Consider the following 72,089-nt stretch of genomic DNA (forward strand, 5'->3'; position numbering starts at 1 on the left):
GCAACCTATGAAATGGCTTTCTTGAACTCAAAGTCTTGAAACAAGGGGAAGTCTGCAATGAGTCATGTTATAGTGTGATTCGGTAGTGTAACAGAAAATTAGTTGCCTGTCCAAATATGTATAGAGGGGGAACAAGTTCATCTCACAGAAACATGGGCTGCATTCACCCTATTTCTGTGTCTACAAATTCTCAGACTTGGTGCAAACACACTAAATCACAAAAGCAATTCAATAACCATGTTTCATGAATACAATTGGATTAAGTGTGGTATAAACAAAGCTATAGTGCTTAAAGGAGTGATTTAGCCTCTGTATATATGCTTTTATAACTAATATACAGTATTTAGCAGATATTGAGAACAGAGTCTATGCATAACTCAGTGGATCCTCCAGGTTCAACAGCAGAACATGGGAGGAAAAGAACAGGTAAATAGTGATAGATGCATGATGACATCATCACACAAATGCTACAACTTAAATGTAAAACTTAAAATGGTGTAAGTATATTCTGTATATAATTAATGTAAATTTATAATATCATTTCTGTGATATCATAAATGTGTTGGTTTGATGTAATTTGACATAATTGTAATCTCAAGTGGAATGGAGATCTGTTGGTAGAAACTTTCTAATATTAACTTTTGGAATAAATTAGTGGATGTTGTCTTTGTACAGTGTTTGTGAGTTGCATTGAGTGGAGTGGAGTGGAGTGGAATGGAATGGAACGGAACAGAACAGAACAGAATAGAATAGAATTCTTTATTGGCCAAGTGTGATTGGTCACACAAGGAATTTGTCTCCGATGCATAAGCTCTCAGTATACATACAAAAAAATGTGATAGGTCGTATATCATAGATCATAATTATAAGCATTAATCATAATATACAAGTGATCAACCTGATATAGTACGCAGGACATGAATCAAAAGTAGTATCCAGTTCTAGAGAATTGGTAGTGGAAATTTTGAATAGTTCGGAGAACTAAATACCACCTCTATCTATTCTCTGCCTCCCAAGTCCCAGCTGATAGGGAGGGAAAGGAGATTTTGCAGTAACCTTCCCCTAGAGTGGGGAGTGAATGGAGATTTTACAGTATCCTTTCCCTGCTACACCCACCAAGCCACACCCACAGAACCGGTAGTAAATTTTTTTGAATCCCACCACTGACATGAATGCTTTAATATACTCCTGCTCATGGTCCTAGTTATTGATATTGAGAGAGAAAACCACCAGTAGTCTTACGTTCAAGTAAGACTTGAAAGTGTTGATTGTTAAATGCATTTTTGGTGGATATAAGCTCTGGTGTATTAGAAGATAGTTTTATGGGGTAACTGATATTTAGAAGAGCAGAAAATACAGTATATTTTGCTAATGCCAGAGTTGCAATATCTCTCTGCTAAGAATTAACTGCCAGGAACCCCAGTAAACCCTTCATCATAAATACTGCTGTCCTAATTAACCTTTGACTCCCTATAGCAGCCCAGCTAGTCCACTAACCTATTACATCTTATATTTATGATTCTTCCCAACCACATAAATGTTTTCCTTACTCTTTTTCCTCATTTCTTCTTGTACTTTGAGAATAAAAAAAGACATTGATTTCAGAAACTGTATTCACAACTGTGATTTGATGCATGTTTTACAAATCACTTTTTACAGGTCTCATGTAGTTTCACTATAAGCAAAAGGAAATGCAACTTATTTGCGCTTCCCTGCCCAACCTTGTTATACTAGAGATAACCTGAGAATTTTCCTCATACCATTCCCAGATGTTTGGCTATAATAAACATTGCTGTTTCAATTCAGTGCATTAGTTTATGTAAATAAAATTATTTGGAGAATATGTAATATGTAACGGATAATGGGAGATTGTATTTTCTTTCACGCTTTTGCTTACCACTATTTCTTAGTATAAGTGCCTAGATAAAAAAATCATCAAAGAACCCAAGGAGCTGCAGTATTTGACCTATTATTGAATTATACAACAGTCTTGCAAAGCAGATCAGAATCATATCACACAGCAGACAAAAGTCTCTGGCTAAGATATTTTACCTGATCTGTGGTTGCCATGAATGAACTGCAAAATCTAGAGGGCAGCAATTTCAGATCATTTAAGAGCTTGTCGATCAGAAAGGAGGGTTGTTCGGCAGTTCAAATCCCTAGTGCCATGTAATGGAGTGAGCTCCAGCTTCTGCCAATCTAGCAGTTCGAAAACATGTAAAACTGCAAGTAGAAAAATATGAACCACCTTGGTGGGAAGGTAACAGTAAAATGCTGTGTGCCTTCAGCATTTAGTCATGCCGGCCACATGACCACGGAGACATCTTCTGACAGCGCTGGCTCTTTGGCTTTGAAATGGAGATGAGCACCGGCCCCTAGAGTCAGGAACAACTAGCACATATGTGTGAGGGGAACATTTACCTTTACTTTTTAAGAGGACTCTGATTCAGAGGATGAGCATTAGCAGCCAGTACGGTGGAAATTGATCTTAGTAATTGCCCAATTCTATCTTAGAATCCAAGAAGTTTCAACAGCCTGAAGGAAGGATTGCTCTTAAGTGCCAGGTTGGTATGTAATAATACTTTCCTTATCTATGATTTAATTATGGATGAGACCTGGCATGCATAACAACCTGACATGCATAAGAAAAAGGTGGATAATTTCCCCTTAAAGAATTGTCTGCCTCAGTTTCAAGTTTATCATCAGCCACAACTTCAGAGACGGACAGTTCCCATCCAGGAGACCTTGAGGACTTTTGAGGTCCTGTTCCACAGGCATATCGGTGTGAAACTCAAGTGGAAATTGGGTTCTAACAAGTAGTTGGATTTGTTGCTGTTGCATTGGTCTCCTTGTTGTGCTGAGATATCCTTGATGAACTACTAAGTCTCATTACCTTGGTGGTGGAAGAGCTGAGGCATATGGTTCTTGGGCACTTCAGTCTCCATTACGTGGCATTGAGTTTTGATCAGCTGAAGTGTTCCTACCCAATATGGTGACCATGGACCTGAGTCAAGTAACTGAGAGCTCAAAAATTACTAGAAGTTACATTCTAGATCTGGTTTTTATCTTGAGGCAATTGCAACATGATATGGATGTTGAAAATATTACTATCAATCCATTGCTTGACAAATTATTCTCTAATTGCTTTTAATTTTAATGGTGCCACCTTCCCCTGCAGGGAGGACCTATTACACTAAATTGTTTTGCTCCAGGTGACTAATAGATTCTGTGAGATTCCAGAAGGAACTTCTCCTGAAGGTCTGATGGGTGGTTGGCAGAAGTCTTGGTCTCAGCCTGTAATAGGCAAGTGATGATGGGGCCTTGGACAGGACTGCTAGCATATGGACTCCACCCTGATTCTAGATTGCTCCTTGATTTTCTATGGTTAGAGAGCATAGAACTTAGCAAGTTGAAGCACCATAAGAGAAACTTACAGCACCATTGGAGAAAGATGACAAATGAATCCAACTGAGAATGAATAAGAACCTACAGGTAGTCCTCAACTTACAACAGTTCATTTAGTGACTCGCTCCTCGAGTCGGTAGCCGAGCTGGCAATTGAGTTCCCCAGGCTTATGGTCCTGGGGGATTTCAATTTGCCTACGCTCGGTGAACACTCTGATGGGGCGCAGGAGTTCATGGCCTCCATGACAGCCATGGGCTTGACCCAGATAACTCGGGGCCCAACTCACTCTGCGGGTCACACGCTCGACCTCGTATTTCTCTCGGAGCAGTGGATTTGTGATCTTGGTCTGAGGGGTAATGAGACCATACCCCTGTCGTGGTCAGACCACTGCCTACTGAGGCTTGACTTCCGAAGACCAAACCCCCACTGTAGGGAGGAGGAACCGACCAGGTGGTTCCGCCCCAGGCAACTTATGGACCCTTTGAGGTTCCAGACGGAGCTTGGGGTTATTCCTGATACTCTCGCCCACAGTCCGGTAGAGACTCTGGTTGCTGCCTGGCATTCGGCAGCATCGGAGACCCTCGACTGGATTGCGCCACTACGGCCCCTCCGAGGCGGCGGATCCCGGAGGCCTCCTTGGTTCACCGAGGAGCTCCGGGAGAGGAAGCGCCGGAGGAGACGCCTAGAGCATCAGTGGAGGTCCGATAAATCCGAATCGAACCGAGCACTCTTAACAACCTGCACCAAGGATTACATCAGGGCACTTAGGGCAGTAAAGAGATCTTATATTGCCACCTTGGTTGCGTCCACCGAGTCCCGTCCAGCCGCCCTGTTTAGGATAACCCGTTCCCTCTTAAATAAGAGGGATACGGGGGACCCCTTGCAGGGTAGGGCTGAAGACTATGCCCAGTTCTTGGCGGACAAAGTTGCTCGGTTTCGGTCGGATTTGGACTCCACCTTTGCAGAGCCAGCCGAGACACGAGAGGACGATTTGGTAGACCATCGCTGGGTTGAGTTTCAGGATGTTACCCCCGGGGACGTGGACAAGGCCATGAGGGCTGTGAGTGCCTCCACCTGTGTACTGGACCCGTGTCCCTCCTGGCTGGTTGTTAACAGCAGGGAGGTGACACGGGGCTGGATCCAAGCGGTTATTACCGCCTCGCTTCGGGAGGGGCACTTCCCCGCTGCACTTAAAACGGCGGTGGTGAGACCCCTCCTGAAGAAACCATCTTTGGATCCAGCTGTACTTAACAACTATCGTCCAGTCTCCAACCTCCCCTTTATTGGGAAGGTTGTTGAGAAGGTGGTGGCCTACCAGCTCCAGCGGTCCTTGGAGGAAGCCGACTACCTGGACCCCTTCCAGTCCGGCTTCAGACCTGGTTACAGCACAGAAACCGCTTTGGTCGCATTGACCGATGATCTCTGGAGAGCCAGGGATGGAGGTCACCCCTCCATCTTGGTTCTCCTTGACCTCTCGGCGGCTTTCGATACCATCGACCATGGTATCCTTCTGCGACGACTGCGGGAGGTGGGGGTGGGAGGCACTGTTTTACAGTGGTTCTCCTCCTACCTCTCGGACAGGTCACAGTCGGTGTTGGTCGGGGGACAGAGATCGACCATGAGGCCCCTAACATATGGGGTGCCGCAGGGGTCGGTCCTGTCCCCCGTACTATTTAACATCTACATGAAACCGCTGGGCGAGATCATTCGGAGGCACGGGATAAGATACCACCAATATGCAGATGATACGCAGCTGTATCTGTCCGCCCCGTGCCAACTCAATGAAGCGGTGGACGTGATGAACCAGGGACTTGAAGCTGTTAGGGACTGGATGAGGGCTAACAAGCTTGTACTCAACCCAGAAAAGACCGAGTGGCTGTTGTGTTTCCCTCCCAAAAATTTGGCTAGTGTTCCACCACTCAGGCTGGGGGGTCAAATTTTACACCCCTCAGACAGGGTTCGCAACTTGGGAGTCCTCCTGGATCCACAGCTGACCTTTGATCACCACCTGTCGGCTGTGACCAGGGGGGCATTTGCCCAGGTTCGCCTGGTGCGCCAGTTGCGACCCTACCTGAACCGGGAGGCTCTCACAACAGTCACTCGCACCCTCGTGACCTCTAGGCTGGCATACTGCAACGTGCTCTACATGGGGCTGCCCTTGAAGACCATCCGGCGGCTTCAGCTAGTCCAGAATGCGGCGAGTGATTGTGGGTGCACCTCGGTTCGCCCACATAACACCTATCCTCCGCGAGCTGCACTGGCTACCTGTTGATCTCCGTGTGCGCTTCAAGGTGCTTCTTACTACCTACAAAGCCCTCCATGGTAGTGGATCTGCGTACTTGGGAGACCGCCTCCTGCCAATCACCTCCTCTCGACCTATAAGATCGCATAGATTAGGCCTCCTCCGAGTGCCATCTGCCAGCCAGTGCCGGCTGGCAACTACGCGGAGGAGAGCCTTTTCAGTAGCAGCTCCGACCCTTTGGAACGATCTCCCCGTGGAGATTCGTACCCTCACCACCCTTCAGACCTTCCGCACAGCCCTCAAGATCTGGCTATCCCGCCAGGCCTGGGGGTAAAGACCATAGTCCGCCCCCACCCGAATGTTGTATGAATGTTGCTTGGTTTTAATTATATATTGTGTTTTTATATTATTGTATGTCTTCCCCTCCCATACAAGTTGTTAGCCGCCCTGAGTCCCCTCAGGGAAAAGGGCGGCCTATAAATAAACTCAACTGAACTGAACTGAACTGAACTGAACTGACCATTCAAAGTTACAACAGCACCAAAAAAGGGACATGACCATTTTTTACACTTACAACCATTGCAGTATCCCCCTGACGCGTGATCAAAATTTGGATGCTTGGCAACTGACTCATATTTACGATAGTTGCAGTGTCCCGGGGGTCACATAATCACCTTTTGTAACTTTCTGACAAGCATAGTCAATGTGGAATCCAGATTCACTTAACAATCATATTATTAGCTTAATAACTACAGATATTCACTTAACTGCGGCAAGAAAGGTCATAAAATGGGGCAAAATTCACTTAACAAATGTTTCACTTACCAACTGAAATTTTAGGCTCAATTGTGATCATAAGTCAAGGACTACCTTTATGTTAGGAATGCATTAGGATGATAAAAGCAAGTTATTTGTATTTGTTATGTCGTTTTTCATGTGCACATATAGCTGAATATGGCCCTTTTTAAAACAATCTGTACCTTTCTGCAAAGTCAGAAGGGCCATTGGGAGGAATATTGTACACATCTGGCAAATGAAGTGGCTGCAATTTGCCAACTGGGGAAGTCCTATTGAGATAGAAAGAGAATATATGTATGATTAACTAGCATAAATTTAAGGCAGTAACTCATGAAGAGCTAAACAGGATTCTTGGATCTACCAACCAGATCACTTATTAGATCTGTGTTCTCCTGGTTGGTAAAGGCCATATGGGAGATGTAATCGTGTCTACATTTGAGTATCAGCTTTCTTGGCAGGCATGTGTGTGTGTGTGTGTTTGTGTATGTTTGTGTGTGTGTGTTCTGCTACTTAAAGGAGCTAACCTTTTAAAAACAAACAAACAAAAGATTGACTTTTATCAATTTTCTTTCCTAGGCAATCACAAATCTGTGTCTCACTTACTTTGGCCATGTCATGTGGGAGAATTCACCGAAGAAGGCAACTTTGTTGGGAAAAGTTAGTGGCAAAAGGAAATCAGGCTACCACAAAACATGATGGCTGGATACCATCAAATCTGACACCAGCCACAGCATAGAAAAATTCAAAGAAAGGCAAGATCAGACGATCTGGAGAGATGTGGAGAGACGATGTGGAGAGATCTGGCCCACAGAATCACTAAGAGTCAGACATGACTAAATGGATAACATCAACATCATCATCACAGTAAGCAGTTCACTTGGAAGAGACTTACTGCATTGAAAAACTCAAAGTGGCCAAAGGCCTTCTGACTTGTTTCCACAGTGCCAAACAGGTGCTGCTTCTTAGAAACCCATAACTACTGTGTGAAAATATCCCTCAGTTATTCTGCATGAATATATTCCATGACAGTCAGCTCACATTTCTAGGCAGCATTCAACATACAGATTGCCACCAGACCAAATGGTCTGAGCGTACCAGAATGTTAGCTCAGAATTGGGTGATTTCTCCATGCCCTCATAATAAAGAAAAAGAGAGACAGAAATCCGCGCTGGTACAAAGAAAATGTGGGATTTGTGTGAGCAACAACTTAAAATGGCTTCCTCACAATAGCTGTTTAACAGGTCACCAGTCCTAAGGTTTGAATAGGAATTGTTTCCAAAATTTGAAAAATAAGGCAAATCAAGTTTGTAAATTGCAACTTTGATTGTATGATTTGGGCATGAATCCACAAACAAACCAAATCTCAGTTTGAAATAGGGTCCCTGATATTTGTCTGAGGTAAAAAGTTGAGGGTTTCTCCTCTTTTCAACAATCTCCCTTCCCCATCAAATATGTCCTTTAAAAAAAACTTAGTAGAGAAATGTGAGTTCCGTAATCTCTAGTAGGGGTGTGAAACTGGAGGCCTGCAGGCCAGATGCATTATGTTCAGAGCATACCCATCCCAGCTCCGTGAAGGGAAAAAAATGTCATGAAACATCACATGATGGCAATGTAACCCCACAACTTTGATACCCCTGCTCTAAAGCAACCAGCTATTTGTTTCTTGTCCCTAACTATCTGCAGGGGTGTGAAACTTGATTTCATTGACGGCCACATCAGCATTGTGTTTGACCTCAGGAGGCAGGGTGGGGGTGGCTAGCTATACGTCACTCATGTCAAGAGTGCCTGTGGTGGCCCCGAGAGCTCTGGCAGCGAAAATGGCCTGTTTCCGGACTGGCCCTGTATGTCAGATCTAAACACCCCACTCCCCAGATCCGGTCCCCGGGCCTTGAGTTTGACACCCCTGGCCTAGGAGAAACCTAGGTAGATTTTTCCCTTTTCCCCAGGGCTCTTTTAGAACAATACTTGGCTTTTCAACTCTACATAGAGCCCAGGGGTGTCAAACTGGGCTGGATGCATCACACACAGGCCACACCCACCCCACCTCTGCGAAGGGAAAAACCGTCATGATACATCATGTGATGGCAACGTCACACCGCAAGTTTGACACCAGTGACATAGACCAAACAATTTCGTACTCTCTTTATTTCAACACTCTATACCTTGTATCCTTTCCCTTAAGACTTTGGCCTTCACTATTTGGCAAACAATCATGGTCAAATGCAAGAGATGGGATTATGTTATTTTATAATTTTTTTAAAAAAAAAATATTTACTGGTCAGGCCTAGGAAGGACCAATGCCTTGCCTCCTAGTATAGCTTCATTCTTATTTACAGAATATCCCTGATGAAGTTAAACGCTAGGAGCACCAATAGGACTTTCAGCAGAATCATAATATTTTCCCTCTTCTTCAGGCTTCCTGAATCATGTTCCAGAAACAGCTGCAATTTTGCACTACCCAAGGTCATCCCATCTCATCCCAATGAATAACACAAACAGCTGCTAGAATATTGAGAGTTCTTACCAAGCAGATCCTCCACCTCAGATTTCTCTTAATTTGTGAACTCCAGCTGTTTAAGATATCAACATTCACTGGCTGGGGCTGATGGGAACTGTGATCCAAACATCTGGGGAAATGTACTGTAGATTGAAGTATCTACTCCGCTCACTCCTATCATTACTACTTTGGCAAATTAAAATAATAAGAATAATGACAATAAATGACAGCAATTACTTTTATATAATCTTTCTGCTCTTGCATAGCCTGTGCAACTTTATGTAATTTCCATAATTTCCACAGCTCGCAAGATCCTGTTGCTTTCATTTCCAGAATCTGAAGCACTTTGGTGCAAAATCACCATTGTTTTAAAGCAAAGCAGCTAGTCTGTCTCGCAATTACCAAGAACAAAACAGATATCGTAGCACAGCCTAATTACGGGAACTTTTAAAAAGGATAAAGTCTGGTAGAACAATCTCTTCAGATGGGAGAGGACAGGGATGTGTTTCTCCTCACTGCAAACCCAAAAGGCTGTCTGAAGACAAATCCTCCATATATGGCATGCGTATATGCACAAAAACCATACCCAGGCCAGCTTGAGTGTTATTCCCACAAGAAAAATTAAACACTCCTAATGCTTTTTTGAAGTGAATTGCGCCCACCCACCCCCTTCATTTGCATCTTATAATAAGGATGTTATCATTCTAGTTTATAGCTCAGCTCTTTAGTTGCTATCTCTCGGGGGCTTAGATTGCTCCTCCAGAGTTCAATATCTGTCTGTGAACGAAATGTAATCTTTTGAAAGCACTTTCCTTCCGTATTAACGTTACAGCTCTGATGAGTTAAAGGTTTTTCACTTTTCCAAGGTGTACAAGGTGTTTTGCTATTCCGGAGCGAGCCCACTGGATAATGGGCTTGGTTGTACCACCCTCATTCAGCAGACGCGCCGTGTGAGCCAGCTACGAGCTGAGAAACCCTTTTCACCTCTTTACGCTGAGCCATAATCTCCAGTGTGCTCAGTCTCTTACATTTAGATTAATTATAAAACCTTGTCACTAGGATATTAAAATGATGTTTAATACACAAAAGGGAATAAAGGAAAGGAAGGAAGGGATGGGGATGGAAAAAGAATGTATTATTTTGGCCCCATGACCTATTTCACCAGTTGCATGCAATATTGGCTTCAAATTTATTTTCTTCCTGCATTTCTGTTTCATAACTATTCTTTCAATGGCACTTCAAATAAAGGGCTTTTTCCTTTGAAAATTCCCAAGGCCACATCTACCTGAAGTGTATGTATATGCTATATATTGTCTCCATACCAGCAGAGGTGGTAAATTCAAGAATAACTAACCCATGAAAAGGAAATCATACAGAAAGGTTATTCTCCCCTCCCAACATCCACCGCTCCTCTTCTCTAAGAATAATTACCTTGGCAAAATAAGAATAATATTCTTGCCCAAGAACATGACCTTAGAGAGAGAAAAGGGGCCATGAGCATCCAATAGGATCTGCATTGAGCGTTCAGCTCTTGCTCTCTTTCTTTTCTTTTCTTTACAAACCCAAGCTTTCAATGAGTCAGGTTAAATACTCCAAATGAATATTCAGGAAAATAATGAATATTCAGTGAAAATGTGACAGATCTCTTCATAGTTTCATTCCACTTTTTTACTTGAAATCTACAAAACATCTATCAGAAACTCTTCTCCCTGACCCACCCTCCCCCTCCTCCCACGCCCACCTAATTGTGAACTTGCCTGAAGTTTACTTTGATGCCTGTTGATTTAAAGCCTACCATGATCACAAAGAAAGCAGATTAGCCTCTATGGTGAACAGCAGATAGTCATAGAACACATCCCTCCCATGATTGTGAAAATGTACCTTTGTGTAACATATGAGAAGCTGTTAAGCTCTAATGGTGATTAAATCTAACTAGCTATTCTTAAATCCTTAAATCATGACCACAAAGTCAATGGGTGCATTTATTTCTGGGAATGATAAATAAATGACCTGCCTCAAAGAGTTCTTCTGAAAGTGGATAGAAAGAGAGATGCTTGAGAGAAGATGATAGGGGGCAAAATAAGGTACATAGACTATTACCATGATCACCAACAACACTGTCATCTAAATAAAGAACTATATTTGTTTATTAAATTACTGGGCCACACTTCAGTACAAGCATTCCCCAAATTCATGCAAAGTTACACAATTAAAAATAATCCTAATAGTATTTCCAACAATATTATATAGTACATAAAACAGCTGTGATAAAATCAACATTATGTTAAAAACTAAAAGCTAAGGAAAATATAAAGGAATTTGCCAGAGTCTAGGATACTATAAATAAAATGGCACCACTCAGTGGTGTATTAATCATTAAGCAGACTAAGCATGAGTTTAGGGCACCAGGCCCAAGGAGGCACCACAAAGTTGAGAAAGAAAAACCCCAATGATTTCTACAAAGGAGGGGGGCACCAAGATTTGTCAGTGCTGAGGGCCCCAATGAGCCTTAATCTGCCACTGGCACCACTAAACAGTTGCCTCTGCAACTTCGTCATTACCTGTTGTGTTTCTTGGGAGGAGGACCTGTTTCATGGAAGTAAACACTTTTTTGGTAACCAAATCCCAACAGGTGAAGAGTTTTAAAGATACGGTACATTTCAGTAGTTTGTATTGTGTTTGAGAATGGGCCCATAAACTATTTAGTAATTGATCAGACACATTTCAAGCTATTACACTTAGCCTTTCTGGAGTTGAGGCCTTAATGGAAGATCCTCCCATGCTGTTTCATAATTCACCCCATCCTCCAGCTACTGTTGCTCCTATGTCCTGTTCATTCATTATCCTGGACACATGGTGACATAGGTGTACAAAGTTCTGTTATGTATAATGCCCCCCCCCCCTGTACATACACAGATTTAATTCTTTATGAAGTGTGACAGAATGATTCTTGTGTGTGTTCCATGTGACCATATACATCAATAATATATACAACTCTTTGTATGCAGGCTGTTTATGTGAACATCCTGAAGATGTGCTTAGTTGCAAAACATCTACTTTCAAAAGATATTTCAAAAGATACAGGCATTTGTCTTTCTATATAACCGGTATTGTGTGGAGCAATAGGGACCAGAACCTCTGCTCCAACTTCTTGGCCTAAATCCCTCATCCCTGCTGCCACCTGGCTACTCTCATGTTGAATGATGTAGATGGGAGCTAAATGCTGGACTTGCTTAGACTTCACCTTGTGCAACTTACAACCCTGATTTTCCAGCTTCAAAATAATGTGAGGAGAAATCTTAAGTACTTGTGATGGGTATCTGGCAAGCAATGTTGTTAACTCATCCCTTATTAACACTGCAAAAAATCACATTGTGTGCTAGTACAAAATGAGTTCCAAATTCATCTTGCAGCAGCCACTCAATATTTTTCCCAATTATTCAAATATTATGAATTGAAACCATGGATGGAGGGGGAAATAGCAGTTTATTTCAGTAACCTTTTGTGTTTTAACTAATTTTTATTACTCTTGGATGAATGATAGTGGTAAGGATAGGATATTGATTGAATGGTGCCCTTTGCCTTCTCCTGATATTCAGCGGACAGTGAGCACCAATTGAGCCATGGTTTTTCTTGCATGTTTGGAGTGTGTTAAGTTCAACAGAACAAAAGAAAAAAAAAGAATGCAGGTTTGTTTCTGCTAGCTTTGTGATGTATTAAGGAAGGGAGCCGCATAACTTTATGTGGCAACAAGTATTAATGAGTAATAATGTGTAATTAAAAGAAATTAAAAACCAATGTGGAAAATGAGAAATGCTCATCATCCTTGTCACCTTCTTCTCATTTTCACCAATGCCCCCAAACCTACCCCAAGGTTTTGGGATGCATTCATTTGTTCTGAGTCAGAAATTTGGCAAATCACCAGGAAGGAAAATTCCAGAGCTGTAGGGAATGTCTCTGTATGATGTCAAGAGGTAAGAGGATTTATGCCATAGATAAGAGACATGATTAAATTTTATAACTTTGAATTCTGATGCATTTTAAAACATCAATTTAGTCTTTTAAAACAATGGTTTTTCTGTAATTTCTACACTTGTATTTCAAACTATGCAAAATGTCAACTCCCACCACAACACTTTTCTAGTAGATGAGCTATATTTATATATAATACTAAGCCAGAGGCAATCAATGTTTTGCTGGCCAGAGCAGCAGGAGGTGGAGGGGAGAGATGCAAAGGGCACCAGTAGGCAAAGTGATGATGACAGAATTGAGCAGGGCTCTGTCATGGAAACACAGGTCTGGTTTTTCTTGCATCTGGGAATGATATATTTTATTTATGTTAAAAGGCTATTCGTAAACTTAAATTTCTATTTAATTCTACTTCCTTCCCAAAATGTGAAACAAACCAACTTGCAAATGGACTATCCATGGTATATTTGGAGAGGGGGGAGGGGGAGGAGGGGGAGGAGAAGGAGTAGGAGAAGGAGGAGAAGGAGAAGAAAGAGATTTTGTAATCCTTCAAAAAGGCTTGGGCTTAAGGGAATGTCTGCATGCCCTTAGTAAAGATTCTTGGCTCCTTGCTCCTTGGGTCCCACCAGAGAAATGGAGACATCAATCCCAATCAAGCCAGCATGATTAAATAAAAGAGTTCCAATGCAGAATTGTTGGCACACCAATATTAGGTGCTGGGAAAGCAAAATAAATGTATTCTCTTAGCACTGATAGAAACACTAGCAGTGCCTTCTCTTTTAGTTTTGAACAGGAAGAAAAGATGTGTGAGGAATTACAGATCTCAGTCAGTGCAAGAAGTCTGACAGGTGAGCATTGATTGGCTGATAGTTCTTCATGCTTAGCTATTGGTCAGAAAAGGCAAATATTGATTGATGGGTGGCTGTCTGCAAGCATTACTCAAAAAGATAGAAATGTGCCTGTGCTCTTAACGTTGTGGATTTGAATGAATTGGAAATAGTGAAAATACAATATATCTTGTCTTGCCCTCAGGTGCTTTGGAGAATAGCTTGACTCCCTCTTCTTTGTGGAAACCCTTGAGATATTGGAACACTGCTATCATGTCACCCCTAGTCCTTCTTTTCATTAAACCAGACTAGGGCTGTCCAACTCAATTCCAAACACATCAGGATTGTGTTTGACCTTGCGGGCTGGGGGTTGGCCATGACCAGGGTGGCCATGGCAAGCTCATTGTCACTCATGCTGAGATCGCCTGTGGTGGCCTGAGTGCTCTGCAGAGAAAATGGGCTCCCGAGCTCTATTTTTGCCTGCAAAGGCTTCCTGAAACCCTGCGGCACCGCAGGCCAGTCCATTGCTGTTTCCAGAGCAGGCACACGGGCCAGATCTAAGCACCCCATGGGCTGGATCCAGCCCCCAGGCCTTGAGTTTGACACACCTTGACATACCCAATTCCAGTAACTGTTCTTTATGTTTTAGCCTCCAGTCCCCTAATCATCATTGTTGCTCTTCTCTGCACTGTTTCTAGCATCTCAACATCTTTTTTACATCATACCAACCATGTAGTATTTCAAGAATGGACTTACCAAGGCATTATAAAGTGTTATTAACACTTTACATGATCTTGATTCTATCCCTCTGTTTATGCAGCCTAGAACTATGTTGGCTTTTTTGGCAGCTGCTGCACATTGCTGGCTCATATTTAAGTGGTTGTCCACTAGGACTCTGAGATCTCTCTCACAGTTACTATTATTGAGCAAGGTACCATCTATACTGTACCTGTACATTTGCTTTTTTCTTGCCTAAATGTAGAACCTTACTCTTTTCACCATTGAATTTCATGTTGTTGGATAGTGTCCAATGTTCAAGTCTGTCAAGATCCTTCTGTATCTTAAGCCTATCTTCTGGAGTGTTGGCTATTCCTGCCAGCTTGATGTCGTCTGCAAATGTAATGAGTTCCCCATCTATTTGTTTCAATGAAGGCTTCAGTCTAAAGCTCACCAAAGCACCTCCACTAATAGTTGCAGCATTGAGTGGGGCACTTGTGCTGATTTGTTTTGGCAAAAGTGAATTTTACAGAAGCTGCTTCTGTAAAAAATGAAGCAGCCAATGTGATCAGTGACTTGCCTCCACTAGCTCTTTTGCCATTATGAACTGATTGATGCACTTCACTGAAGTGTATTGATTGGGTTCCATGTCGACCTGTGTACTGTCACAAACCACCAATTTTTCAGAAGGTATCTGGTGAGGAAACTTGCCCCCTTGTTCTTTCCACCCCTGAGGCAGGTGGGAATAATGGCAAAAAAAGCATTCAAGGCTCAGTTTGGAAACAAGTGTTATGTTGGAGAGCAGTGCCTCATTTTCAGCATGACATCATTTCCCCATTTTACAGAACTACAAAAGAAAGTAACTGCAGAAGAGCAAGAGAAGTGGTGATGCCAAAGGAGATACTGATGCCTGTATTGGTCCCCATGAGATCTTATATTGCCTATACTGCTGCTGGTCTTGTAGAACTTTATCTAATGAATCTCAATACTGGTGACTCTTTGTCTTTCCCAGAAATTTTTCCTACAAACCTAACAAGGAGACAGACCTTATGAAAGATTCTGGAGACAGTTTTTTTGAGCAAGCACACACTATTCTCTCTCAAAAACTATTGAATTATTCAATCCTATTCAAAAAAGCTTCAAACTTGTAAGTCAACTGTCATTAATTCATGTGAGTCCTGCATCTAAGGTCTGGCTTCAGAACAAACAGGACGAAGGTATTTGTCCCCTTACTATAGTGGGTATGGACAAGTGGGTAAAATGAAAAGTCCCTATGGCATCCATGCAACCATTCTCTCCATCCTATTGTTTTCATCCCACCAGCAAGAGCTTTGTTAGTTTGCAAGATCACAGAATTATTGGTTAAGCTGGCAGGCAGCTTTTTTATCATTGTTCCTTTTTAGTGTTTCTGATAATGTTCTTGTAGAATCAGATGCACTGACCGGCCTCTAAGCTCAACAAAAAAAAGCTCAACAACAAAAAAAATAAGAGAACATTTCCCACAAGGAGACCGTTTCTCAGATTCAAAAGCATTTCAAATAAGGCATTTTCATCAAGAAAATTTTGAAAAAAAAAACCTGTAATGAACTGTGTTAAAAGTAGGACTTATTACTCAAACGATATTATGTTTTACATCATGGGTCAATGCATTTTTCAATGTTATAGAAGTGTTTGCATTTTAGATTTTCATGTGGATTATTTGTGGCTTTGCATTATGATCTCCTGACAAAAAATGAAACATACAAAAGAACTGGAGGAGGTGATTTCTTGGCTCCATCCTCAAAACTGCCAGCTTCTCTGTTCCATCCTCTGCAACATCTATAATTTAGGCAGGGAAAAGCTTTTATAAGTATTTCACATATGGAACCTTTATTCCAAAAGCATGAAATGTTACTTAGAGATGATAAATGTGTGTCTTTGGACAGCCATATTTCAAGAATATGCTGTCCCACCTTTAAAATCAGTAGTTAAGTATGGACAATTGTAGATGTTGCTGAACTCTCTCTCTCAGTAGTTCCAATCAATATGGACATTTAACAATTCATGATACTACTCAGCCCAAGCGACTAGTCAGATGAACCCTGAAACACCAGTATCTATGTATCAGTCTTTATTTCTACTCTGGGACTTCCTTGTCATTTCAGGTCACAGACTGTGGTGCAAAAACGTTGGTTCCTGCTCTGTCTGCTTATGAGCTATTGCAAATATTGCATATTTGTGGTATGCATGGATTTGAGACCTTGTGATTCTTATGTTCTTCTGGAAACTGGGACCAATACCTTCAGGTCCACCTGGCCAGTTTCTGGTACCTGAGTTTATTGAGACCTCAGAAAAGTATCTGTTGCAAAAAACCATGTTAGCTGAAGTCCTCAAAATGATGTCCAGTGTTTCTGTGCAATACGATGCATGGTTTTTAAGGTGTGATGGTTCCTTCTCACATGTGAGAATAATCCCAGCAAGGCTGCCTTAGGATGGAGCTGCAGAAGCACGGAAGTGGCTTCCACAGTGGTCTGTTGGATCTATAAATTGGGAGAGATTATGGCATATAATGAGGGCCAATGGCATGGATGTTGTCCACTTGAATGATGAGAAAAGTAATGAAAGTCTTTATATTTCACAAAACATCCCTCAAGGGAAGAGACCTCCCTCCCATTGGAGAAAAGTACCTGCCATAAAATTCTAGCATGCCATGTGGTCAAAAACATAGCAAGGACTTAAACTCCAAGAGTGCTTAATAAATGACACATTAAGCAGAATATTAAAAAAGCCAAGGAAGGAACTCATTTCAATTTTCCCTGTGTTAATGGTCACTCAGCACATTGAGAACTAAATATTCTAACCATCAGGCTTCAAGACTTATTAGGTATTCAGGTTATCCAACAAGTTCCAATGTGGAGCTGGCAGAATAATGTATGTGGCTGTGTATCTTTCAAGCTCCTGTTCTGGAAATTCCTTGTGAGCAACTGAAATCAGCGTGCTTTAATGAGCAGTCTGATGTTTTATTAGAATCCTATAAAAATTATATCAACCCGCCAACAGCTTGTGATGACTTAATCAATGCAATTTTTAAGGTCGGGGTGGGTGGGAAAGGAAAGTGTCACAAACAGGTTAACCTTTGCTATATTTTATTGCTAAGAGACTCAGTTACTGCATGTAGAGACAAGGATTCTAGAACCAAGGTAATTTAATCAAAGAAATACAGTGGTGGTGGTGTATTAGGGGATGGGGGGGCTGCCAATTTATTTTTATTTAATCTTTCTGAACCTTGTTGCAAACTGACCAATTTTGGGGAAATGAAATAGATATTTAGGACCCAAGATACAACAAGATGTGATTGCTATTAAAAAGGGAAAACATGATGACTTAAGAACTTGATATGTAATAAAATCTTGTCAATGTTAAAGTACTTCTTTTCTTCTTTCTTTCTTTTTCTTTTTGCATATTTACTGTGCTTTTTCTTGTTTGGGTAGTTGTGAACCAAACTGATTTTCCAATGAAAACAAAACCTTACAATAACATTCAGTGTAACTAGTTAAAATGCTTTCCCACTCTTTTAAATTGATGAGCTTAACCATGCCTTGATACATGTTGCAAGACCAATGTGTCTCATTAAATTTCTCATGATTTTTTTTTCTAAATTTAGAATTGACTTGGATTAGAGTTCTATAGCTTCATCCCCCATTGCTCTAGTTAGCTAGTTGTGTAGATAAAGTAATATGGAGAAATCCATGCTTATATGAGAAAGTGGATCTGGAAATTGCCTTGGTATAATTCCCTTCCCATGTGATTTCCACTCACCTTCATTTTTAACGGAATTCTGCTAATGTAGTGATCTATGTGAGAAAGACCTGTTGCCCACATTGCTCTCCTAAAAGAGGATTCAATTCATTTCTAAGGCAATAATTAAAAACCTTACTTAAGGCAAATGGGGCATTAAAATAGGAAAGGGGAGTTGTCTTGTTTGTAGCATATGGCTTGGCTTATTCCAAATAACGTTGGGTGTCACAGAATCTCTCCAGCCACATCAATGATTTGGTCCAGAATGTGTAGGTCAATTGGCATCAGTTAAAGTATGTAGGTCATTCCAGCACCAATAGTTTCATTTTCCAGATCATTCCTTCCATGTTGTCCAGTTTCATTCAGGCTCATAATTATGTGATTGTTTCCCTTCATCTCTCTATTCAAATCCCAAGGTTTTACGTTACTAATATAATCCATATGAGAGTGTCTAAGCTGGTATTTCTTATCTCAGTGAAAACTTTTTGTTACTTTAGTATTTTCCTTGAATAGTTTTAGCTTCCTTGATAAAATAGAGAGGGAGTCTAAGAAGTATATTAATTTTCTTGTCACTTGTTTTCCCCCAAAGAAGAAGTTGTACAATCACAGTCTGACACAAACACCTCTTAGATTTCATTTGTTTGTTATTTTTCCAAACAAAGTAGCCCACCCATCCCACTGTCCCCCAAAATACATACTTAAGCAACAGAAAAGCAATACATCACAATAAGCATCACTTAGTTGCACACAAATAATAAATTAAGACAGTTGGAAATCCCACACAGAATTAGGCAAGAATATCAATGTGATGACTAGAATATGGAATTGTAATAATGATTTTCAATACTTCTGCAAACATATGCTGTCTAGAGCTGTAAATTGTAGGATGGGAAAATATAAGTTGTTTCTGGTTTAATCTGATTTTAAAAACTTATGATAATTTAGAGTCACATGGCTAGTCACATGGCTCATAGTTCAGTTATTGGTACTTTCAGTTAAAAGGATTAGCATTAGATTGGACCTCTGGAGGAGAAACACAGCCACTTAGCATAGCATTGACAGTAATCAACATAAACCAATGAGCTGGCTCGGTATAAACCAACCAGACTCCTTTACCTCCCCCCAATTGGGGCAACGATCAGTTACATTCACAAACCTGGCTTAGCAACCCATGCATATACAAATTTTTGAGGGAGGGCATATATAAATCCTGTGCACATCCCAAGCCCTCCTCTGACACTAAAAACTTACAAGCATGGATGATAACAAGAAACATACTTCAGCCTCATTTCCTCTGCTGTGACATCCCCTTATTTATCTGGATGATCTGAAATGGAAATGTAGCACATGTAGCTGAACTTAATTATAAAGCTTTCACTAGCAGAAATTTTGATAAAGTTCCTGATCATGCAGTTCAGCTGAATACCTAACACATCCATTTCAGATCTTTCAGATACACGTACTGGAGACCGATGGTGATGGTGGGGGGGCACAGTATATTTTCCCAGCATACTCTGTGTTCACATATCCTAACACTTATATATCACTCCTGGTCTTGTGTTGGAGGACTGTTACAATTTCCCTCTCCATTCTCTCTACAAGTTTGGCTCAAAAAAAAACAGTGGATGGGTGCAAAGAAATCACTTCCAGAGAGGGGAATATTTGTGCCAGATGTACTTTTAAATAATTTTATTCTCTCCAGAATTTTTTTAAACTACAGTGTCTTTTAGGCCTATGTTATAGGCAATTATGTTGAGGTTCATCAGGTTATCAACCAAGGTAACTGGTTCCCAAAACACAGCTATTGGAGCTGTGCAAATACACTATCCAGAGATTTAATTTGGAAATGGTTCTATAAATTTAACTTTGAAATTGAATGCCACGGTTGACTCAAATTCATTTTTCAGATTGGTTTAAAAGTTTGAATCCAATCAATTTGACCTTTTAGAAGTAAGAAGTTTGAATCAGCACAAGCTTGAATAGCAAATTCCTGATGCTACTATTTGCGTCAGTAGAGAACTCTGTTACCAATGGGGACCTCCTTCCTAATATAAACAACTGCCAATGGCCCTCTTCAAATCAGGAGAATGGCATCAGCAATGGATTAATCTCTTTCTCCTGCCTATTTTTTTAAGCAACCACAAATTTAGCAATGGTATGGATTGCTGTAAATCTGTTTTGTGCACAAATCCCTTTCACAAGAGAAACTGTGTGTCTGTTTGGAAGTGGTACAGAGAAAGCATAGAAAGTCCTAATAGTTTTTTGAGATGAAAAGAATTATGTGTCTATCCTTCTCTGGCTCCCATGTGCTATTTTATCATCTGTCAGAACTATCCTTTCCCCAATTAATTTAGGTTGCAGGAAAAAATAGTAGTAATGACCCAGCTTCACTTGTCCTTTGAAAGAACTGCCCTCTGTGGGAAAATTAACTGCCAGAAAATAAGATTTGAGTATACAAAATTCCTTGCTTCTTTCTCCAGTACTCAATCCAGACTCTTTGTAGATCCTAGGCATGGAGTAAAAATGTACTAATCAGCTATAACCAAGAGCAAGCAAAACTTTGAAGTAGTAATTTGGGAGGATCTCCAGATAAAGAGAGACTTCCTCTGAAATACCAAGTTATGTTGCCTGTCAATATAGCATAGGATACCAAAATTACTGGATCAATGATTTGTAATTAATCATTGGAATTCAAATCTTAAGGACTATCAAAAGATAGAAAAGGTATATTCCATGTTGGTCAAGGCAGCACAACAGACTTATCATGGAGGATGAGATTTCAGTTCTGCACTAGTAAAAACCTCTTGTCCTTAAGAGAAGCTTGATAATGGAACCAAGCATCTGGAAGGTAAGTGATTCTGCTTCACTGGAGATCTCCAGATAGAGGGGAAAATAATCTGCAGGAGTTACTTTGGCTCTTAATTTCTTACATCACAGGGAATTCAATTAGTTTAAGCCTTCCTTCAAATTCTTGGATTTCAAGCCCATTTTATTTCTGTCCATCTATTAATTTTTCAACAAGGGTAGACAAATTGCTTCTCCCAAATATTTTAGCACTTCCTATCAGCAAAGGATGGTGGGAATTGTAATAAAAAAGAGGACACCAGTTGTCTTCCCATACCAGTTCACACAAAGAACTGGTATGAGAAATGATACTATAAGAAAAGATCAGGCTCCAAATGTATTTCAGACCCCTAGATAGTCAGGATGTGTGCCATTGCAGTGGCTGCTTCTGCCAGCTTTCTGCTTCTCTTTAAATCTTTTCTTGTTCAAACAACTTATAGCATGTATCTTATGGGAAAAGCAAAACTATGGAGCTTCACTAGAAGGAAGAAAAGCACTCTAAAGGGAGTTGCAATTCAAATATTCCCTTAAGAAACACTGGGACGTATTCTGTGAAAAGAAGATGGCCATTTCCATGATTGGACTTAATGTTTGATCATATTTAACTAACAGGCACTTGATTAAAACTTTCAAAGGGCTAAATAATAGTATTCCACTTCTACTAGTTAGGGAAGACATGTTGCACTATGACATGTTGCTTTTACATTGAGTTTTGGCTACTAGTATGCACAAAATCAACCAGCAGAAATCAATGGGAGCAGTTGTTCCACGTGTGACATCAGCTGGCACACCATTATGTCATTGCAAGCATTGGCTATGTTAGATGTTGCCACAAGAGTTCCTGTTTACTGTGCTCTCCCTTCTGCCATTCTCCATTAGTGAAGAATAGGTGTTAAACAAAGTGGATAAAAAGTTCCAGTCAGATATTCCTAAAATTGGCCTTGAAATATTCAGCATATACTTTAAAAAGAGAGAGATCTCTTTATGCTGAAGTAAGTAAAGTCCAAGAAATTATTTTATATTGAACCAGACCTCATAAAATTAATCTGTTTAAGTCTTGCAACTTTTCCATGGCCAAGGACCTTGGTTTTTACAGCTGCAGTGGATTGTGCAGTAACATAATAGCATCACCAGAGAAGAAAGATTTTCTGTTGGTGGGAGGGGCTGGGAAGAATAAAATCTGATAAGTGCATTAAATCCATCAGAAATTAATACACCTATTTTCATGTATTCTCATTGAGAATTGGCACCATCATTATTTGGTAGTTTCCACCAAATGTTGATTGTATAATCTTGACAGGCTCAGCAAATTGCAAAAAGTGAACTTGGGAGTCACATGCAACCCATAGGGTGCCCACCCCAACTCAACTACAGCCTGCTCTGTGACTCATGTAGCAGTTCAAAGGTCCAGAGAAAAAGCCTTCCTGAACTTTAAAGGTTAAAATGTGTGTTCTTTCAGGCCTTGGACATCATAAATGAGAAATGTAGATGTGCCTGAGTAAAAGGTAATTTGATTTAATAACGTCTTGTTTATTGGATCACTATTATTTTAGGTGGCTTTCCCATTGCCATTCTAGAAACAAAATGGCATACAAGATTGTCAAATAAAAGGAATATAGATATATATAAGAAAGCCCTTGATGAAAGATTTTTCCCCAATGATGTGGTTTGCTATTTTGTTAAAAATATATAAATAGAAAGTCTTCTGGACAGGTGGCAGAGGGGTGTCTGCAAAGATCCTGCTTTTGATGCTGTTCAGTCAGGTAGCATCACGAAACTAACCAAACAGCCAACCCCAGTTGGATGGCACATACGTGGCGCAAATCCCCATTGCGTTTCAAATTCTCTCAGAATTTAAGCGTCCTTGAGCTTCCATCCGGAATTTGCCATACATCGGGAGTTCCCTGGGCGCTACGCCAACCTAGAAAAAAAATGGGGACAGAGGAGGGAAAAAAGAAAGGTGTAATATGGACTGAAAGGCAAAGCATTTGTGTTTACAATTAAGAGGATGCAGCACACTAGGCAATACTTTACTTGATCACTTTGCACCTCCCAAGTTAACAATCTCCTATATTACCTAAGCTGAAAAATACAGTGCCCCAATCCAGCATATGTACCTAGTCATTCACAACAAAAGATCACAGATCGATATGGCCATTGGTCAATTTTGTAGAGACACATTCAACTACTTTTATGGGCCAGAGCACATTTTGTGGTTTATGCATGTGGATTCACCACAAAGAAGCCTGCATTCATGGAGCAGTGGTGGCACAGTGGTTACTATACAGAAGTCCAGGCCAACTCCCCTAACTTTTGCCAGTTCAATCTCAACCAATTCAAGGTTGACTCAGCCTTCCACCCTTCCAAGGAGTGTAAAATGAGGACCCAGATTGTTGGGGGCAATAGGTGCCATAGGTTTATAGCTCTTAGAAAGTACTATAAAGAACTCTGAATCAGTATAGAAGTCTAAGTGTTATTGCTATTCATACCTGAATCTCCTTTGCTGGATCAGAGCCTTTAAGTCTACCCTAACACATAGCATAATCTCATGACAACACAAATTGTCATCATACCAGTCCTTTTTCCTTGAGAAATGCTGACATCCAAGCCCATTAGCAGCTCCCATGATGTAAGACATGGGCTTACATGTTTGTGCCCTTCAAACTTTGCTGACTTTAGTAGAAGCTGTGAATGTAGAATCCAGAATTGGAGAATTCCGTCCATTATTATGGTTCTTGTAAATGATGAAGCTTTTACTGTTCCCCCACCCACTAAATTGGTCTAATCCAACGACACTGTTGTAATCTGATACTTTGTCCATAAAGATCATCCAACTGATTGTGCCGAGATGGATACTTGGTTATGTATTAGATGTGTTGGAAGCATGGAATGTTTTCCACTCATAATGCTGGAATATACAAGGAACTGCACCAGAAAGACATAGCTGATCATGTGTGCTGCTTCCCTTATTAAACAACATAGCAGTTCCTTAATTAAAGAGCAATCTTAAGATACATTCTCATATCTTAAAGTCAATCACAACAATGTGTTAGTGTCTATTACACAGGATATGATTCTGATCAAATACATGAAAAACTGGTAGTTCTGATAAAGACAAACCATTTCTTTATGATTTTAAGGGGCTCTTCAACATCATTTTTAGCATGAAATTTCAGTGATCTACTTTTGAGGGTTGATAATTTCTGCACAGAAAAAAATACTTCAGTAGTAATGTTATGCAAACATTGATATGCATTTTGTATATAGGATCATACAAGTATGACTACTATTCTGCAGCCTGAAGTGATATAGCTCAACTGAAATATATCTGTGGGAATCAGGATTATAGCATAAAATCATTTTCATTTGAAAATTGCAGTAGGATTGTGACAAATTTTCTGAGAAATGGCTTGCCTTTCTGAGATTCAATGCCTTTCAAATGTTCACAAGTGACGTTATTATATGTTCCGCCCACTTGAACTACATTGTTCATTATTTAGTGGAGGTTTTTGCACCAGAAATACATATCAAAAAGTTTCTTAAGCCTGCCAGTCAAGCTAGTATAGAATGTTGGCACAACTTCAGAATGCATTATGGCTACCATTAGAATTTGCTTTCAGGAATCTAGCAAATATTAAGTAGCCTCAATAGTTAATGTTTTTATAATGCCATTAATTTATCACACTTCTAGAAAATGTCACATTTCACATGGCTGGTTGTTGTTGTTTTTTTGCTTTCCGGCCACAATACATTGTCTTACAAAAACCTTTATTATTCTACTCTGCTTGGTTCCTGTGGATCAGCTTCCTTATCTTTTCTGGTTACTTAAACAATACTATGAGATCTTGAAAATGTGGACTTAATTTCCACGCATCCTATACATGGGAAGCAAAGTCACAGTACAGAAATTCCATGCCAGATATGAATTGTTCTTCAAGTCTTTAAAACTGGACTTCTAGATATTGCTGAACAATTTTAGCTAACACAGCTAATGATTAAGGAAGCTGAGATTTGCAGAAAAACATTGAAGGCTCACAGCTGTTTCAGTCTGTTTGGGTGGCACTGTGCTGTTGTCTTCCATTGTCTTATTGTCCCCAATAGACCTAACCCTCTACATCATGAAAGTAATTCACAACTGACATAGTAACCGTATTTTCAGATTGTGATGTACATAAAAAGTGTGACTGAAAATTTAAAATCTTCATTTTAATCACATTCAGTGTTTGAGCAATGTTGTTATTATTCAGGTGTGCACTGTGCAGATATTAGTATCCTATCTAACAAGGGCTCACAACCCAACTAATAGTAATAAATGACTTGAAGAAACAAATTCTGTGATTTTACTTTGTAGTGAAGGTTCTACTTCTTGTTCTTAAAAGTTCTATCATGTAGTCAAACTGAAATGACCACAACGCTGGTTGACTTCATTCAACCATTAAGAATGGTAAAGGCTACTTCAAATTACATTTAACTCCTAGTTAACTATGAAGATGTTCATACAGTTGTCCTTCCAATAGTAGGAAAGTTATTTACTATTCCTTTCTGGAATACTTTTATTTCCCAGAACAGCCTACAGTGATTTCCCAGTGATTTCTCATTTAAAGTACTAACTAGAGTTGCCCCTACTTAGCTTTCACTGAATCAGCCAAGGGCTCTAGGTGTTGTCATCTGCTGTACTTACATATTCCACATGAAAACAGCAGGTTCTTTAATCTTAGGTACATTGTGAATTTGCCCGGTTGTCCTTAAATTGCTGTATGGCCCTGGGCTTTCTATTTCCCTGTGCAAACTAAAACACAAGAATGGGAGTCACTTTGTTAAGGTTAAGTATGAGAAATCTGAAAGGCCCTTGGAATTCTGGTTTAATGAAGTCTTTGTAAGAAAACCTTTGGGAAGATTTATTTTGTTAAACAACATAGAAAACAATGGTGAAGGAAGAGGAAAGTGCCTTGTTCCATGCAGCCAAGTTAGCGTGAGATGGATGAGACGAGAACCTAAATGAATTAACTCTTGTGGAAGGTCTGAATCCTGAACTTAATGGTTTTACTCTGCCTTCATCAATGATACAAAAAGAGATATCATTGACATGTTATCGTAATTGACGTGGCTTGGGAAATTATAAGAGTAAAACTATAGAGCAAATGTGGATGTTATTAAGCTTTCATGATATTTAAGATCTGTCTATATTCTCGGATGGTCCAAGCCAATTCTCCTATTTGAAGAAAATATGGTTGATTAATTATTTCAAAGCATCATCTTTACAGATAGTTTTAAAATATATGCTATACATACATACATCAATTAGCCTCAGAAATGAAGACAAGACATACAGTTTGACAGTTTTCTGTATCACATTCTGTACATATGCAATGTGCAAAGTAATGGAAACTGAAATAATGGCTGTTTCACAGCAGATGACCAATGAAAATCTTTACATTCATAAAAGCCAGTACAAATGATATCGTTGAAATCTTTAATACTAGTACTAAAAATAGTAATTGAACTGATCAGTACTGAAGTCTTCAAACAGCATTGCCATTTTGATTTCAGTAATCTGCTAGCACTCAGATTATTTTCTTTTTGAGGTGAAGCTAAATACATGGTTCTGTGGTAAAGTCTGAGACAGATATTCCATACTGAAACCTGACCAACACTTCTCCCTCGTAAAGTAAGGAAATTATGCAGAATTAATCTCTGTATTAAATTCTGCAGGGAAACTGTACTAACATACCTTATACATGTAGTAAAGGAAAACAGGATGTTACTCTTGCATTAACCTTGTGCTGCAGTAAAGGCCTATTTTTCCATGTCAGGATTACACACAATATTACCTACCTATTTTGTAAAGCCCAGATTAAGAGACAGTCAGTCACATATATTCCCTATGGCTTTCATACAATTTACTAAGTGTCTAATCCACCAAACATAAGTAAATTACAGTGCTATTAATCTCCAGCCTCTTTTCTTCAGGCTCTCAGTGTGCTACAAATAAATAAATAATACAGGGGAAAAATATAAGCAAGGGATCTAGAAACTTTTGTAAGCCTTTGCAAGGCTAAAACAGCAAGCAGGTCACCATATCCAGGTCTTCATTTAATGGTCCAATCCACTGGTTCTCCAGTCTTCTGTAAGTTTCTGGTCTTGTCAGTTTCAAATTCATCAGGCTCACCTTAACACCATCATGACAGTTAAGCTAGCAGAAGTCTTAACTCCATAAAATAAATCATATGCAATTACTCCCAATTTTTAATCCTCCCTTATTTCTCCATCATTTTCTCCTTTGTTGCTAACTCCCAAGTTTCTAAAGGTCTGTCTGGTCTGCAGGATTAAAAGCAATTTGTACTGGAACCAAAAGGATACAAAAACATTTTCCCATCATTTTTGGAGTAAAGATTTTGAAGAATCTTCAGTGAATGGTGTGGAAGATCTATAGGTTCTAACAAATGCATGATGTAACTCACAATGCAGGAATAAGCACCATAGGGCACTGCAGGAACATGAGTTGATGAGTCAATATCACATATAGATCCTACAAAGAACTTTTATGGACAACACCTGAAAGAATAATAAAGACATTCCGCCCCCAAATTCTGCAAAAGATGTCTCAATCAAAATAGAGACTAACGTAAGACCTAGTGTTTTCTATACCCGTGTTTGGATCAAATCTGTATTATTTGTTTGGATCACAGAACTGGGTTAATTCTGCATTAACATATGGAAATACAAACTTGATAAATCTTAAAATTCTGCTGTATGTAGACATGAAAAATAAAGTGTGAAAATGTCAAGAAGGTGAAGATAATTATGCATCATCCTAAAAGTCAGGGCAAAATGAAACTACTGAAAGTTGTGCTAATGGAGGGGGGGAAATTCAATAGACTTGATCTAACATAGTGGCAAGATAACTGGAAAGAAATATTAGCCTAGAGATTTGAGGTGGGTATAAGGTTAGAAAATTTGTATAACTTTCAAAGTTAGAAAAATTAGGAAGAACAGAGGTTGATTGGCTTGAATTGAGAAAAGTAAGAAAAAAGAAGATAATTATTTTTTGGCCACCTAAAAGTGGTTTTAGGAATTCAAATGTAAAGTGCTAATTAGAAAAAAACAAAATTGATATAGGGGAAGGGAAATCAAAATACAAGAAACTGGATAGGTAAGAAAGTCAGAAAGACTAATCAGCCAGACGCCCAATAAACCAGCAACAGGAAGAGGATACCTTGAACCGGATTAATGCCCAGACAAGGGGAGAGTATAGATTACATTTCTGAAAACCTGTAGGGCTTGAAGATGAATTGATGGAGAATCATTACTATTATCAGTGACTAAACAATACCCTGTTTTGGCAATTGGCTTCCCTATGTAAACATTGTGTTACTTAGTACAATATACTATGTTAATCAAGACTGTCATCTTATGTCTACTTTGACATCAACCTGTATCAATGTTTAGTGGTTGGGGAGATACACAACGTATGAGGATATTGTTCTGATTCACTTGCCGAGTTACTTTTAATTCAGATAATTTGCCCAGGAACTAGGGATGTCAATAGTTGCTGGTAAGCATTACATTAATCACTTTCCACTTGAAGACCTTGAAAAAGAATTAAAATATAATATTAAGCAACAGTAAATGAGACCATTTTATTTTTTTAAATGTTAATACAGCTTTGAACATGTTTTAATTAATGTAAGAGTTGAAACTAAGTAATATATGATAAAGAAAACATATCAGAAAATTATGCTTGTTATTAATCCTCTAAGCAGTGCTCCTAGCTACATGACATATGATTTAGCAGCTCCAAAGTGTCTAAGGATGCTACAAGTATCTGTGAAGAATTTTGTGCCGAGCTAATGATGTTTGCTTGCCAGATCAGAAAAAGGAAAGTAGGAATAGGAAAATTCATGGCTTCAGTTTAGTACCACCTTCCTAGAAAAATTAATTTTTGGATCCTGCATGTCAAAGCAGTCAGCAATCCAATACAGAAAGGACTGCTCTGGTAACTCTTGTTGACATCATCAAAAAGTGTCCTTCATTTCTATAAGAAAATGCTCAAATTTTGAATCAATAACAGCTCAATTTTATTTACCTCTCTGACACACTCTAATCAACCTTTAGCTACCATGCTATAAAGGTGAGGGGGAAAAAACAAGATAGCATGAAATTAGAAAAGCTTAGCATTCCACTCTAAAATGGCAATAGCGGTATACTGAAATTGAGAATAGAAAGATTGATTAAATTTAGAAAATGGGGGAAGTGAAGGGAACACTAGAGAAAAATTGAAATATGCCGAATAGGACCTTTAGGCTGCCACCCTTGGCCATGCCTGCTTCGCCTCCAGCCACCCATTTCAGCCCATTCACAGCCAGTTTTTAACCTCCACTGGCCCTCCCCCAGCAATTCTCCCTGGCCAATGGGCCTCTGACCCTTCAGCTGAGCCCATTTGCTGACACACTATTTGTCCCAAGAGTTTTGTTCCACAGGACAAAAAGTCACCAGCCAATCGGGTGGCAGGCGGTAACAATGGAGCTGGGAAGTGTGGCCAAGGGGGCTAGAAGGGAGACGCGATTGGTGACAGGTTATGGAAGAGAGCAAGCGAAGAAAGGCAGGCAAATGCTGCTTACATGCTGCTCTGGGGGGAGGGGAGCTGGCTTAATATTGAACTGACAGGTCAGTTATCCCCCACACTGTGCACACCATTTGACCCCACACACACCAGCAGCCCCCGATGCCCTGCCACTGTCCCTAGGCCCCCAGGAGTAGCGCACAAGCATTTGCCTGCTTCCTCCTCCCAGCACCAGCTGCATACAGGCATTTTCCTGCCTGCCCTTCTCCCAGCCCCCCAGAAGCAGCATGCATTTGCCTGTTTCCTGCTCCCAGTACCAGCACAAGCCGTGCACAGGCAGCATTTGCCTGCCTGACCCACCCTTGCTCTCTTCCGTAACCTGATATCAATCACATCCCACTTCCAGCCCCTTCGGTCACCCTTCCCAGCCTCATGGTTGCCATCTGCCACCTAATTGGCTGGTGGCCTTTTGTCCTGTGGAGCTAAACTCGGCCAAGCCAAAGGGCAAGAGGCCCATTGGCCAGGGAGAACTGCCAGGAGAGTACCAGCAGAGGAAGTAATCTGGCTGTGAATGGGCTGAGCCGGTAGTTGGAGGTGAAGGAGGCACAACCAAGGGTGGGAACCTGAAGGTCCTAGACCCAAAATTTGAAGAGAGAGATAAGTGAATGAGCAGCAGATAACTAAGATACTGGAAGACAAGTATGGTTTGCTCAAATATGGTTTACAAAATAAAAATAATATGCTGAGCCATCCATCGTGATTCATATTAGCATGCATGTACAGTATAATACTCACTGAACTAAAAATGGAATTGAAAACCTGCCTTAGAAAATTGGTAGTGGAACATGTTAAGGGAAGCAGCAGAGGTATTAACTAACAAGTCTTTCAGTACGATGTAACACAATATATCTGTAGTTCTTCTGTACTTCTGCTAGCAACAACCTTTCTCAGTTCTCACAACTTCTGAAGTCCTGCATAAAATTACTCCAGTACATATATGGATTTCTGAAACTAGTTTAATGTGATGGTTGGAATTGTAATAAGTAAAATCCTCGAGTGAAACTCATGTAGTTATCAGTTTTATGTAAACCTTTTCTAATTCAAACCTATTCTACTGTAAGATGCAAGATCACCCCATCCTGTGAGTCACCAGGATGTGAAAATAATAATTTTCATCAGCATCATTAATGCAGTCTCCTGCATTAATAAGAATAAAAATTTTATTCTCTTCCATGTCAAGGGAACATACTGTACCAAAAATGGAAGCATTAAGAACTCTCCTTTCCCAGCAAAGAACAGCAAACATTTATGCTTCAAGTATACCTCACAAATCCATAGGGTGTTAGATCCATGCTTATGTATTCAAAGCTAAAAGAGTTTGTGTATGGCTGGACATTTGATTGAAAATTTCAGCATGAACTGTTTTCTCTCTATAAAACTTAAGTCTCTCGGCAGATGTTTCTGTCTGGCAGGTGTGTATGTATGTATGTACTGAGTGTGTATGTGAGTGTATGCATGTATGGGTATGTATCTGTGTTACACACACAGATACATGAACCTTGTTTCAAAACTGTACCCTTGCATTCTATATTTCTCTCTTTGTATTAAAAGCAGCTGTTGGGTTCACTGAAGCAGCACAAATCAGAAAAAAATATAATAGTTGGCAAGCTATTTTATACTTCGGAATCCCAGAGTGGAGGAATCCCAGGTTTTGATCTTGTGCTGCTCATTGGTGTCCTTTGAACAGCTTGATAGCAGAGTGATACCTGCCAAAATACAACTGATTTGGGACATTAAGAGTTCTTAAAAGTCCTTTAAACATAGGTCATGGGCAGTTTTAAATTAACCCATGGAAAATCCCTAGTGTGAGCTTTAGGGAAATTACTTTAATAGTTATTTTAAAACCAACATCTCAAGGATTGAAACTAGTACCAAATTGCTAATGAACTGACACCAACTTAAGCTTTAAAATAAAATGTAAACAAAAAAAATACACAAGAGATTTGTGTAGGAAGAGCAAGAGACAGTATCGCAGAGGTATGTGTTTTTAATAAAGCAAATTGATGCTGCAACATGCAGTATTCGTAAAACTTATATATATATATAATTAGAACCAGAGTTCAGATATTTAAAGACAATATATATATATATATATATATATGTACACAATGTATTGATAAAACCTATCAACTGTACAGTCTATATAAAAAGAGCAACTCCTATCCCAGTCTGTTTTCCAACTGGAGAAAGTATCACAAAGCAATTTCCCAATATGTTGAGTCTGGAAGATGCAAACTTGGAGGGTTTACAATGCGCACCCCAGTATGTTTCAATGTACATTCTTGCACATCCTTAAATGTTTCTGTCTTTGCTATATTAGATTGCATAGCAGAGACCACATATTTCCAATTCATCTAACACATGGATCTTCAATTGATTTTAAAGTTGGGAAAAAGAAGGAGGAGTTATGGGAGGTCACCTTACAGGGTTGCATAACGTTTTATAACTTGGTATGTTAGTGATTGTATGCAACAGTGCAAAACAGAAAGGGGTATGGGATATGATAGACCCTCTCATAGACAAATATGAGCATCACCAACTTGCTCATCTTTTAGTCTTTAGCTATGCATGCTTAGGAAAAATCAGAAAGGAAAGAAGGAAAACATCTAGATGGAAAATAAAATAAAGTTCTCCTCATTTCTTTAAAAAAATTCATTGTAATATAAAACCAAAGAAGCATTTCCTCAGGGGCAAAATATTTTATTGTAGTATAAATAGGGAGCTTTCTGGGTCTTTAGGTTAGTAATATATTAGAATGCCCTGTGAAGAAAACCCACTGGGCTTCTCTTAAAAGTTGCTTCTCTCACTGAGGGAAATTTACAGTGTGTGTCAAATGAGGATACGCAAAGCTTATGGTATGTACTTTAAGCAATTTTTTTTTATTTTTTTCAGTTTAGGGACAAAATGGGTGAATGAACAGGGTAATGCAGACAACTACCCAATTAAAAAAAGACCCTCCCTCCCAAAACACAGACAGTGGTTTTCCCAATAGAACTTAACAAAGGAAAAAAATACAATAAAAAGCCAGGTTGCCAATGACCTTTGGTCATCTAAATAATAAAAAAACCCAAAAAAACAAAGATCAAATTTGACGCCACTGTTCTCAACAGAGCGTGTAAGCAATAATAAATAGTGACTTCCATAGTAAAAGATAAAATTTCAGGTTACGACAAACAGCTTTCATTACAGGAATAGAAAAGGCTGATAATAACAAAATATTTTGCATTGCCATATACAAAAAAGGTATCAACTCCAGCGGGGCACTCTCTCTCTCTTTCTTTAATATGCTTTGCATATGAAATTCTTTCCAATCTAAATATATAAAGCACCATTTTAATTTATTTTTCTTTTTGGCAATGGGGAAAAAAGCCTGCAAAACTTTATTTTTTCCTTTTATTCTATTTTTTTTAATTTTTTTCTTTTACTGCATATGAAGTTTAAGATGCTGGAATGTAAAAGGGTAAGAGAAGAAAAGGGACCAGAGCACACTACAGAACAAACCAACATCATCACCTTGCATTACTGCATACAATGTGGCAGCAAAAAACAAAGAAACCCCAAAAGAACTTTGATATGTACAACCATCAGAGATGCTCATTTAGTGCGACATTCAAACAGGTTTATGTTCCCCCTCCCCCAAAACAGCCATTATATGGCCTCTTATCTGTACAATGTCACACTTTCCTTGTCATTATTTTTTGAAACATACAAATATTTTGCACTATATTATCCTGCCAAATTAAAAAAATATACTGTGGCAGCCTATTTGTTTTTTGTTTGTGTGTATGTGTTTTTCCACTACCAAAAAAGGTAACTGATACCCCTTTTTAAAAAAAGAGAAACAAGCAACAGTTAAAAATACAAGCTTCATTATAAATACTATAGTGCCTACTCTAGGTGAACATTAAATTCAAATACCATTCTAAAAATTACAGAAAAAAGAGACCATAAATGTGTTTTTCTTCTTTTTCATTTGTTTGCTTTTCCTCTTCTTAGCATAGGAATCAACAGGAGTGTGCATTTTCCTATATTTAAGTATTATATATTGTTAAACCTTTTTCCAATGTATTTATTTTACAACCTGAAATGTTGTGTGTATATCCAAGGCTTTTTAACTATTGGTTTTCAATGAAGAACAGGTCTTGTACACCACCAAGACAATGAATTCTAAAATACATTTTCCCCTAAACATAATTAATTTTTTTAAAAAAATCATAACATTTATATTTTTAAAAGTTTTGTACAAAATAACCACTTCTTTGCACTGTAGGAGCAAGACCAATCTCTGGTTTTTTTTTTAACATAACTGCAGGACTTGTTCCCATTTACAGCGCCATAATGTTATGTCCCACTCATTAGTCAAGTAAAATGGCAAGCTGGCAGAATTATTTATATGTTTATCATGAGATCATGCTCATTTAAAAAAACATTAATCTTGCAATTTTTCCCTTTAAAGTATAGACCTGTAAACTGGGAAAATTGTACAGTGCATTTAAATTGTCCTATCTGAGCAGTCTTAAAAAAGTTTTTTATACTCAACCTGTGTACCTCTGATTAAAAGAAACAATACAGACACGACAGGCAGAGTCAAGTGCTATGTGAACTTCCAGCGGGGCAGATGCTAGCTTAATCATAAAAGCAATGAATCCTTTTTTCTTGTCAATACAACTAGCACATAGCATATGATTAAAAAAGAAACAAAATGAAGAACAACTTTTAGGGAGCACTACTACTCTTTCTCTCTCTCTCAGAATGTCACACATCAAGGCAAATCTTAATAGCTCATAGTTAATCATCATATCAATATTAGCTTATAACCTGTTCTTAATTTTAAATGGCAAACAGTGCTAATAAATCACTATATATATATTTTTACACTTCAGTAAAACATTATTGCCAGACTGTTTGTTTATATACCTTTCCTTATATAGAGGGAAATCATAGATTGATATATGATACACACGTTTGTGCATTATTAATTTGATTGTCAAGTTGACAACCAACTAGACCTGCGCTTAATAGTTTCTGTTTTTACTGTTAAGTTTTATTTTGTGCCAGGATCACTAAGATATTTTTTAAAAATCTTTATAACGTGAATTTTCTCCTCACGTATTTAATCATCTTCCAAGGCCTTCTACACAAGTCACATTCTTTTTATCAATAAAATATTTTTAAAATGGAAATGAGGGGGAAGAGAAGGGGAAGGGGAGGGACTGATACAGGTTAGTAATATTTTAACCTGAGAGAGAAGCATTCCCTATGATAATGGTGATTGCTTTAAACTCTCCTAGAGCAAAATAAACTTCAGTTGTACGATCACTCTTTTTTTTAAAAAAAGGTGGACTGAGGAGGGGATCAAATGATGATTAACTAGGATTGGTTGGGTTTCTTTGTTTTTGTTTTTAGGTAGCCACTGTTGTGAAAAATATAATACAGAGTTATCGGCTAGGTCCTAAAGGACTCATTTACATTGCCCAGTGCGAAAGTTGTCCTACAAGTTTAGAACAAGTAGTTGCCACCAACATGGCTTAAATATATTCAAGGCACTCAGATTTCCATTTTAAACCAAATGATAGTACAAATTTATCTTTTTGATCTCATTTCCTCATTTTTCAATTAAAGACTTATCTCCCCACCAAAAATTAACTGATATTGTCAATGTTTTAAAGACAGAAATCAAAGTAACAAGGAATGTTTTCCCCTATTCAGTGTTATCTGTCTATCTATAAAGGGTTAATTCAAACCACATTTTCATTTATCTGTTAAAACACAAACATGGATATGATATATTGCAGAATGTATGCAGCATGGTTGGTTGTTTAAAAATACTTGTTTTGCTTTTCTCTTTCTCTCTCTCTCTCTCTCTGTTTTCCTGGAACATCACTGGAAATAGCCATGGTGCTGTGCATGTGTGTGAGAGATCTTTTTTGTCTGTTTGCTCAGCAAAGAATTTGGGGACATTTTTGTTTAAAAACAGCCATAACATACCATACATGCTGTCTAATTTTTAAAAAATTAATAAACATACACAACATGTAAATTATTGCACAAGAGAAAGGCTCAAAGTTTGCGTAGTATTGCCCCAATACAGATCATGCATTCAAATGATGAAAACAGAAAAGAAAGGAAAAAGAAACAAAACAAAAAGGAAGATGAAAACAGGTGTGCTGGTGACAAGCACTTTCTGAATATCATTCTTAGCTTCCAATATTTTACTCACAAGGGACTAGAAAATCTCTACACAGGGGGCCAGGAATAAATTGGGGGAAGGAAGGAGAAGGGGTCAAGTTAATATACCTCTATTCAGTTTTTATGTCATTATTCAAGACTCGATCACTGTGCCATTTTTTCATGTGTTTTTCCAGGGTACTGTACACGCTAAAAGGCATCTTACAAATTTCACATTTGTAAACGTCCTTCCCCACCTGACCATGCGTTTTCATGTGCCTGGTGAGTTTGCTACTCTGGGCGCAGGCGTAGTTACACAGCTCACATTTATAAGGCCTTTCCCCAGTGTGGCTTCTCCTGTGGACAGTGAGGTTACTACAGTTCTTGAAGACTTTCCCACAGTACTCACAAGTGTCGCTGCGTCTGCCCTCTTTTGAACTAGGCCTTCCAGGGCCTGGACCACTAATATGCGGGGTGCTCCCTCCACTTCCTGTACCGCTGCGGCCTGATATCCCTCCATCCATCTCCCCGGGAGGCGTCGAGAAGCGTAAACTTCCATTTTCAGAGGAGTGTTCTGAGGAGGAAGCAAAAGGCGATTGTCGGGAGTCTCCAAAGTTGAGGAATGGATCTTTTAGCTGCCGAGAAGCAGCATACCCAGCTAGCCACTGGGAGTAAACATTTTCAGTGTTAGGCATAGCTGTCGTGGGAAGGTCAAACTCCTTCTCAAGTTTGATGCGTTTAGAAAAAGGACTTAGGGAGCTTGGGCTACCCAAGAGCAGCTTTTTGGACAAACCTCCGGAGGCAGATTCACCAGGGGAACACCCCCGACCATTAATAGCACCATCATCGATGCGATCAGATTCACCAGCTACTGAGTCTTCATCACATGTATCTCTATGCACCTCAGATTCAGATAAGAGCCCTCGTTTATGTTTCTCACCAAGAACCTGATGGAAAGCCTCACTGAAGTGCTGCATGGAACTCAGGACCATCCCTTGCATGACATCCGGGATAGAACGATTCTCCTCAATAGACCGGGAATTGTTTTCATGGTGCCGAGCTGCTTCTAGATTGATGCCAAACCCATAGTCTGGCCTTTCATTTTCAGTCAAATCTTCCTCCTCTTCTTCTTCCTCCTCTTCCTCCTCCTCCTCCTCTTCTTCCTCTTCTTCATCCCCATTTTCTGGAATAATATTGGAATCATTCTCATTTTTAAACTTAGCCACGACAGATTTGAGGGCACTGCTAGCACTGCCAACAAGGTCACTGGTTCCGGGCTCTGGGGAACTGGCTGTTGAGAGGCCATCATCTGACTTCACAGTCATTGGGGAGGATTTGTGCATGTGTGTTTTCATGTGGCGTTTTAGCTTGCTTGCTTGAGTGCATGCATGGTCACAAAGGTTGCACTTGTAGGGTTTTTCTCCAGTGTGGCTTCTACGATGGACAACTAAGTTGCTCTGAAATTTAAAGGTTTTCCCACAAAATTCACAGGACTTGGATTTGATAGGAGGCTGAGAAGGAGGAGGAGCAGACTGAAGAGGAGGAAGAGGAGGTGTTGCCAGAAATGGTGGCTTGCTGCCTGGTTGGAATGGTTGTAGTAACCTTTGCATAGGGCTGGGCCGGTTCGGTGACAATGGTGGACTAGAGGTGTTTCCAGCTAACTCCCTAAGCCGCCTGGAGAAATCCATTGCTGGAGGCTCCATGGCCATGGGGTTGAGTCGCAGCACCCTGTCGAAGGCACTGGGGTGATGGGTTGCAAGAGCCATTTCTTCAGCACCTAGGCGTTCTATGCGATGTGGATCCAAATGATGTCTTGGAGGGGGACTAAACAAAGGAGGTGTGGGAGGGAAACGCCCTTCTCCAAGACCTGATGCTTCTCTCGCGACTGACCCAGGTATTCTAAGAAGATTAAAAGGATTATTGTCTGCAATGTGAATCCCATGGAGTGGTGGCTGAGAAGGGCATTCTGCACCTAGTCCTGATGGGATACCAACCCGCGGTGTCAGAGGACTTCCATGTTCACTTTCTAAGTAGATTCTTAATCCATGAGTATTCTGTGCATGTTGCAAGAGAAACCAGGCGCTGTTGAATGGCTGTTTACATGTTGTACACGTGTAACTGCTGGGTTCATCTTTACCTGTAAAACAACACAATGGTAACATCAATCTTTTAATTATCAAATTATTTCTAATATCAAAACAGAAGTTATTTTTTGTTGAATGAAATGCTAAATTCATCTAGTGCTTAATTCTGGAATTTGTAGTGGCCATTACTTTACCTTCAAAGCTATTTACTGCCATAACTGGTTCCTCTCAATTAGACAAATCCTCTCATATGGATTTGTCTAATTTTGTTCTAAAGCCCCTGAAGACAATGGCCATTTACTGAGGCAACAAATCCCATCAATCATTCTTCTGACATTTATGAGAGAAAAAGTCACTGCTTGTTTTCTGTATATCCTGCATAATGAATAATTCTGGTTTCATGCATCTAACGATCAAAATAATTAGATACTCATCTCCTTAATACACTTCTTTGTCTACATTGTTAAAAAATATCAATTACTGAACCAAAGGTGTCTTTTTCAAGAGGCAACTGGATTTTCTGGTTTTTCTTTGAAGTCGTTTCACTTCTCATCCAAGAAGCTTCTTCAGCTCCCAGAAGCTTCTTGAATGAGAAGTGAAATATCTTCAAAGAAAAACCAGAAAGTTCAATTGCCTCTTGAAAAAGCACCTTTGGGACAATCATGACCCGGAGAATCTCCATAGACATCAATTATTGAGTACTCTATACAACCATCAACATCAATGATTAAGCTCTTTGTCCTAGACCAGCATAAACGGACTTATTGTGCATACAATCCTATATACCTGAGAATAAGTCTATTATACTGGAACTCACATGTTCGTGTAGCATTGGATAACGCTACTAGGGATTGTAGTCTAAGCACAAAAATAGCATTAATTCAGCTACATTTTCAGTTAACTTCAAAAATTTTAATGAGACTAATTCAGTATAAACTTTACACTATAAATTTGGTTGTGCATTGCTACAAATTTGGTTAGGAAGAAATATTTTGGATCATCTTATTAAAACAGTTGTGATTTCTTCCAGGATCACATGACTACCGAGGGACATTTCTACCATAATTGTGCAATCCTGCAAGCAAACATGGCTGCATTAATTGTGACTAAATGTGCTGCTCTTGCTTATTCTGAAGCAATTTTCTCCAGTCAAATCTAAAATATTGCACAGCCTTAACTACAAAGCTTACTTTAGAATAATTTACTATTATTTCAGTGAAAAGTTGTTTAAGTTTACAGATGCAGCCAACTGCACTTACGCTTACCTGAAACTATATCCAACTGTATTCAGTGGATCCTACTCTTGAGTAATTATGTCTACAAATAATTATTGCCTATAGTTGCTTTATAAGCATATTGACTTTAAAACAAATATTTTTGAAATAATATAGAACTAAATTCTGAGTACAGATTGTTAATGACATAGGACTAGAAATTAATTACTTATCAGTATTCTTTTGCAACATATGAACATTAAAAAATAAAAATCAATTCCATTAAAATATCCCCTTAAGAGTGATTAAACAGTCAAAATAAAGTGTTCAAAATGTATGATACAATAGAAGGGTTTTTTGTTGGGGAGGAGGGTGTTGAATTGACCTATAACATAAACATAACCTCTGATAAAAGGGAAAATTACATATACGCTATGAATTTTGAAATGACAAATTTAAGTAAAAATATATTTCAGGTAGTTCAATTCCCACATTTGATTGAAAAATCAGTTGTCTATCTAAATTTAGTGAGGTGAACAAAAGCAAATATTTGAGACTGTAAATGTGAATTTAATATTTTAAAATAGTTTCATATGTTTTTTAAACATGAGTTGTTTCAATAAACATTTATTCTTTTTAATTTCATTTTTAATCTATTGTTTTATAAAGGATGCCAAGTGCTGAACAGATCCCCTCTTTTATATTCAGAATAATCCTGTTAGATAGATTAGGTTGAATGAAGGTAGCTGATGTAATATCTTCCACTAATCCTTGTGACTGAGAAAAATTTGTACACTTCTATGCCTGGTCTAATATCTCCTACAAGCCTACTGGTTCTCAATCTAGAGCAGCTTAAACTATCAATTATCTTACAGATATGTGTGTGTGTGTGTGCGCACACACACACACACGCATATCCAGCATCAACAAGATGTGTATGTGGTGCTCCTGTGTTTATATGCAAGCGGCTAAAATAAAACGATAAAAGACTGCTGACTTGTAATCTATATCTATGTCTCTCTGTCTCTCTTGGGGCACAATGGCTAAGTGGTTAAAGAAGCTGAGTTTGTCAGCTGGAGAGCTGACTGCCAGGATTCGAGACCCAAGCTTTGTGCAACAGAGTGAGCTCCCATTATTTGTCCCAGCTTCTGCCCATTTAACAGTTCGAAAATCAAACCTGGCAGAAATAAGAACAACTTCATCCTTGATGAGTTGATTTAAACCTTGCATCTAGCTTGGCAGTTTAGTTTTCTTGAATTTTTGGGTAGTTTTCTAGGAATCTTTTTGATATACTCTAACTTTTCTGCCTTAAATTATTTTACCACTGTTTTCCTAGTATTCCTTATACTGTAGTGAACAGGCATCCTTAAATACACCAGTGCAGGATATGGAACCTATGGAACTTCATAAACTAATAATTCTTCTGGTAAGAAAGAGATTAACAGGAGTCCAAAATCTTTACAAAGATTGGGGGAGAGGTGTCAGAATATACAGTCCCATATTTCCAGCAAACTTATTTTGAAGTAAAAAAAATGAAATCTGCTTCTACTGGTTTCATTAATCTTGTCCAGTAGTGCTGAGGACACAGTCCGCAAACAAATATTATAAAACCTTGATATACAAACTCAAATGGCTAAGAACATGTGTCTTACTTTACACGTTCTCTGAAAAAAAGGATTGCTGTGTGAACATAATTGTCTCATAAACATAGAACTGATGGAGCAGAAAAGTGAAGCCTGAACAAGGCCAACTTCATCACTGTGTAAAATGAAGCAGATATTTGAAGGTGCAGATGGGCAGAGCCTACTTCCCACTTCCTGTTCTCTCAACTGGCTGCCCACAACAGTCCTTTCATTTCATCTAAGACAGAAGTGGGAAACTACGGCCCTTTTTTGACTTGTAGACTTCAAGTCCCAGAATTCCTGAATCAGCCATAATTGCTTCCCTATAGCAATAACCACCTCAACATAAAAAAGGGTCTCCCAATTCTGTAGTTATAAAAACGCATCTGATTATTAGGGCATAGTCCAAAATCTATTTTCCAGCAATTCTCTATAGTGTAAAGAATTTGCATTACAGGAAACACCTTGGCTGAAATCGTTGAAAATATGCTAGTCAGGAACAGAGAGTGTTGAGCAAGACATGCCAACAGTTAAAATCTGTATAAAGTTGCATTATATGACCCGATTGTGAAGTTGATGACTGGATTGTTTTAATAATGAATAAATTGCCAAAAGTTACCAGGTAATAGTCAGTGGTGGGTTGCAGGCGGTACGTCCCGGCATGGCCGTACTGGAGCCTGCCTGGAGCACTGGGTACCGTTCCGGTACGGTGCTCCAGAGGGCCCACCCACCCGCACAAGCTCCTTACCTCTCCTTTAAAGCCTTTGGCGCTTCCGCGCACAGCATGTACAGCTCCTGCGTGACACTCCGACAAGTAGCTTGAGCGTCACGGAGGCTTGCGGAAGTGTCACTGGCAGCTACAATATATGCAAGCACCATGCACGTGTGCGTGCACACTGTGCGTGTCCATGGGGGTGACGCCGGGCCCGTTCCAACCGTACCGATTGGAACGGGATCTGGAACCCACCACTGGTAATAGTGTATGTTCGTGTGAGGAAACAAGAATATGTATTTTGTTGAATGCCCCTACAAGTGCATATTGTATTAGTCTTTGAAGAACAAACTAGATTTACAATGGTATTCTACTGCAATATGTATTTCTGTAATGACTTCTAATTTACTTTATATCCCCCCCCCGGCTCCCCCAAACCTTCTTTAAGTGTCAATTTCTGACAATTTAAATTAGGTGATTTAAAAAATGAGAAAGAATCAGGCACTGCTGGCAGGTGTTTAGCATTTTGGTTGCTTAAAAAAGGTTTTGAACAATATTTAACATTTCATTATTTTGCCAGTGCCAGCATTTTAATGAACCATGTGTGGCACAGGGGCATTGGAGACCCTGGCAAATAAAAGGATACATCTTCTGAAAAGAGAGAAACATGAGTATGATTCTCATAAGCTTGTTGGTAAGATTTGGGCAAGGCTCTAGACGAAAGACCAATCTTAAAGTTAGGGAACATAATGTAAAGGCAATGGGCAATGCAACTAATTTTATTTTTTTTCTGAAAACTAAAAAAACCTCTTACAGCAAGCGATGCCATCAGCCTCCAGTCTACTAACAATACAATACTCTCCTGCTTAGCTGGTTTATGTATTAGGTCAGTGGAAATAGCACTGTGTCTTATAATGAGAATACAACACAGTTTTTGTAATTGCATTTTAGCATTCCCATCAACTAGATATTCTGGATCAGAAGGGCAGCTGGTATAATCATAATGTCAATGAGAAAGGCTGTTACAGCAGAGAGTAAAGATTACATGGGGGGAAAAAGCAGCTTTGAAACTGGTAATTATTACCAGTCCACTAATAGCAAATGATGCATTACAATTTTACCGTATAATCTGTATTTCATTCAGCTTCTTGTTAGGGCAGTAGATTGTATTACACTGTTCACAATGCCAAAATTTCTAACCTACAGTCATCAATAAAAATGTTATGTTCCATAATTCAGCAAATGGCTTTCTCAACAACATATTCAGCTGTTCTAAAAGCTAAAGTCAATTTTATATTGCATTTTTAAAAAGTGTCACTTATTTACTTGTCTAAACATAAAATATATTTCTTTATTTGCTCAGATAAAAAATAAATTTTCATTTTTTTGGCCATTTCTGCTTGGCAAGGGAGGGTTTTTTTTGGCGGGGGGGGATTGGAGTAGAGGAAGAGAAAAAAATATGTAAGTTGGGACAGCAAGGCAGTTTAAATCCATGGGTGATTTACCACCTGCTTTGAAGAAACACAATTTCTAATTTGTCTATTAGTAGTTGATTAATTATGAAAGCTATTGACTGACCATTTTACCTCCTGGAGATATCTCTACCAGTCAGTGAAGGATTTCTAATGCATTAAAGATTAAAAGAAAAATCCAGCTAAGGCAAATGCAGCAAAGTTAGTAAGTTTGCACTAGGTTGAAGACAAAGTGCAGTTGCAACGTTTTGTTTGCATCTCTTTTAACTTTCCATGCATGTGGAAAATACAAAGGGACAAAATATTTGAAAGTTTATTCCTGTTCATCAAATAGTAACTCCACAATATTTTGGCACTTTCCTCCACCCCAGTGAGAGACAGACACAATAAATAAATACTAGAATTTCTCAGATTTGGGGAATTCTGGGAATTGAAATCCACACATCTTAAAGTTCCTGAGTTGAAGAAATATTGCATTACATAAGGAACACAACGAACTATGCCAAAGGGTAAAATATCAGAAAATAAGAAAGTCAGAATGAAGATATGGGTCGCGCCAATAAAAAGATTAAATTTAATACATTCCAAGTTCCATTAAATCAATTTAAATATAGAATACAATTACTGCCCAAGAAAATAATATTTTCTTTCTTTTACATTAACACTTGTACCTAGAGGGGCCCAGTGAATGGAATGCAAGACTTTTGGGGGATGGCATACATGCAGCCCTAAGGTCACAAGTAAGTATCTCTGCTCTAGGTTCATGGAAAGTTATAGAAAAGACTATAACACTTCTGACTAGCTCCTAATGAGATTCTTACAAACATCAGTTACACAAACATAACAAATTGCATATTATCAAAAAGCATTCCACAAAATTCTTGGTATGTACCGTATTTATAAAGTACGAGGAAAGTGGTCTAACATTATTTGCACTACTGAAAACCCAAGTAGCTGCTTAGATAAATGAACACAATCATGAATCCCATCAAGTTTGCAATCTCGCTAAGAATTAAGTCAGGTGACATATTCAATAGGACTCCCAAAAATTTAACATCTGAAGCTACTTCTGGTTGTGAATAAAAGGTCACTGGCTTGAGGACTTGTTGAAGGAGGTGTTACCTAGCAAAGGTGGCTGTTTCAGAAAATGTACCAAATTTTGGCCCATTTGGCTGACAGCCAGCCCCCTCTGGTCCCTGAGTCACTAAAGTCCAAGCTTGGTCAAGGTCCACTGGAAAATTTTAAATTATGACATAACTTACATAGAATCCTATTTAAGATTCTCATGGCTTCATGTTATTTGTATTCTAGCATCTGTCGTAGGTGAAAGACTGAGTCAAAAGCTGGGGACTACTGGTAACGGAGGTGTGTCTTCACAGCTCTGACAGACTCATTCCAATCAGCTAGGAGACGAGGACAACCCATTTCTGGATTCTCTCGTCAGCACACTGGAGGTACACATCCATTTCAATAAAAAAATAAGCTCCTAATCATTTCCTGGAGTAAAGGACTCTTCTATACTTTAGTACACAAATTTGAGGTATAATTTAAAGACAATAAATTTACTGCGGTTCTTATGAGAAAATGTATACATAGGAAAGTACCATTTGGACTTCCTTAGCAATACCTTAGAACAGCTGCTTCAAACTGGCTTGCTACCTCAGATATCGTAGACAAATTAAACAGAGGAGATATAATTAAAATGAAACTTCGTTTTAAAATGAAGTCCTCCTGGATTCACAGCTGAGTTTTGAGCATCACTTGTCGGCTGTGACCAGGGGGGCATTTGCCCAGGTTCGCCTGGTACGCCAGTTGCGGCCCTACCTGAACCGGGAGGCTCTCACAACAGTCACTCGAGCCCTTGTGACCTCTAGGCTGGAATACTGCAATGTGCTCTACATGGGGCTGCCCTTGAAGAGCATCCGACGACTTCAGCTAGTTCAGAACGCGGCCGCGCGAGTGATTATGGGCGCACCACGGTACGCCCATATAACACCAATCCTCCGTGAGCTGCGCTGGCTACCTGTTGATCGTCGGGTGCACTTCAAGGTCCTACTTACCACCTATAAAGCGCTCCATGGTAGTGGATCTGACTATTTGAGAGACCGCCTCCTGCCAATTAGCTCCCTGCGTCCCATCAGATCGCACAGAGTAGGCCTCCTCCGAATTCCATCCGCCAGTCAGTGCCGACTGGCGACTACGCGGAGGAGAGCCTTCTCAGTTGCAGCTCCGACATTATGGAACACCCTCCCCGTGGAGATCCGTACCCTCACCACAGTCCAGGCCTTCCGCACAGCCCTGAAGACCTGGCTATCCCGTCAGGCCTGGGGATAGGATTACTCTCACCCCGCCCGAATGTTGAATGAATGTTGTGTTTTTATGGATAATTTTCTTTTATTCACGATTTTTTTTCCTTTAAGTCTTGTCTTGCACCCCCTTCCCCTCATTATTGTAAGCCGCCCTGAGTCCCTCCAGGGAAAAGGGCGGCATATAAATTCTTAATAAAATCTAAAAATCTAAATCTAAACTCTTAAATATACTTCAAGTATATTCAGCTTATAATTGTGTTCTCCTTTGGAAGGAAAATATATGTGGTATAAATCATATTCATATTTGCATAGGCAAATTCCTTGGATTCCTTGGTGAAAACCTATATGAATTTGATTCCCAACATGCTAAACAATATAAGCACTCATGTTTCCATTCCATCCACAGAGCAGTGTCTCTTTTTCAGATTTTTGTGGCATAGTTGTATACTCAGACCAAGTGACAGACAGTGTATTGTCGTTCAACAGAGGCTGTATATATGTGCAATACATGCACACATATACCCATGATGAACTAAGGAAGGATAGTATGCATATGCATTTCCATGTTCCTTCTTTTTCCTTATTACCATTACCTGTAGTCAACCATCAAGAAGACCTACAGAGGCTTACTGACAGAATATCTGGGGGGGATACCTGGTTGAAAAGCAACAACCACTTATATTCTCCATCCTTCTGCTCTTGAATTAAATATAACCTCAATGCAACCGTTTATTTTTTAACTAAAAGGCTTTTTGCATCGTTATCATGCTGATCATCAACAGGCCTCTGTATTTTTTCCAGTTCCATGTAGGTGCAGAAAAGCCCTGGAAGTATTGAATTCACAGCCTGGGCATTCCAGCTTATCTTTAACACAAGTAAGTTTTATCTCTTAAGGATTGGAGAGATGATTTTGAAGAATTAAGTCCCAGAATTACCAAGATAAATTTCAGAGTTTTTAATACTTAAAGGCTTCAGTACTTTGCATAGTGCCTTCCAACTTTCTCTTGTAAGCATGGACCCTAGTCTAGACACAGAATATCATCATTTGACATCAAATTTATATTGCTCCATTTGGTATTTTTCATGCACTCAAATTATGATGTTGTTATAGGCAACAGTTTCAAGATAACCTTCAAATACTAGCTCCTTCAAATAACAGTGTCAGCACTGTGTGGTATTGATGTCATTTTGCTCAAGTGCAGAATTTGGGAATGGGCCAAGAATTCAGTACTAGTCCATAAGGCTTCGGAAGCCAATGACTGTGAAATTTTTTGGATCTAGGAGAGGAATTATATTACAATTTCAGAAGACTATATGTTCTCACTTTAAACCATTTGAAGCTTTTTATACCCCCCTGGAATGGTTAGAAACATTTGGGTTTATGTGGGGGGGGGGTGAGTGTCAATGAGGATTTGAGCAAAAAGAACAAACATATGGACATTCGCTTGTTTTATATAATTTAAACAGACTGAAGGATTCAGTTTTTCTTCATGCACTGTTGAATTATCTCAGCACATTTTTATTTCATTTGATTATTATTTTTTAATTAAGCACTCACATACACAGAGCCCTAGGAAAAAAGCAACCTAAGTTCCTTAACGCTACATGTGCAGTGGTGCAGATTATTCCACTATTTGAAAATAAAACAATAGGTTACAGCTAAGAGACAGCTGGAACAAACCCAGGCCAAGCATGATCGAAGACTATCCTATTTAGCAAAGCATGCTAATTTAGCCAAACTGAAGCACTGTGTTGCCAAGATTCAACAGACCTTTACTATGCACTATGGATGGAACTTTTTCTAAAGTGCCTCAAAATTGTCACCAGCATGAGGTTTCTGGCTTATAAAGCAGCCTTTCCAAAGTCTGTCAAGAAAAAAAAAACAATTAAGTGTCTTTTATTTATTTTATTTGTTAGATTTATATCTCAAGTTGGTTTCAGGAGTTCTTGGCACCATATACAGAGCTCTCTCCTCCCATTTTTCTCCACACAAACCTGGGAAGTAAGTTGGGCTGAGACAGTGCCACTGGCCAGCAGTAATCCAGTTATTTTATTGGCTCGTCCAGTGAAATTCTAAGGATAGATCAAAGCCAAAGTTTCCCTGGTGCTAACCCAACATCTTAACCATTATTAAGCAATCACCCTAGTCCTCTGAATTCTACTAAAAAAATCTCCTATATGTATCTAGTAAGCCTGGTTCTCACAAAGAACAGAGCAGTGGATCTGCATTTATTCTATCATATTACATATCTGAACAAATATATCAGTCCTGACTGGGGTAGGAGAATTTATCAGAGAAAATCCCAGGTTATATTCTATAGACAAATTAATGTGTTAGCTTTAGTGCAGGACTCATATGAATCACTGCTCGCAATACAAAATGGTGTACTTGAAATACAAATCAATTTCCTCTTTTGCGAACATGCTAAAACTGCCTGTAAAATGCCTATATTTGCCTTTCAGCAGATAATACTCTAACCTAATATTTATAAGCTCTCTTTGGGGCTTGGGAACAGTGCAGCTCAATAAGAAGACAGTTTTAATACCTTCTCACTTTAAAAAAAAATCATCCCATGCCAATTATTCACTCTTCCCACCTGAATCACTATTCAACAATATAAAGATTGCCTTCATCTCAACATAAATGAGAGCAACACATTAAGGATTAAGGCGTTTAATGTGAGCAAAGGAAAGTAGTAAAGTGAGCTTCAGCTGTCATTTGTGATTACTTAGACTTACTTTCAGCACATTCAACATACATACTCCCTCTTCCATCCCTGCATACAAGATAGACATGCAAAACAACTTTGAAAGGGTGCAAAGAGTTAAGTAGTGCATATCAAATCCTAGAACTACCAGTTTCTTTGATTTGCTTTAATTTTCATCCCTTACTAAAATTTCACTGCAAGTACCATGAGTTAGCAAATCCAACTTCTGAATGCAAGTACTGTGGAGTACAATGTTTGACTGAAGCCAAGTAAGTGGGAGCAACTATCAAACTAGGCTACTTCTAGCATTCATGTCACATGGCTGCACTGTTCTAGCAAGACTGGATCAATGGGCGAGAGCCACCTGGTTTTTTTCTGTGCCCTGCCAAAGTACCAGAAGGAGGAGGGGGAGAAACACACGGTGTTTGCTCCTAAGAGCCAGGAAGGAAAACAAGAACATGGAGCAGAGAGTGGGCCAGACAGAAGGGCCCCTGCTGTGCCACCTCCTTCCCTGCCCTGCTGTGCATACAGACCTGCCAATTCTCTGACTTTCAACACAAAATACAAGTTTTAGAGTATCTCCCTCCCGCTCCCAAACTTCATTGGTTTGCCTTTATTCTAATAGGTTTTTATCTACATGAAACCATAATCAGTTCTTGGACATTAAGTTTTTCAATTTTTTTTCATGTTAAAACAAAACAAGCATTCTGCAATTAAAACTCCTACATTATCTTCTCAGGGCCCTGAACTTCCTTGCAAGTTTAAAAAGTATAATAATGTTGTTAGGACAGATAGATGATACAGTTAAGAAACGTTCGCATCTCACTTAATGATAAATGGAATAACTTAGGAAGATGGATGTATGACTAAATGATACATCACTAATAAATGAGTGTGGAGAAAGAAATTCTGACAATGGGATGAATCTACTTTTCCGACACACTGTTTACTATCACTAGATTTTGGAAGGAGAGTTTGTACTGGAACCTGCATGTAATTATGAAGACAATCTTGTAACAAGATCTTTTTAATGAATGCACAAAACAAAGCAAATTCAATTGCTAGAATGCATCATCTAATCAAACATACTATCAGGCCTGATTGTTTTTACTACTTTAACTCATTTATTTTTTATAACAGCATTATACTCATTTATTTTATAATAAAAGATTGATACCACAATCCTATTCATTGATCTCAGTAGGGCTCTTTCCAGATAAGTTGCATGATGATCACATGCAGCTTCAATTTGCTGTTATGTCACTAAACTGGATGTTTGTCAGTAGATATGTACAAAATTATCCAAATATAACATTCAATTCACTTTTACTCAAATGACTATTTCATTCAGCTTCTCTAGACAATTCCATGCATTATTCTTGACTCAATAGGTCTGATAAAACTTCAGTTGCTTATCTGGATCTGGAAAAGCAGGCGTAATCAGAATTAGCCAAGCATTTATACAAATTGTAGACGTTTTGTGGGTCACAATTGTGTGAGTTTTTTTCAATGACCAAATAAGGGAAAAACTAATCCATCCATAGCCTTAAGAAGAGATTTAAAAAGAAGAAAAGCAGTCATTGGTATAGCTAGAATCCATAGCAGGGCCAGCTGGGAAGAAATGATACAAATTACATGCCATGGAAAGGAAAGCTATGGGGATGGAAGTGAGAGGGTAAAGTATTTTAAGCACTTAATTCTGCCAAATCAGTAATGGAATGATATGTTCGCCAATGTGCTAATAAGCTTTGTGAAAGCTTTCCTTGTTTGTAATAGTAAAGACAATGTCCAAAATATTTTAGTATTTGTACACAATTGGCATTTTAGGAGAATTAAAAATGTAGCATTTCTACTGCTACATGGCTTCTGTTATGTTAGTCCAGAAATGTCAGCGTTCCAACAAATCAGAGAAAAGACTTGTACCAATGTGTGTCCTTCTAGAAAGTGAAGGAAATGGGAGTAGGAAACTTAGTCATGAGAGCAATCCAGGTTACCTTACTAAGAATATGACTGTATCTCTAGAAGGCTGAAATATATCCATTGCTGTTGAGGCTTAGTCAGGGTCCAAAGGTCTTTCTACCTAGGATTCAGGGGACAAGCATGTTTTTCACTGTATAAACCACAGTTCTTGTGAACATGATTTAATCTAGGCAATCTGAAACAAAACTATCCCACTTACCTCCTTTCCCCCCTGATCACAGTTCTTCCCTTTGTGTTTTATAAAGAACTGTGATCAATTTCTTCAGCTGGAAAAAAGAAAGTGGGATAATTTTCTTTGAGATTGTCCAGATTAAATCATGTTCATAAGAACTTTGTGGTTTATAGAATGAAAAACATGTTTGTCCCTTGATCCCTAGGTAGAAAGAATTTGGACCCAATTCTGACTAAGCCTCAACAGCAGTGGATATACTTCAACCTTCTAGAGATACAGTCATATTGTTAGTAACCTGGATTGCTCTCATGACTAAATTTCCTTTGGACCCTAAATCCACAATCTCAGAAAACTAGAATACCACATGCAATCAATAAAGCAAGGATTGTACATAGAAAAATATCGGACCTCTGAAAAGTATAAGCATGCATATGTACTCAGTACTTGGTTTGGGCCCCTTTTGCATCAATTACTGCCTCAATGCGGCGTGGCATGGAAGCTATCAGCCTGTGGCACTGCTGAAGTGTTATGGAAGACCAGGATGCTTCAATAACGGCCTTCAGCTCTTCTGCATTGTTCGGCCTCACGTCTCTCATCTTTCTCTTGGCAATGCCCCATAGATTCTGTTCAGGTCAGTCGAGTTTGCTGGCCAATCAAGCACAGTAATCCCACGGTCATTTAATTAGGTTTTGGTGCTTTTGGCAGTGTGAGCAGGTGCCAAGTCCTACTGGAAAATGAAGTCAGCATCCCCATAAAGGTCGTCTGCGGAAGGAAGCATGAAGTGCTCCAAAATCTCCTGGTAGATGGCTGCGTTGACCCTGGACCTAATGAAGCACAGTGGACCAACACCAGCAGATGACATGGCTCCCCAAATCAACACAGACTGCGGAAACTTCACACTGGATTTCAAGCATCTTGCAGTGTGTGCCTCTCCATTCTTCCTCCATACTCTGGGTCCTTGGTTTCCAAATGAGATGCAAAAGTTGCTCTCATCAGAAAATAGAACTTTAGATCACCGAGCAACAGACCAGGTCTGTTTTTTAAGATGCTTCTAACGTTGCTTGTTGTTCAGGAGCGGCTTGACAAGAGGAATATGACATTTGAAGCCCATGTCCAGGATCCGTCTGTGTGTGGTGGCTCTTGATGCATTGACTCCAGCCTCAATCCACTCCTTGTGAAAGTCCCCAACACTTTTGAATGGCCTTTCCCTGACAATCCTCTCCAGGCTACAGTCATTCCTACTGCTTGTGCACCTTTTTCTTCCACATTTTCCCTTTCCACACAACTTTCTATTAATGTGCTTTGATACAGCTCTTTGGGAACATCCAACTTCTTTTGCAATTACCTTTTGAGGCTTTCCCTCCTTATGGAGGGTGTCAATGATGGTTTTCTGTACAACTGTCAGGTCAGCAGTCTTTCCCATGATTGTAATTCCTACTGAACCAGACTGAGAGACCATTTAAAGGCTCAGGAACCCTTTGCAGGTGTTATGGCTTAATTAGCTGATTAGAGTGGGACACTTTGAGCCTAGAATATTGCACCTTTTCATAATATTCTAATTTTCTGAGATTGTGGATTTGGGGTTTTCATGAGCTGTAAGCCATAATCATCACAATTATGACACATCATGGCTTGAACTATCTTGCTTTGCATGTAATGAGTCTGTCTCATATATTAGTTTCACCTTTTAAGCTGCATTACTGAAATAAATGAACTTTTACCCACAATATTCTAATTTTTTGAGTTTCACCAGTATAGTCCTTACTTTTTGTTTTTCTAGAAGGCTATTTTAATAAAGTTACTTTTTGTTTTTCTAGAAAGCTATTTTAAGGATGCAACCTGGTTGAAAGGATTCCCCTTTAAACAGACAAATGTATGTTATCTGACAATTTGTTATCAAATTTTGATCCTTTCTTCCTGCACCAACCATAGAGGATGACTGAATAAGATTTTTTTAATCAGATATGCATAATGGCTGCCCTCAGTGAAGTTTTTTTTAAAAAAAAAAACAATTACTAGGGATTTTCTAAAACTCAAAAATTAAGATTTTCAGAGCTCACCATGATAAAAGGAATTTAGGATCTCTCTTGATACAGCAGAAGTTGATAATGTTTTTATCATTCTTCTAGGTCCTACACACATGTTGATACTCAGTTGCGTTTCACCTCAGAGCATATACCCATTTTTAACCTCTACCAAAAAACAGACGCATAAAAATGGGAATAGATAAGAAAATTAGTATCTTCTAATAAGTCTTCTATAAGTCCAATAAGACTATAGCTCGGCCTTTAATACCATCTTACCAGGCATTCTCATTGAAAAGTTGACTGTCCTGAATTTCCCTCCCCTTGTGACTGGGTTAAAGGCCTCCTGATGGACCATCCACAAACAGTAAGGGTTGCTTCATATTTCCACCCTGAAACTCAGCACAGGCTCCCTTTAGGCTGTGTGCTCAGCCCCTACCTGTACTCGCTGAATACACATGACTGCATATCCTCGAATCCATCCAACATCATGATTAAGGTTGCAGATGACACAATGGTGCTGGGGCTTATAACTGGAGGGGACGAATCAGCATACAAGGAAGAAGTCCAGAAGGTATCCACATGGTGTTCAAAAAACAACCTACATCTAAATACTAGCAAGACAAAGGAGATGGTGCTACTTTTCCGAAAATACAGAGAGGAACCTGCCCGATTGTATATCAAGAGGGGACATGTGGAGAGGGTTTCTTCTTTCAAATTCTTGGGAGAGGTCATTAATCAGGATCTCACCTTGGAAAACAACATGTCCCAGGTGGTTAGTAAAGCTCAACAGAGATTTTATTTCCTTAGAGTCCTGCAGAAAAATCAGGTGGAACAATGGCTGATGACGTCTTTCTATTGGTGCACGATAGAACGTGTCCTCATATACCGTATAACACTATGGTACACTGATTTAACAGTTGCAGACAGAAAGGCACTACAGAGAGTGATCAATTTGGCACAAGAAACCATTGGTTGCCCTCTAACATCACCGGATGACATTGCCAGGTCTCGCTGTTTCAGCAGAGTAAGGAAGATACTTAGGGATAATTCACAATGTCTCCTTTCATTTTTACCATCGGGCAAAAGAAGCTGAAGTATAGTAAGCTGGACAAACAGGTGTAAAAACAGCTTCTACTCATGGGCTGTCAGACTCCTAAACCCAATCACAATCACTCCATATGGAAACATATGACTAGTTTTTCACTCCTTCCCCCCAATTATTTGTATAAGGATTATTCTCTATACTATTTATGTTGTCTTGTATTTTCTATTATGGATTGCACCAGTAGAGGATACACCAATTTTGTTGTATACCTGATATACAATGACAATAAAGGCTGTTGTTTTTGTTATTATTATACAATTGTATCACAGCGGCCAGTTGTTTCACCGGATTTGGCATTGATTACTAGTCGGGCCCTACCCAGGGGCCTAAGACGTCGTAACACACTTTTGTAATATTTCATTACTACTACTACTACTACTACTACTACTACTACCACCACCACCACCACCACCACCACCACCACCACCACCACCACCATTATTACTGTTATTATTATTATTGGGTTAATCTTTGGTGAGATGCATAGCCTTTGGGGCTGGTTGGTAGCTCAACAGCTCGAGTTCTAACCAACTGTTAAGGTAACGTCGGAGGATATAAGCTGTTCCAAGTAGGGTGGTTTTTTTGTAGAATCAGAATATTCAAGTCTGATAAATTTAAATTTTCCAAATAGCGAGGTAGCCCTTTAGGTATTGCTCCAAGGGCTCCAATTACAATCGGGACAATAGACAATTTCTTTTTCCACAGTCGCTCAACTTCAATTTGCAAGTCCCGGTACTTTGTGATTTTTTCTTTCTTTTTAAAAATATTATTATTATTGTACAATTGTATCACAGCGGCCAGTTGTTTCGCCGGATTTGGCATTGGTTACTAGTCGGGCCCCACCCAGGGGCCTAGGACGTCGTAACGTATTTTCGTAATATGCGTGCAGATCCAAGCAGTGCGGCTTTTTGCATTTGACTGATGGTGATTTTGTCAATTTTTAACTGTTTTAAATGTAATTCCAGTGCTTTTGGAATAGCACCCAGTGTGCCAATTACCACTGGAATTACCACTGCTGGTTTGTGCCATAGTCGTTGAATTTCGATTTTTAAGTCCTGGTATCTTGCGATTTTTTCATGTTCCTTCTCGGCGACCCTGCTATCACCTGGTATTGCGATGTCTATGATTGTGACCTTATTTTTCTCAACCAGTGTGATGTCTGGTGTATTATGCGCCAGTATTTTGTCAGTTTGTATACGGAAATCCCACAAGATCTTGACCATCTGATTTTCGGTGACTTTTTCAGGCTGATGTTCCCACCAGTTTGTTGCTGTTTTAATATTATAATTTTTGCACAAATTCCAATGGATCATTTGTGCTACTGAATTGTGCCGCAATTTATAATCAGTCTGCGCGATTTTTTTACAGCAGCTGAGTATGTGATCAACAGTTTCATCAGCTTCTTTGCAAAGTCTGCATTTGGCATCATCAGAGGATTTTTCGATTTTGGCCTTAATGGCATTTGTGCGGATAGCTTGTTCTTGCGCAGCCAGGATTAGTGACTCTGTTTCTTTCTTCAATGTACCTGTTTTTAACCATAACCAAGTTTGTTCACTGTCCACTTTATCTTTTATTTTTTCCAGAAATTGACCATGCAGTGCTTTGTTCTGCCAACTCTCCATTCTTGATTTTATCACATCTTTTCTGTATTCTTGTTTTGTCTGTTGGGCCTTCAGTAGATTTTTGTTCTTTACTTCGATTAATAGATGTTCTTGACTTTCTTTTAAATAATCAGCCAGTGCATGTTTTTCTTCTTCAACTGTTTGCTTCACTTGTAATAATCCTCTGCCACCTGATTTTCGGGGCAGATATAGTCTATCAGTATCACCACGTGGGTGTAAACTGTAGTGCATTGTCATTAGTTTCCTGGTTTTTCGGTCCAAAAGGTCCAAATCAGCTTGTGTCCAGTTAACTATGCCAGCTGTGTATCTTATAACTGGTATTGCCCAGGTATTTATGGCCTTGATTGTATTTCCACCATTCAATTTAGATTTCAAAATTTTCCTAACTCTGTTGGTGTACTCTCGCCTGACAATAGTTTTTACTTCTCCGTGCTTGATGTTATCCAACTGCAGAATGCCTAAGTATTTGTAGGCTTCATTTTCTTTGCATTTAATTAGTTGGCCATTGGGCATTTCAATTCCCTCAGATGCAGTGATTTTGCCCCTTTTTATGGATACAGTGGCGCATTTTTCCATGCCAAACTGCATTGAAATATCGGTGCTGAATATTATTATTATTATTATTATTATTATTATTATTATTATTATTATTATTATACAATTGTATCACAGCAGCCAGTTGTTTCACCGGATTTGGCATTGGTTACTAGTCGGGCCCCACCCAGGGGCCTAGGACGTCGTAACGTATTTTCTTAATATGCGTGCAGATCCAAGCAGTGCGGCTTTTTGCATTTGACTGATGGTGATTTTGTCAATTTTTAACTGTTTTAAATGTAATTCCAGTGCTTTTGGAATAGCACCCAGTGTGCCAATTACCACTGGAATTACCACTGCTGGTTTGTGCCATAGTCGTTGAATTTCGATTTTTAAGTCCTGGTATCTTGTGATTTTTTCATGTTCCTTCTCGGCGACCCTGCTATCACCTGGTATTGCGATGTCTATGATTGTGACCTTATTTTTCTCAACCAGTGTGATGTCTGGTGTATTATGCGCCAGTATTTTGTCGGTTTGTATACGGAAATCCCACAAGATCTTGACCATCTGATTTTCGGTGACTTTTTCAGGCTGATGTTCCCACCAGTTTGTTGCTGTTTTAATATTATAATTTTTGCACAAATTCCAATGGATCATTTGTGCTACTGAATTGTGCCGCAATTTATAATCAGTCTGCGCGATTTTTTTACAGTAGCTGAGTATGTGATCAACACTTTCATCAGCTTCTTTGCAAAGTCTGCATTTGGCATCATCAGAGGATTTTTCGATTTTGGCCTTAATGGCATTTGTGCGGATAGCTTGTTCTTGCGCAGCCAGGATTAGTGACTCTGTTTCTTTTTTTAATGAACCTGTTGTTAACCATAACCAAGTTTGTTCACTGTCCACTTTATCTTTTATTTTTTCCAGAAATTGGCCATGCAGTGCTTTGTTCTGCCAACTCTCCATTCTTGATTTTATCACATCTTTTCTGTATTCTTGTTTCGTCTGTTGGGCCTTCAGTAGATTTTTGTTCTTTACTTCGATTAATAGATGTTCTTGACTTTCTTTTAAATAATCAGCCAGTGCATGTTTTTCTTCTTCAACTGTTTGCTTCACTTGTAATAATCCTCTGCCACCTGATTTTCGGGGCAGGTACAGTCTATCAGTATCACCACGTGGATGTAAACTGTAGTGCATTGTCATTAGTTTCCTGGTTTTTCGGTCCAAAAGGTCCAAATCAGCTTGTGTCCAGTTAACTATACCAGCTGTGTATCTTATAACTGGTATTGCCCAGGTATTTATGGCCTTGATTATATTTCCACCATTCAATTTAGATTTCAAAATTTTCCTAACTCTGTTGGTGTACTCTCGCCTGACAATAGTTTTTACTTCTCCATGCTTGATGTTATCCAACTGCAGAATGCCTAAGTATTTGTAGGCTTCATTTTCTTTGCATTTAATTAATTGGCCATTGGGCATTTCAATTCCTTCACATGCAGTGATTTTGCCCCTTTTTATGGATACAGTGGCGCATTTTTCCATGCCAAACTGCATTGAAATATCAGTGCTGAATACTCGGACTGTGTTTGTCAATGATTGGATTTCTATTTCTGACTTTCCATAGAGTTTCAAATCATCCATATATAGTAAATGTGAAATCTTTTCAGCTTCTTTGGCTGTTTGATAGCCTAATTTCATTTTTTTTAAGATTACTGATAGTGGGATCATTGCGATGATGAAGAGAAGAGGTGAAAGTGAATCACCCTGGAAAATTCCTCGCTTGATATTAACTATTCCGTAGATCTCATTCCCTACTGCCAACTCAGTTCTCCATTGTTTCATCGCCTTTTCAGTAAAGGATGTAATATTTTTGCTAATACCAGTTGTTTCTAAGCATTTTATGATCCAACTATGTGGCAGTGAGTCAAATGCCTTTTTGTAATCAATCCAGACCATATTCAAGTTCGTTTTTCTGTTCTTACAATTTTCTAATATCATTTTATCAATTAGAAGCTGATCTTTGGTGCCCCTGCTCCTTCTTTTGTTGCCTTTTTGCTCTACTGGCAAGATGTTGTTTGTTTCCAAATAATCCATCATGTTATCTGCAATAATGCCTGTGAGTAATTTGAAGGTTGTTGGCAAGCATGTTATTGGTCTGTAGTTTTCAGGTGTTGTTCCTTTAGCTGCATCTTTCTGAATCAAGTATGTTTTTCCAGTTGTCAACCATTCATCAATTTGGCCCTTTTGTAAAATTTCATTCAGTTGCCTGGCCAATATTGCATGTAAACTGGTCAGATATTTGATTATTATTATTATTATTATTATTATTATTATTATTATTATTATTATTATAATACAATTGTATCACAGCGGCCAGTTGTTTCGCCGGATTTGGCATTGGTTACTAGTCGGGCCCCACCCAGGGGCCTAGGATGTTGTAACGTATTTTCGTAATATGCGTGCAGATCCAAGCAGTGCGGCTTTTTGCATTTGACTGATGGTGATTTTGTCAATTTTTAACTGTTTTAAATGTAATTCCAGTGCTTTTGGAATAGCACCCAGTGTGCCAATTACCACTGGAATTACCACTGCTGGTTTGTGCCATAGTCGTTGAATTTCAATTTTTAAGTCCTGGTATTTTGCGATTTTTTCATGTTCCTTCTCAGCGACCCTGCTATCACCTGGTATTGCGATGTCTATGATTGTGACCTTATTTTTCTCAACCAGTGTGATGTCTGGTATATTATGCGCCAGTATTTTGTCTGTTTGTATGCGAAAATCCCACAAGATCTTGACCATCTGATTTTCGGTGACTTTTTCAGGCTGATGTTCCCACCAGTTTGTTGCTGTTTTAATATTATAATTTTTGCACAAATTCCAATGGATCATTTGTGCTACTGAATTGTGCCACAATTTATAATCAGTCTGCGTGATTTTTTTACAGCAGCTGAGTATGTGATCAACAGTTTCATCAGCTTCTTTGCAAAGTCTGCATTTGGCATCATCGGAGGATTTTTCGATTTTGGCCTTAATGGCATTTGTGCGGATAGCTTGTTCTTGCGCAGCCAGGATTAGTGACTCTGTTTCTTTCTTTAATGTACCTGTTGTTAACCATAACCAAGTTTGTTCACTGTCCATCTTTTATTTTTTCCAGAAATTGGCCATGCAGTGCTTTGTTCTGCCAACTCTCCATTCTTGATTTTATCACATCTTTTCTGTATTCTTGATTCGTCTGTTGGGCCTTCAGTAGATTTTTGCTCTTTACTTCGATTAATAGATGTTCTTGACTTTCTTTTGAATAATCAGCCAGTACATGTTTTTCTTCTTCAACTGTTTGCTTCACTTGTAATAATCCTCTGCCACCTGATTTTTGGGGCAGGTATAGTCTATCAGTATCACCACGTGGATGTAAACTGTAGTGCATTGTCATTAGTTTCCTGGTTTTTCGGTCCAAAAGGTCCAAATCAGCTTGTGTCCAGTTAACTATACCAGCTGTGTATCTTATAACAGGTATTGCCCAGGTATTTATGGCCTTGATTGTATTTCCACCATTCAATTTAGATTTCAACATTTTCCTAACTCTGTTGGTGTACTCTCGCCTGACAATAGTTTTTACTTCTCCATGCTTGATGTTATCCAACTGCAGAATGCCTAAGTATTTGTAGGCTTCATTTTCATTGCATTTAATTAGTTGGTCATTGGGCATTTCAATTCCCTCACATGCAGTGATTTTGCCCCTTTTTATGGATACAGTGGCGCATTTTTCCATGCCAAACTGCATTGAAATATCAGTGCTGAATACTCGGACTGTGTTTGTCAATGATTGGATTTCTATTTCTGACTTTCCATAGAGTTTCAAATCATCCATATATAGTAAATGTGAAATCTTTTCAGCTTCTTTGGCTGTTTGATAGCCTAATTTCATTTTTTTTAAGATTACTGATAGTGGGATCATTGCGATGATAAAGAGAAGAGGTGAAAGTGAATCACCCTGGAAAATTCCTCGCTTGATATTAACCATTCCGTAGATCTCATTCCCTACTGCCAACTCAGTTCTCCATTGTTTCATCGCCTTTTCAGTAAAGGATGTAATATTTTTGCTAATGCCAGTTGTTTCTAAGCATTTTATGATCCAACTATGTGGCAGTGAGTCAAATGCCTTTTTGTAATCAATCCAGACCATATTCAAGTTCGTTTTTCTGTTCTTACAATTTTCTAATATCATTTTATCAATTAGGAGCTGATTTTTGTGCCCCTGCTCCTTTTATTATTATTATTATTATTATTATTATTATTATTGTTATTATTATTATTATTATTATTATTATTATTATTATTATTATTATTATACAATTGTATCACAGCGGCCAGTTGTTTCGCCGGATTTGGCATTGGTTACTAGTCGGGCCCCACCCAGGGGCCTAGGACGTCGTAACGTATTTTTGTATTATTATTATTATTATTATTATTATTATTATTATTATTATCCACCACACATGAAAACTGATAGATTTTAAATAAGAGAGAGAGAGAAAGCAATCATGATAAAATTAGAATAAAAAATTAATGAGTAGAGGTAAAAGAAGTCTTAGCCATTCCAAGGTTAGTAAAAATGTGTACTCATCAGCAAATAAAAATTTTAAAATGTGATTTGATTAAAAAGACAAGAGGTTTCAAATTTAAATGAAAAGATATAATGAAAAATATTGTCTTAGTTTGCCAAAACTAAGAATAAAATGTCATTAGCTGGGTTTAAGTAAGCAGACACGTTATTTATGTCAATTTATAGATAAGATTATTAGAATAAAGTCATTTTGTAAGGCCAAACCAGAAATTGGTATATTTAATGTCAAAGCCATAAAAACCGCCTGAAAGGGATCCAACTATGGTTGTCAAATCAGTCTCATATCTAGGTAATGGGTTTTGTTTCATTCTAGGACCCTCAACTAATCAACATTTGAAAAATGAAAAATTTGTAACGGTTCTTTGCTAATGTAATTTCCTAATTGCATCCCTTTCCTTGATCATTCTGTGGATTCATACCTGGTCCTTTAATAGGTGTCGGTCAAGTACAACTTCCAATGAGAGAAACTAAAAACCCTGTTAAAACAGATGTGCAGTCTAGCTAAAGTTAGTACATTATTTCCTTTTGTGATATGCTTGATATTCTAATAAATGTGTTTCAGCATTACTTCTGAACATGAATCACCTAATCTTTTACTTTATTTTTTTTAGTAAAGTAAAATACAGCTATTATAAAAAACCCTTAAATGGCAGAAATAATTGCTAGAGGGACCATGTTGTAAATCTGACATAGTGAGACTGTCCAAGATATTTCATATTTGAAGCAGAAACTCCAATGGCACCTTTTCACACTAAAATGTAAACTGAATAATTGACAATCCAATGTCCCCAAATCTGAACTACTGCAACCTGTCTAATGTTAGATCTGGTTCCTGTTGACCTTTTGCCACTTAAAAATAATTATATGGTTCTTTTCATAACAAGGTTATAATTTTATTTACTGCTCCAGAATAAAATTTTGTTTCTGTTGTAAACTCCCACACAGCATGTGTGCATCTTTTGTTACTAGACACGCCTGCACAAATTCAAATGCCAGGGAATGAATCCTCCTTTCCTTCTCCTTTCTCTTGCTATCAGGAGAAAAAATATATTGGAACAGCAGTTCATAGCTAAACTAGGAATTTCTTTTTTATTCAACTTAAATGTCAAATGAATGCTTGTCTTCAGACATGACAATATTGAAAGCAAGGCAAAGTGAGGAAAACAGAATGGGAGAATAATTAATTGTTACCACTTGCTCTAAATTCCCCATTTTCTCCATCTGGCCTCTAAAAATGTGTATAAGGGCCTAATCCAGCCAAAGCTAAATGCTTAGAAGTCACATCTACTGTATTTCATTGGGAGATAATTAAGAAGGTGCTTAGTTTTCTAGTTTTAAGTTATAAAAGCTTAATTTTGGCCAGATAAATTCCAAAATATTTTGCTACCTTAAAAAAATTCATCTTCTTTGCTCAAATTTAAATAAATGAAATTATATCTGTTCACTTGCCTCTTGCATCCTTGTCAGTTCTAATGTTGCTTACTGAATCCTTCTTTCCATCACTATGTACCATTAGTGGTTAGATAGCCTATGGAAGTGGATAGCCTCTGGAAGTAGAATTACTTCCAACGTAAACATAAATAGCACTAACTTCCATGACAAATCTCAGAACATCCATGTAGCTTCCAATACAAACAAAAGAGACCTGCGAAATTCCAAAGATAGAACTCACTTCAGTCATTCACAAAAAGTAGACTTTGTAGCCATAGGAAGCCCTGCTCACCTTTTATATTAACTAGTTTATTGTTAGATTAAGAGTGAGGAACTGCAGAGAGCCCTCTTTACTTTACTTTGACCAGTAATACCAGGTTTTTCATTCATGGAATGTTGCATATTTCGCAACTTTAGCTGTTTCTCTTTAATTGTCAAATTGCTATGTGGATCATCAAATGTAAATAATAAGACAACAAAATGTATGATAAAGTTGTAGGCAGAATTTTATTATATACACCAAAATATAGAATATTAATATAAATAAGGAAATAAATGCAAATAAGTTTGAAAAATTGATAAAATAATAGGATTAAAGTACAAATGAGCTGATATAGATTTGATAGACACTCAGCTTTAGAACAAAGAATGTTCTCTCCATTCAACTTTGTAATAATTATTAATTAAAAGTGTTTCTCATCTGGCTATCAATCAATACTCTTTGGATGTATTGTCACTGCTTTTTAAATTGTGGAAAAGAGATCCAATAGTTTATGTGAATGCTTGAAGAGCTTTATAATTTCATTGTATTTATTCCTGCAAGAAACCCAGGACGCAAGATATGGTTTGTTTAATTTTTACTTGATTCACAGAAGGTTGTGGGGTTACTACAATGCAGTGGTAGGTTGCAAACATTTTTACTACTGGTTCGGTTGTGCTCCCGCACGTGCTCCCACGCATATACAATATATATTGCATATTGTATGTCTGTATATGCATGTCTGTATATCTCATGTAGCTAAAGACAAGTTCATATACTTCTCAAAAAAACCCACATATATAGTCCAGTATTGTTGCTCTCCAACAACATATATTCAGTGTCATAATATGTCTGAATCCAGAAATTCCAGTGATCAGTTTTAATCACGGATATAGCCAATCTGCTATTTTTTGATTTTTATATTTTTATTCTTATGTAAGTGGGTTAAATAATAAGCCACTACAACAACCAGCAAATCTAAAAACAAGAGGGTAATAATTAATGTATAAAATTCAGTTCTCCTGAATTGAACAATTAATGATATTATTTTGTCAGCATATACTAGACAATAGTCCTTCCTTGTAAGCAAACCATGCAGATAATTTGGGTGCCATGCTTCTTTTATATTCCATGTCTGCAATATAAGGTCCAGAGTATATCAGATTATTATTATTACAACTTATATTTCAATAACAATACCACTTAAGAGTTACATATCACTTCATAGTGAAGCCCTATCTAGGTGGTTTACAGAGTCAGCATATTGCCCCCAATAATCTGGGTCCTCATTTTACTGATCTTGGAAGGATGGATGGCTGAGTCAACTTTGAACCACTAAGAATCAAACTCCTGAAATGAGCAGTGAGTTAGCCTGCAATGTTATCATTACCCAATAACTACCATGCTATGTGGCAAGTGAATTGACCGACCTTCCTTCCTTCCTTCCTCTCTCCCTGGGCCATTGTACAAGAGTATGCATTCTACCCATTACAAAGCTCTGTCCCTGAGATAAATTATTATTTATTTATTTTAATCACATTTGGTCTCCCTAGTTCAGGCACTTATTGTATTTTAAAAGAGGCTTCCTGAAATTTTAAAATATATACTCCCTATATTATATACTTTTATTAAGAAGATATATCTGAAATAAATCTAAAACAAAAATGGAACCTGCAATGTCTGATCCAAGATCACTGATATATTTTAGCAATCATTTAATGTAGTTATAATTAATAACTCTGAATTATAGTAAGAAGATTATGTTTATCTTTAAATAAAAAACTTCAAAGACCAGTCTGAAGCCTCTACCCTCATTTTATGACAACAGCTAGTCAACCCGTAGCTTCAGACTGTCCACAACTAAATGATCCACTGATGCACATATCACAATTTTTCTCTGTGTCCGATGCCTCTGAAGCAGTCCATAGTAGCCTATTTAGACTATTCTGAGCTTTACGTCTCTGTTCCTACTTTAAAAATCACACCTTGAGGATTCTGATAGAGTAGCAATATTATAATTAAACTAATTCAGATTTATTATCAGATATGCCCTGGTGTGAACACAGCTTCTTTATTCATTAATTCACATATTCAGATTCATAAAAAACCTTGACACTTTTAAATAAGCCTGTGGTTTAGTCATATATGTGCTGCTTTTGATACTTATATAAACTTCAGAGAGTAGGTACAGGAGGGAATATCTTTTTATATTATTTTTTACTCCTAAAAAACATCTACTAACAGGAAACAGTTCTAAGCTTGGCAAAACAGAGATGAATTGTGCTATCCCTCAGAAGTCTAACACAGCTGCCAATCAACTGTCATTCTTTTATTGGACTTCACAGAGTTTGGCGATCAGCCCCCCTCCACAAACTTCTGTCTTCAAGTTGGCAAGTTAATTTGTCAGTCTGGAAGTAATTTTTAAAGGCTTAATGCCAGGATATGGAAAGTAAGTTAAAAGCTGTCCCTTTTGCATTTGAACCAGACTATGAGAAAAGAATTGGAAAGGGCTAAAATTGGTGGCAAATGTTCAGTATTGGATTCAGTTCTTGAATGAAACTCTCCAAACATATGAGAACTGATCACATAGAAGGCTGAAAATTTTAACTAATCAAGAACCTTCCTCCTATTAATCAACAAATTCATAAATAAGAAAAAGAGTGGGGTGTTTGTGTGTGTGTGTGTGTGTAAAATGAGGTTTGCAGTTAAAATGTGTCAACGGTATAACAAAAACTGATTTAAATATATAATAAGCATCGTACCAAAGTAGTTATTATGTGGTAACAATCTATACCTGGACATCATACCATCCTTCCCCTTTCAAACTTATTTGTTTGTCATCTCATAGACATGATAAGCAACAATCCCTTAAAATCTTTGGATTAAGGGCATAATAAACTATTCAGAACTACTACTTAATGGTAAAGCATCATGTTTTACTTGCAGAAAAAATTCCATATCTGCTGCCATCAGACTTTTAAAAACTACAAGAAGATGGCAGAGACAATATTCCTCACAAGTACAAAATGGCCTTGAAGCAAATTTTGATTGCTGAAACAAAAAGAAAAACCTTATGATTCACCAAGCCATCTTTCTCATTTCAAAAAGTTTTGTACTAAGAATGTAAGTGACATGCAAGATGCATGATTGATTCTCTATGAGGTACTCATTTTATACACGAACAGCAACAAGAATCTTCATTCTTGTGCAGAGATCCAGCAGGGGGAAGTAGTGTGTTTAACCCATTTTCTAGCAGTTTTTTTTTTCTTTCAAAGACCCACCTTCAGTTTATAGAAAAATATATTTAGAAAAACTGCTCTTTTGATCTGAAAATTCTGTTAGAAAAAAAAGTTGAATAAAGCAAAATAGCCTTTCCACATGTCACCCTATCTCTTCTGTGGTAGCTCTCAGTTTAGACGAAAACATACACAGATGAGAAAAAGAAATATTAACGCTCTCAAGTTAGTTTCAACTGTGATCAAGCATTAGAATGACCGTTTAAAACCACTGGCCATATCTCCCTGTATGAGTCATCAAACCTCAAACAATTACAGCTAAGATACCAGTACACATAATCCTAAAACAAGAAACTACTTCCTTTGGAACCCATGAAGGTGTGTCTCTTCCTCCACCCCCAATGTACACTCTGACCTCCGGTCATTGACCTCTTCAAGCTACAATGTCTCAGCCCAGCTATGACCTACTAGATCAAAGGTCTTTCAAAGCAGGTGCCCGACAATTCAAGTAAACAATAACCTTGTTTCAACAGTCCGTAATTATGTATTTACCTGCTGGCCGTTAGGGACAATTGAGTTAATCATTCACCTTATAAATGCAGTCAGTAATTATAGAGTGCTAGAGAGAAGTTCAGAACTACTGGCAGTGGTTCTCAGGCACTATTTTTCAAGTTACCAATTGCTATTTTTCCACCCAAATCCATTTATATATAGTGATTTTTATTCTTCTCTCCCTTTTTCTTTCACTATTGGTGAAAGAGGGCAGAAATGTGCCAATGCAGAAAATAATGAATATAAAGTATTCTTCAAAGAAAACATTTCACTCTCATGTATTGCAAGAGTGAGTTGGAGATTTAGGTATAGGACGTGATGAAATTCACCACTCTGCAGCTTGACTGCAGAGTGGTGCATTTTAACTACTCTGGCAATGTGGTTTAAACATCTTAATGTCTGTGGAGATTCTCAGTCATCCAGGTCATAATTGTTTCAGAGATGCTTTTTTCTTCAAAAGGCAACTGGACTGTTTTTTATCGTTGAGGAAAAAGAAGAAAACATTTCACTTCTCATCCAAGAAGTTTCATTTGTGTGACAATTGAGACTGGGTGGTGGTGGGATGAATATTTTTTTGCAGTCATCTGGTCGTTAGCACTCTCTAAATGCTGCTTCTTCATTTCTTCTTCCTTAAGGGAAAAAACAGTCCTGTTGCCTTTTGAAGAAAAAAGCACCTTTTAGACATCTTAGTACTTTGGATGCTAGGAACCACAATGCAGTCTTTCAACTACCAAAAAATAAAGCAAACCAATAAAAACCCTGTTGGTCGTACATAAAAACTCATCCAGACTTGAAAACTCCTCTTATCATACATATTTTGGAATCTACCTTTTTGCAGCTCTGCAGCAAAATGTCATTACTGCCTGTCCAAATCATTGTTTGTGCATGACACTGCAAGGTGTTTCAGATGGAACAAGAAAGCACACACTGCTTCCATAATGTGTGACGGAACCCTTTCAAGCACCAAGCCAACAGCTACAGCAACGTATCGTCTCAACCTGGGTTCCTAAAAGACCTTCCAAGAGACAGTCCTTATATAGCAACTGATTCAGATAGCACATTTCTCAGTTATAACAATGATGAAAAAGTAACTTTGTGTCTAATGCCTGCATTTATGATCTTTGCAGCATCTTTCTTTCAGTCAGCTTTGGCAATATAGACAGTTAGTACACAATATTTATTTTCTCTGTGGTGGAACACATCCCTAAAAAGGGCTAACCGCAAGTTAACAAACTCAGCTCTGTGACTTTAATTAGTTGCTTACATTTTGGGGGGTTGGCTGCCTGAAATGGACCATACCAGTGACATGCGGTGAGGTTTATGGCTGGTGAGACACTGACACAGTGGTGAGTTTCAATTTTTTTTTGGACTTGTAGACTTCAACTCCCAGAATTCCACAGTCAGGCATGCTCAGTTCCGATTTAAAGCGACAGCATTTGTTTTTCTCCTTTGCGAAAAAGTTTTCTTCATTTTTTTTCTTCTCCCTCCCCCCTCTCTCAAACAGACACACCCACACAGAGAAGTTGGATTGGACTATCTCTCCTACCCCCTTCCCTCTCTCACTCTCTCTCTCTCAAACAAACACAAACACAGAAGTTGGATTGGAGCCGATCTCAGCCTTTGATTGCAGGCGGAGCCACGTTGCCTTTTCAAACTTGTAATCAGTGAAGCTGGGCTTATATAGTTTTATCCAGCGCTGTGTGTGTGTGTGTGTGTGTGTGTGTGTGTGTGTTTGTGTTTGAAAAGGCAACGTGGCTCTGCAATCAAATTACACTTGGGGAGGGATCTACACTTGAGGATGAAGTTTGAATTCCTCCCCCTCTCTCCGACCCATACGTGCCTTTTCCAGCTGTTTCAGAGAAAATTTCAACTCTGCTCTTGCCTGTCATCATGAAAAGAAAAAAATGTAAAAGGAAAAAGGCATGAGCTGAGGTCAGGCTGAGCTAGTTGCTGCCAGAGTCACCATGGATGACTCTGCTTAACTATTTAAAAAAGCCTCTTAAAAAGCGCCCTCTACGGGAGGAGGCAGGAGAACGATGTGCCTCACCTACGTCAGGATTTTTTAGGCTTTTAACCCTAGCTTAACTCTGTTCGAGCAATCATAAAACGCCTAAAGTCAGACTAGATAAGGCATGTCATTCTCCTGCACCTCCTGTAGAGGGCGCTTTTTTAGAGGCTTTTTTAAACAGTTAAGCAGAGTGATAAGAATTCTATAGAAAAATAGGTAACTAACTAGATAATGTCAGTGGAGGAGCAGTATAATTTATAGTGAGAATTATGGACTTGTTTATTTGTTTGTTTGTTTGTTCAATCATATTCTATAGCCATCCATCTAAATCCAATAGATGGGGGAGGGGATATTTTTTTCTTGTTGGAAAGTGAAATGTTGAAATGCCATCCTAACATCAAAAACAGTATTCTGTCAAATGCTATTTACCATAGTTGCCCTTTATGCCCTTGAGTTCAATAATCAAGGACAAAATGGAGATGGTCTTATTTTTTCTGTCCTGAAATAATCTGTGAATGATTATTTTGATAAATAAACTTGGTTCCTGTCTCTTGTACTCCAAGGCTAAGGTTCTCTATAATTGGCTACCAATTCCTAGACCATATTCAAGAAGTGTAACAGGCAAGTTTCAAAAAAGCTTTTTGAAAATATCAGCACTTGATCCTGCTGACATTTTTAGAATTCTCGGAAAGTGACAACAGGCAAGTGGATACAAGTGACTGCTTGCAATGCAAACATTACTTGAGATATCCAAATTTCCTGACAATACATAAATAATGTATTGTAGCTGAAATAAAAATTAATAATGAACAGTTTTAGTCTATTTGAACTGGCGCAATGGGCTTCAATAGAGCAAATTCAAGTCAAAGAAGTGTAACGTAGTGCACGCTGGGACTTTTTAAAAAAGCTTATCTGATTGGCCATCTCTTCCCGATTAATAACCCATGCACCTTGGGGTTATGATGACAACTGGGATTCCACTTCCTAGTGATGCAGTCCCATGACATCGTGCTTGTTGACCACATGGCATAGTAACTGCAATCCCAGTCCCAATTGCAAATGTATTTGCTTTATAGCCAAATACAGCTATAATAAGATGATCTAATGCTAGCTAAGATATATGAAGGGAGCTTGCCCATCTGTTTAGAGGTTTTTCCTCTTAATTTGGAAATTTAATATAATTACTTGTGAAGTACGTTTCTCTGATCAACTACACTTTGGATGTTTTTCATGAAGCTATTTCTATGCGCTCATAGCTTATTAACTGACAGTTTGGGGCCCAGATTTCATAATGCTAAGGCGTTCATTCACAATTTCAGACTTGAGGAAAAGGCCACAAAGAAAGGAATTGGACATCATTTACTTCTTGAGATTAAATAACTATAGATGGAATTTTAATCTGAGTACCACACTAACTATAGTTTTCAATATAGCATATTTGAAAGGAGTGGTTTTGTAAGAGAAGTAATTTACAATGCCTAGTCTTATCTTGTTGATGTATTTTTCCCTTTTTTTATCTAATTGCAAGCATTTGAAACAAAAACAATGGTTTTTATTTCAAGAGATGTAATTTTCTTGAAAGTAGGTTAGTTTACACTAAGTTAGTCTAAAGTAGTTTCTAAATTTCACCTTTTTATATAAGTTAATCATTTAAGATTGTATCTTACAAAAAATGATCCAAATTCTGAACTACAAAAAAAAAAAAAGAGTTAGCTATCCTATACAAATTATGATTATACTACCAGTAGTATAATTAGCTGTTACACAATATATTTTAAATTTCTTACCCCCATCCTCAATTCAGTTAAAGATGAAACATAACTAGTCTTTCAGTGCTGGGTCGCAAATTGACCATTGGCTTACCTGAAGGGTCATTTTCCTGTGCACTGCGAGGAGAGTCCAAGCATGGGTTAAACTCAGCCAATCTGCCAGGACTGAATTGAACTTTAGCCACGCCTCTGATGTTGCCTTGACTTCCAGTTTTTCAATGAAGGCTTGGAACCGTTGCACGTTGAAATGTAGACCAACTAAGTCCATAAAAACAAAAGGTGCCAAAAAACAAGGTCTGTAAGTAATAGTGGAGAAAGACCCAGGGTGGGTTAGACTCTCCTCGCAGCACACAGAAAACGACCCTCAGTAAGCCAATGGCCATTTTCCTATTCACTGCTTGGAGAGTCCAAGCATGGACATATCCAAGCTAAATGTCACTAGGGTGGGAATATGATGAGTCCAGGGTCTCTCCGCTGGTATGAATGCCCTGAAGAACTCGCCTCCCAAAAGTCCCTTCCGCAGAAGCAAATTTGTCCAATTTATAATCCGAACAAACGGAGATAAGGAAGTCCAAGTTGCTGCCCTGAAGATCTCCTCTATTGGTGCCTGGGCGGCGCTTCTTGTAGACTGTGCGGTGATATGGCATGGCATCAGTTTGGATTGCAGGATGTGAGCAAAGGCAATGCATACACACAGCAATGGCTGATAGTACCTTGTGACCTTGGATGCAGGTTGAAAAGAGACAAAAGTTCTCTGAACGTCGAGCATGTGCCATCTTCTTTCCTTTGGATGTTTGGGATGCGGACAAAAGTCTGGTAGGATGACCTCCTGGGCCCGATGAAACCAGGAGTTCATCTTGGAAATGAATGTGGAGTCCAACTGAAGGACAACTCTGTCAGGATAAACTATGCACAAGTTCTTCCTTACTGACAAGGCTGCCAACTCAAAGATTCACCGCGCAGAAATGATGGCAATTAAGCAGGTGGTATTGAATGTCAGTTGTTTCAGACTGGCAGTGGTTCAAATGGCAGACCCACCAGGGTCCATAACACAACCTCGAGCTCCCAGAAGGGTATCTATGAACAACCGGGGGTCTCAGGTGGGTGGCGACCAAGGGACGAGTGTTCTTCAGGCGCCAGGATCATGGACAAGGCAGCCATCTGGGGCTTGAGAGTGTTAGGTGTGAGTCCCTGGTCAAGTCCGTCCTGTAAATAGTCCAGTATCTGCAGGACGGTAGCAGACGTCGCACACACTCCCTTCGATGCGCACCACTTGTTGAAGGCCCCCTAGGTAGCATCATATATCCTGGTCGTGGACAGACATCTGAATGGTCTGGATGACCTTGGTGGAGAGGCTGCCCCTGCTCAGGAGGTCCCTGTCAAGCACCAGACGGCCAGTTGTAGCCACTGGGGCTCCAGATGTTGTAGAGCCCCCTGGCTGAGAGAGACCTCATGCTGGAGAATGCGGCATGGTGGATCGACGGAGAGATTCACACAGTCGGCGAACAAAGTTCGTCTGGGTCAGAAGGAGCCATGAGCAGGAGCTCGCTTCCTCCATCAGGATCTTCTGAAATCACCCTGGGGAGAAATGGTGGAGATGCATATAGCAGACCTGGTGGCCAGGGACAGTGAAGAGTGTTGACCCCTTCTGCTTGCAGGGAGTGGAATCTGGTGAAGAACCTGGAAGGTGCGTGTTCTCTGGGGTCGTGAACAGGTTGACTAGCAGTCAGCCGAACTTCAGCAACAGTTGGTGGAACAGGTCCAGATGCAGACACCACTTCGAGTGGACGACAGTGGCCCTGCTTAGCAAATCCGCCTGGATGTTGTTCACCACGGAGATGTGCTCCGCCTGAATCGAGCACAGGTGACTTTCTCCGCCCACCTTCCCAGGGAGTCGGCCTCCAACATCAGGGAACCTGGAGCGAGTGCCCCCCTGGCGGTTTATGGGCGCCTTGGTAGCACACATTGTCCATGAGTAATGTTTACATGATGTCCCTATATGCTGCTGTGAAGTGGAGTAGAGCAAATCTCGCTGCCCTCAATTCCAGCCTTGATGCTGTGTGCCGCCTCAGCTGCCGATCACCTGCCCTGCACTATTTGTTTATGGAAGTGAGTCCCCTAGCCAAAGAGGCTGGCGTCCGTCGTGATGGTCAGATAGTCTGGGTCCTTGAAGAGGGTGCCCTTGCCAGGGCAGGGGACACCTACCACTGGAGGGAGTAATGCACCCAGGGAGGAACGAATCAGCACTGGCGAGTTGCTGTTGTTGGCACGTTGGTGTGGTAATAGATGCCACTGGAGCTGCCGAGAATGAAGCTTTGCCCAATAGGCAGGATATCATTTTGCCTAAGAACTGAGGACAACTGCACAATCAAAGCTTGACATGATTGTTGTACTTGTTACAGAGAGTCCTGATGCGCACATCTGCTCCGGAGAGAGAAAGACCTGACCGGTCACAGTGTCTATGATGGCCTAAGGTGCTGCAACCTGGTGGTCGGCTCAAGATGGCTTTTTTCTAGGTTGACAGAGAACCCGTGGTCTCAGAGGATTCTCATTGTGTACTGAAGGTCTTGCGTCGCTTTTTGGCGGGACGACTGGATGAGAATGTCGTCCAGGTAGGCTTGGTGCCGCACTGTGATGGATCTGAGGAATGCTGCTACCGCAGCGAGGATCTTTGTGAACATTTGGGGGCTGATGACAGGCTGAACGGCAGAGCCCTGTACTGAAAGTGCTGGCATGCGTAAAAAAACCTCAAAAACCTGTGGTGAGCCCTGCGAATTGGGAC

The 72,089-nt window shown here is 39.0% G+C and overlaps 1 protein-coding gene across 1 annotated transcript; it reads right to left on the minus strand.

Moving 5' to 3' along the window:
• Window positions 1-18,923: 18,923 nt before the first annotated feature.
• Window positions 18,924-38,167, minus strand: LOC116507759 (B-cell lymphoma/leukemia 11A). The gene is made up of 3 exons (XM_032216086.1): window positions 38,146-38,167; window positions 36,277-38,004; window positions 18,924-22,997 (listed from the first exon to the last, which is right to left on the minus strand). Exons 1-3 carry the CDS (start codon window positions 38,165-38,167, stop codon window positions 22,924-22,926), a joined length of 1,824 nt encoding a protein of 607 aa, XP_032071977.1. The 3' UTR covers window positions 18,924-22,923.
• Window positions 38,168-72,089: the final 33,922 nt, after the last annotated feature.

The sequence above is a fragment of the Thamnophis elegans genome, chromosome 4 (genome assembly GCF_009769535.1).
Source record: "Thamnophis elegans isolate rThaEle1 chromosome 4, rThaEle1.pri, whole genome shotgun sequence".
Lineage (NCBI taxonomy): Eukaryota > Metazoa > Chordata > Lepidosauria > Squamata > Colubridae > Thamnophis > Thamnophis elegans.

Bases quoted from the DNA above. Each gene is read 5' to 3' on its own strand.
- LOC116507759 (XM_032216086.1), bottom strand. From the start codon at position 38,167: ATGGCAGTAAATAGCTTTGAAG. The intron at 38,005-38,145 runs GTAAAGTAATGG...GTTGTTTTACAG, and splicing joins GGCAGTAAATAGCTTTGAAG to GTAAAGATGAACCCAGCAGT. The intron at 22,998-36,276 runs GTGAGTACTGTG...TTTTTTTTCTAG, and splicing joins GGGCAGACGCAGCGACACTT to GTTGGCGTAGCGCCCAGGGA.